Source organism: Medicago sativa, chromosome 4 (assembly GCF_051527215.1).
Source record: "Medicago sativa cultivar Bolivia chromosome 4, Bolivia_mono, whole genome shotgun sequence".
NCBI classification, from domain to species: Eukaryota; Viridiplantae; Streptophyta; class Magnoliopsida; order Fabales; family Fabaceae; genus Medicago; species Medicago sativa.
Window position 1 is genome coordinate 24,851,895 of NC_140752.1, and position 72,089 is coordinate 24,923,983.

Consider the following 72,089-nt stretch of genomic DNA (forward strand, 5'->3'; position numbering starts at 1 on the left):
AGCAAAGGAAGTCTCTTGCTATGTGCTTGAGCATTTGTAATCAGATATTACATTTTAGTGAACTCTCCTTGGAAGTGCAAGGGGGACATGGCTACTTCCGGTTTGTGGAAGGAACCTGTATACTTGCTTTGTGTCTTTCTTCTTCTTCTTCTTCTCTCTCTCTCTCTCTCTCTCTCTCTCTCTCTCTCTCTCTGTTTTTATCCATTGCGTTTACATTCTGTCTATCACTTCAGAAGCTGTCTCACTTAGCTTCTGACCAGTGTGTTCAGTTTTTAAGAGAAACGAAGAATTTTCCAAAACACAATTCAACCCCCCCCCCCTTCTTGTGTTTTTCTCACCTTCAATTGGTATCTAGAGCCTTGGTCTGTTGTCTCAACACTTAACAGTGTAACAGAAAAAGATCTGAGAAAAACCTGTCTAGTGGACCATCTGGATCTGGGACTGACCATACTACTGTTGCACATGATTATGACAACAACAAGAAATCCAGCGTTGGAAAGAGTCCTAAGTTCAATGGAGACCCTGAAGAATTTTCTTGGTGGAAAACCAACTTCTACAGTTTTGTCATGAGTTTAGATGAAGAACTATGGGACATACTTGAATAAGGTGTTGGTGACTTGGTTCTTGATGAAGAAGGAGCTGCTGTTGATAGAAAGAAACATACTCCTGCTCAGAAGAAACTCTACAAGAAGCATCATATTATCAGAGGAGCACGTGTCACTGCTATTCCTAAAGCAGAGTACATGAAGATGAGTGACAAGTCCACTGCTAAAGCTATGTTTGCTTCTCTCTATTCAAACTATGAAGGTAGCAAGAAGGTCAAAGAAGCAAAATCTCTTAGGCTTGTACATCAGTATGAGTTATTCAAGATGAAGGACGATGAAACTATTGAGGAGATGTACTCAAGGTTTCAAACCTTAGTCGCTGGGCTACAAATCCTGAAGAAGAGTTATGTTGCTTCTGACCATGTGAGCAAGATACTCAGAAGCTTACCTGCTAGATGGAGACCAAAGGTGACTGCCATTGAGGAAGCTAAAGATTTAAACAATTTAAGTCTCGAAGATCTTGTTAGTTCTCTCAAAGTTCATGAGTTAAGTCTTAATGAACATGAGTCCACCAAGAGGAGTAAATCAATAGCTCTTCCATCCAAAGGCAAGTGATCAAAAGCTCTCAAAGTAGTTGAATCTGAAAAAGAAGAACCATCTGGTTCAGACTCTGAAGAAGATGTTGCTGAGATGACTATGCTCTCCAACAGACTTCAGTATCTGGCCAAGAAGAACAGAAAGTTTCTGACCAGAAGAAGTAACTCCAGAAGCTCAAAGAGAGAAGATCAGAAGGGATGTTTTAACTGGAAGAAGCCTGGACATTTCATTGCTGATTGCCATGATCTTCAGAAGGAAAAGTCAAAGGACAAGTCAAAGAAGTCAACATTCAAACCAAGTAAATTCAAGAAGCAGATTAAGCAGAGTTTAATGGCCACATGGGATGATTTGGGAAGTGAATCTGGATCTGACAAAGAGGAAGCTGATGAAGATGCAAAGGTAGCTGTTGGGTTGGTAGCAACAGCAACTTCAGAAGCTGGATCAGATTCAGACTAAGAAGAAGAAAATGAGGTATATTCTAAAATTCCCAAAGAAAAATTAATTGAGTCTCTTAAAGAACTCCTTATACATTTTGAAGTAAGAACCAATGAGTTGAAGGATTTAAAAGAAAAATATGTTGATTTAATGAAACAACAAGAATCAACTCTATTGGATCTGAAGGCTACTGAAGAAGGACTTAGAGGCTTTGACTTCATTTGTAAAACTTATGAAGATAAGCTCATGCTCTTGTGTCAGAAGCTACAAGAAAAGTGTAATGGAAAACCTTTAAGCAACCATGAAATTGCTCTTGAAGATTTTATCATGTCTGGCATTGACAAAAGCAGAGTTGCTTCTATGATTTATAGCATTTACAAGAACAATGGCAGAGGAATTGGTTTTCCAGAAGTTAAACTTGAGAAAACCAGTATAAAATCCTGTTATGAATGCATCAAGGAAGGTCTGAAAACAGTTTTTGTACCTGAAGGTGCTAAGTTCGAAACTGTTGTTCAATCAGAACCTGAAGTTTTCAGCTCTAAGGCTAAGATTACTTCAAAGCCAAAGAACTCTAAGCCAAAGGCTATGATCAACTCTGATTCCAAGACTTCAAAGATCAAGATTCTAAAGAGATCAGAACCTGTTCCTCAAAGTCTGGTGAAACCAAAATCTGAGGTTTTGAAGTCTAAGTTTCAAAAGAAAACAGTTACTGCTTCTGAAGTATCAAAACCAAAGGTTGTTAAACCTAATGTGATGGTTAATCAGAAGCAACCCAACTTACAGCACAAGGTACAGGAAGTGAAGAGCAGAGCCTCAAGTACTAACCTTCCAGGACCCATAAGACAATGGGTACCTAAATCTAAAATTGTGAAAAATGCAGATATGTCTAAGAGCAGTGCCAAAACAAAAATCATGGTACCTAGACAGCGGTTGCTCAAGACACATGACAGGAGAGAAGTCCATGTTCCTCAGCCTAACAATGAAAGAGGGAGGAAATGTGAAGTTTGGAGGCAACCAGTCTGGCAAGATCATAGGTACATGAACTATTGGTAATTCCTCTACCTCAATAAATAATGTATGGTTGGTAGATGGTCTTGAACATAACCTTTTGAGCATTAGTCAATTTTGTGACAATGGATATGATGTGTTATTTGAGAAAGCCAACTGTACTGTAATCAACAAGGAAAACAAATCCATTGTGTTCAAGGGAAAGAGGGTAGAAAATGTCTACATAATCAATTTTTCTGAACTGGCTGACCAGAAGGTGATTTGCCTTCTGTCAGTGAATGATAAGAAATGGATGTGGTATGGAAGGTTGGGACATGCTAACTGGAGATTAATCTCTAAGCTTAGTAAGTTACAACTTGTCAAAGGCCTACCAGACATTGACTATCATTCAGATGCACTCTGTGGTGCATGTCAGAGAGGGAAAATTTTGAAATCATCTTTTAAAACCAAAGACATTGTTTCAACCTCCAGACCCTTAGAACTACTCCATATTGATTTATTTGGACCAGTCAGTACTGCATCCTTATATGGAAATAAATATGGATTAGTTATTGTTGATGATTACAACATATGGACTTGGGTGAAATTCCTGAAGAGTAAAGATGTTGCTTGTGATGTATTCAGTAGTTTCTGCACTCAAATACAATCTGAAAAAAGAATCAAAGATTTTGAAAGTCAGAAGTGATCATGGTGGACAGTTTGAAAACGAGCCATTTGAAGCTTTTTGTGAAAAACATGGAATTGTCCATGAATTCTCTTTTCCTAGAACTCCACAACAAAATGAGGTTGTAGAGAGAAAGAATAGAACTTTATAGGAAATGGACAGAACCATGATCCATGAAAACAATTTACCAAAACATTTTTGGGCAGAAGCAGTGAATACAACATGTTATGTCCAGAACAGGATCTATATCAGACCTATTTTGGAGAAAACAGCATATCAACTCTTTAAAGGAAGAAAACCCAATATCTATTACTTTCGTCAATTTGGATGTACATGTTGCATTCTGAATAACAAGCTCTACCTAAAGAAATTTGATGCCAAGGCCCAAAGAGGAATCTTCTTAGGTTACTCTGAAAGGTCAAAGGCATACATAGTGTATAATTCAGAAACACTTTGTGTTGAAGTATCTATGCACGTTAAATTTGATGACAAAGAGCTTGAAGATAAAACTTCAAAGCAAGGTGAAAGTTTTGCAAAGATACAGGTTCCTGAAAGTACTCCAGAACCTGATCAGATAGCTGAATCTGAAGACAGTCCAGAAGCTGAACCCACATCAGAAGCGCAAGATGAAGTTGCTTCTGATGAAGCACAAGATGGCTCACATCAAGCAGATCCTCCCAGAAACACATTTAAGCATAAGTCTTCACATCCTGAGGAGCTAATCATTGGAAACAAAGATAGTCCAAGAAGAACAAGATCATACTTCAGACAAGAAGGTTCAATGATTGAACTGATCTCAATGATTGAACCTACAACAGTTGATGAAGCACTTTCAGATGATGGATGGATCTTAGCTATGCAAGAAGAGTTGAATCAATTTCAAAGAAATGATGTGTGGGATCTGGTACCCAAACCTCAGCACAAGAACATTATTGGAACAAAATGGGTATTCAGAAACAAGTTGAATGAGCAAGGAGAAGTAACAAGAAACAAAGCAAGACTTGTTGCATAAGGTTATAGTCAACAAGAAGGCATTGATTATACTGAAACATTTGCTCCAGGTGCAAGATTGGAAGCAATCAGGTTACTTCTTTCCTAAGCAGTAAATCATGGCATAATATTATATCAAATGGATGTCAAGAGTGCATTTCTTAATGGTGTCATAGAAGAAGAAGTGTATGTCAAGCAACCTCCTAGTTTTGAGGATATTAAATATCCTGACCATGTTTTTAAACTGAAGAAATCACTATATGGCTTGAAACAAGCTCCTAGAGCTTGGTATGATAGACTAAGTAATTTCTTAATCAGAAATGATTTCAAAAGAGGTCAGGTTGACACAACACTTTTTAGAAGGACCCTTGGGAAAGATATTATTGTTGTGCAAATATATGTTGATGATATAATATTTGGTTCTTCTAATGCATCTCTTTGCAAGGAATTCTCTAAGTTAATGCAGGATGAATTTGAAATGAGCATGATGGGAGAGCTGAAGTTCTTCCTTGGTATTCAAATCAATCAATGCAAAGATGGGGTTTATGTTCATTAATCAAAGTATACAAAGGAGCTTCTGAAGAAGTTCAAGCTTGAAGATTGTAAGGTGATGAACACTCCAATGCATCCAACGTGCACCTTAAGCAAAGAAGATGAAGGAGCTAAAATAGATCAGAAGCTGTATAGAGGTATGATTGGTTCTTTGTTATACCTCAATGCATCTAGGCCAGATATTTTATTCAGTGTATGTGATAGGGCCAAACCGCAAGTGCACGGCCTATCGAAGTAATAGTAGTAAGTAGAGTTATCGTTCCGCTTGGGAGTTGGTCAATCTAATTAACTTTTAGAAAATGATTAGAGGAGAAAGAAATAAGAAGTTGGAGAGTGCAGTTTTTGAAAGTAAATAACAATAATATTAAAAAGCCTCGGGATCATTGGTTCATCATAATAACGAATCTTTTCACAAGCAAGCCTTAAACTTATAATTATATGTTAATCTTAATTACAAAGGACAAGTTTCTCTTTAGCATATCACAGCTCCTCTCGAAGTCAGTGAGTGTATCCCTCCAACAACCACACCTATTCTCATGGGTGATTGCCTTTGGGACCCTTGAAGATCGAAACTTTATGTGTCCCAAGGTTTGCTAGACTATTCTCATGTTTCGCAAACCTTGTCTAAATTCACTTGTTCGGATATCAAAGCTCCGCGTTCGCTTTATGAATTGATATCTGTGATGATGAATTAACCATTATCAAACCCTCCGCGTTCGTTTCCACAGTTTGATAATAATTAATTCATATTAAAACGGTGAATTTAGATTAGGAATTAAGGTAACAAATAATTAGGGTTTAAGGCTTGGCTTGATCCGGATTACGTCATTAGACTTATCCAACGATCCCAAGACAAAGAAGTCTACTCACTCATGTTCATCGTAGACATGGGGGAAGAAGAGAGAATGCGATAAAAGTAAATTGCAAAGGAAGTAAAAGGAAATAAAGACTTTTCATTGAAATAATGCTTGAAATAAACAAAGTAAAAGGTGAATGTTTATGGTGGAGAGCTACTCTATTTATAGCTTTACAATCGACTTAGAAACCAAGCAACTAAAAGGGTAAAACAGTAAAGCTGCAACAGGGTAACTTGGGCCCGAAGAAAAACCAGCAAAAGGGGCTTCTGGAGGTGGCACGGTCGTGCCACATGTTGGCACTGGCCGTGCCAAGCTTCTGACTTGGTGGGAACATATTTTTGTTCCGTATCTTCGTATTTTCGCACTGTATTTGCTCCAGTCCTCTTTCTTTTGCTCCAAGACACCTTCCACCATATATTCGTTCCTAAAATAAAATAAAAGACAATTTAAAGTAAAATATTCTAAAAGGAAATAAAATGCAATATAATTAAATCAAATCTTATTTAAAACTAAACTAAATAAAGCATTAAAATATACTAATCTATGACTCATCAGTATGCTTGTGTGCAAGATTCCAATCAGATCCTAGAGAATCTCATATGACTGTTGTTAAGAGAATCTTCAGGTATTTGAAAGGAACAACTAATCTTGGACTCCTTTATAGGAAATCCATGGATTATAAGCTAATTGGATTCTGTGATGCTGATTATGCTGGTGATAAGATTGAAAGAAAGTCAACCAGTGGCAACTGTCAATTTCTAGGTGATAATATTATATCCTGGGCTAGCAAAAGACAAACAACTATTGCTATGTCTACAGCAGAAGCATAATACATTTCAGCTACAAGTTGTTGTACACAACTACTTTGGATGAAACATCAGTTGGAAGACTATCAGATAATTGCCAACAGTATTCCCATCTATTATGATAATACTGCTGCTATTTGTTTGTCTAAAAATCCAATTTTGCATTCAAGAGCTAAGCATATTGAAATCAAACACCATTTTATCAGAGACTATGTTCAAAAAGGAGTTTTAGATATACAATTCATTGATACTTAGAATCAATGGGCTGATATATTTACTAAGCCTTTAACTGTTGAAAGATTTGATTTTATAAAAAAAAATTTGAACATGCACTTCGTGTCTGATTAAAGCTTGCTTGCTCCTGAATAAGATTTTAGGTTCTGAAGTCAGTTCAGAAGATATGGTCCATCAGAAGCTCTTTATTGAGGTTCTGAGGAAAATACGCTTCTGATGATGACGTCAGCATCTGAAGTTCAGAAGCTGGATTTTATGCTCCTGAATAGTTGAGTTAGTGGAAACGCTGGAAGTTACTTTTTGTAGTAACACTGGCCCACTAACTTGGCAGTTACTCTGAGAACTTCTGACGTGGCTTATCTGTATTGGTGTATAACATAAAAGGGCAATGATGATTTAATAGCTTTGAAAAGTACTTTCACGCGTCCCCAATGTCATTAATGTTATGTTTGTTTGTCTCTTTTGAATTGCAATCGTTTTACTTTTAACACTTTGCCAATTCACACACTACTCACTCACAACAAACACTCTACTTTCAAACCTCTTGCTAAGTAAGCGCAATTCCAAAAACCCTAGAACCCTAAAAGTATCTTCTTCAATCATCATCAATGGCAACTTCAACTAGTGGCTCCAGCATGCAACAACAAGGCACATCAAGATCTGGGTCCGTTTGCAAGCAAAGAACAATGTCTATTCCACTAAAATCCTTAATCGTTCAGATAGAATCGCCAGTGGATTTTGCTTCGCTCAAGAAATACGAGATGGATATGGAAGTGTTGGTAGAAGCTCAGAAGCTATCTGAGTACTTCAATATGCTAAATGGGCCAACGTATGAGAACTTAGTCAAAGACTTCTGGGTAAGGGCTGAAGTTCACACGATGAAAGATGCGAAGGCAGAAGTGACTAAGAAACCCAGTTTAAAAGGAAAGATGGGTAAGGATAAGAATCCTAAACCGGTCAGTGGTTTAGAGATCAGGTCAGCTGTGAAGGGTATTCCAGTAACCATCACAGAAGAGGTCATCGCTAAAGATTGCAGAAAGGTTTCTGAAGGCAGGTTTCAGAACAATGTAAAAAGGGATGATATTCTGCTGAAGAGCTACTACAACTTGCTGCTGGATGGAAACTCTGAAGCTAAGACTTCAGAAATGGAAATTCATCACAGGATGCGGGTGAAATTCTGTACAGACTGCTTCCTTCAGAGAGGAGGAGGGTCTGATCAACCAAACCATGAACAGAAGCTGGCGATCTACTTCATGGCTACCTATGAGAAAATCAACCTTCCAAAGTACATTTTGCATCATTTATGCTGGGCAATAGATGCAGGCATCAACAAAGGGAGAAAACAAGTACCTTGTGGGAGACTGTTGTCTGAGATCTTCCACCAAGGCAGAGTGCTGGAGTTTCTGAGGAGAACAAAAGATGCTTCTGACAAATGCTTCAAGGTTTCTACTGCTGAGAAGACTATCAGTAGCAGGTCCTTATATTTCATGCATTTTATCAAGCAAGTCCCCCAAGATGAAAAGTTTATGGAGATGACCACAACAGAATCTGAGATTATCAGAGATTTTCCTTCCATCATTAAGGAAAATAATCCTAAAGTTCTAGCTGGGCTTGTAGCCGCTTATGACAGAGAGTCAGGTGCAAACTCTCAGGAGGAAGTTGCTACTGCCAAGGTCAGAGGGAAGAAGGCCAACGCCACTTCTGAATTAGAAGCTGCTGCTGGGAAGGCCAAGCAACAGAAGGTTGCTAAAAGAAAAAGAGGAAAAGCTGAAACAGTAATCACTCAGGAGCAAGTGGATAAAGTTCCTGACAAGAAAGAAGAAGAGCAAGAGCCTAAGAAGAAGAAGAAGAAGAAGAAGAAGGCTGCTACACCTATTTTCACCCCTATGGTTGTAGTGACTCCTGATATGGAGAAAATGGCTTCTGAAGAAGCTAACAAGATGTTAGCAGAACAGAAAGAAAAGCAAGCCAAAATCAGTCAGGACAGAGATGCAAAGCTCAAGGAAGCTGGTTTAGATAAAGATGAAGACTTTCTTGTGGAGAAATTGGCAGAAGTAAGGGAGATTGCTAATGAGATTGCACATTTTGTCAAGAAGAAAGCTGATGCTTCTGAATCTGAAATTCCAAAGTCTACTCCAGAAGCTGATGACAATTCAGCAAAAATAACTCAGGTATCTCAAGACTTCCACGCACCTTGTACTTCATCTATCCCCCTTGAAGACACCTCTCTTCTAGATCACTTAGAAAGCCACTACTTAGGTGAGCTACCAGCATCCAGCCTTAACCCAAATTCAGGAACAACCTCTGAATTGGCTTCTGAAGCATCTGCTTCTAAAAAAGTCATTTCAGAAAGCCCCCAACAACAACAACCTGAACCTCAAACTACCTCTCCACAGCAAACACCTCTTGTTCCTGAACCAACCGTTCCTGAACCTTCTGTTCTTGAACAAACTGTTCCTAGCCAACATGTTCCCGAACCTGAACCTGTTCCTGAACCTGTTCCTGAAACTGTTCTTGAACATAACTCACCTGAACCTGAACCTGTTGCTCCTGAACAACATGTTCCTGAGCCAACCCAATCATCCACCATTCCTTTACCTGTACAAATAGTCAAGGTAACCCACTACAATGGTGTTTCTATAACCAGTGATATGGATACGGATTCTGAGGATGACCAAGATGATCATGCCTCTGACATGGTTATAGACCCTATCTCTGACCAACCCTCAACCAGCCAACCTTTAACCACAAATGGCCAATCAACAACTAACCTAGCCATTGTACCAATAGCCTCACCTAAACCTTCTAAACAACCTTCACCACCCACCATTTTTCTGGATTCTCAGATATTACAAGGTGTGTGGGAAGACATCACTTCTGAGGTACTTAAGCTAATAGAAGAAATGAGTGACTTGGGTCACAAGATCAGCTATCAGAAGCAATGGAGAAGGATAAAGGAAAGAGTAGTCAATCTCATTTCAGCTCTGCATGATTCATGTCTAGAAGCTCAAGAGCAAGCCAAGCAGGAGTTGGAAAACTGGCTGAATGGAATTGATGAAAATCCTGAAGACATAGAGGTCCTTGGAACCTGGGTGAAGAATCCATTGAGCATAAGAGGAAGAGCACCAGAGGATTTCCTACCTAAATATATTCATCCCAAGGATCTAGACTTATCATTCCTTTCCAAGATCAACCTGAGCAATGCTGCACCTGATCTGGCTCTAGTTCAGAAGAATAAGGTGTTAGAGGAAAGGAATAGAGAACTGGAAAGAGAGCTACAAGAGCAGAAACTGAAGCTGATGAAGTTTGAAGCTGAGATGGAACAAGCAAGAATCAGGGAAGAGAACTACAAGTCAGAAATGGACCGAAAATATGCAGAAACACAAGAGATGTTGAAGAAGATCTTAGAGAATCAAAATAAGCCAAACCCTTAGTTGCACACTTGTTTTTGTTTCTTTATGCTTCTGATTTATATTATTTCTGCTTCTGACTTAGTTTTTCGCTTCTGACTATCTTTTTATGCTTCTGAACTCTGTGTACCTGTTTTCGCTTCTGAGTAATACTGATTGTCATATATTGTTCATATTACTTAGTTTTAGCTCTGATAATCTTGATTGATGTTTATGCTCTGATTATTGCTTTTAGGATGGTTTACATGCTTATATATTGCTCTGAACCTTATTCTATGTTTTTCTCATCTCTTCTTTTTGTTTATTTCTTTTTGATTAATGACAAAAGGGGGAGTATATGTGATATTATTTAAAGGCTCTAAGCCCCATTAATAATATTTGAAATTTTTTGAAAAACTTCTTTTCTTTTACCAAAAAGGGGGAGTATCAAATTTCAAATAAAATTAATTGAATCATTCTTCTTATCTATAACCTAATTCTTTCCATTTTATTTAAGCTCTGATATTATTATTGTGCGTTCAATAATTTAATTAACCTGGATAGAACTTAGGGGGAGCTTACAAACCTCACCTTAAAGACTATCAGACTCAGGGGGAGTTAGAGCTTACAAACCTCAGACTCTGAGCTTACAAACCTCAGAACCCCAAAGTCAACTCGTTAATTAGATTAACAACAATTGATCAATTTTAAATACTATTGTTTGTCATCATCAAAAAGGGGGAGATTGTTGGAACAAAATGTGTTTAACAATGAACCTTAAAGAGTTTTGATGATAACAAGGTATTAAAAATTGTAAATTGGACTAGCTAATATTTGTTCAAGTGTACAGGACCATAGTTAAATTTTTACATCATTAATTGGTACTGAAGAACAAATAAAGAGCAAAAGAAATCAACAAAATTGAAGCTTAGACGCTCCTGAAGGCAATATGCTCCTGAAGACAAAAAGCGCTCCTGAAGTCTAGTTGCTCCTGAAGAGAGAAAAGCGCTCCTGAAGTCAAGTGCTCCTGAAGACTACAAGTCTTGAAGTGCCACGTCATCATCAGAAGCTACATTATCAGAAGCTGCCATATCAGAAGCCATTTCACCAGAAGCTGAAGATCAACTGAATTTGCAAAATTCAAGGATTCAAGAGTTGTTTCATGGATCAAAATTCATCTAAGGACAACAGAAGGCTAGTGGAACTTTGTAACGGTCATTTCAAAGGTGTTTGAAGGCATATGGGCTTGCAAAATGAACGAAAGCGTTGACATTGTACTGTGTACGAACTGTACAACCACATTCTCCACTACTCTGCAGTTGTTCGCGCTACAAGACAAGAAAACAGATCCAGAATACGGCTACGCCTGCAAAGATGTTCCTTCGCAATGGGAATGGATTTCAAATTGGTTCTTCATAGGACAACAACCAAATCAGGCAAAAGATCATTGGTGAAAGATCAAGCTTCAACAACGACTCTTTGATGTGCTGGCAATTTCACAACGTGTCTTTCACACCTCTATATAAAGGAGTGAAAACTTAGAGTTTTGGTAATGCTGAACGAAAGACTCTCAATATTTTTACAAGTGCCAAACCTCTGCTGAAATTGTTCTGCATTCAGTTAGAATTTCTGTTTCTCAAAGTTCTTATCTTAGAAATTCTTAAGTCTTAGAGTCTGTATCTGATTGTTTTGTGAGCACCTCTGATTGTATATCAAGTGTTCAATCTCAAACATTATTCTTTGTAATCTTGTTTGTCTAGAAGTCTCTTGCAGTTGTGCTTGAGCATAGAAGTCTCTTGCAGTTGTGCTTGAGCATAGAAGTCTCTTGCAGTTGTGCTTGAGCATAGAAGTCTCTTGATAGTGTTCTTGAGCATAGGAAGACTCTTGCGAAGTGTGCTTGAGCAAAGGAAGTCTCTTGCTGTGTGCTTGAGCATTTGTAATCAGATATTACATTTTAGTGAACTCTCCTTGGAAGTGCAAGGGGGACAGGACTACTTCCGGTTTGTGGAAGGAACCTGTATAATTGCTTTGTGTCTTTCTTCTTCTCTCTCTCTGTTTTTATCCGCGGCGTTTACATTTTGTCTATCACTTCAGAAGCTGTCTCACTTAGCTTCTGACCAGTGTGTTCAGTTTTTAAGAGAAATGAAGAATTTTCCAAAACACAATTCAACCCCCCCCCCCCCCCCTTCTTGTGTTTTTCTCACTTTCATCATCAACATCGCTATATCATCATTATATCAACATCTCATCATTTAGTTTTGTTTCCTCAATACATGATCTCGGTATATGAATGTATTTTCTCAAATAAATCTCCAGATGGACTTAGCGCTATATAGAGAAAATAATGTTTAGGTCTTCGAAGTGGTTCCTCATTAGGAATAAGGTTCGTTGCCTTTTTATCAATAATTTTCGTCATTAATTTTAAATTTTTGAGTATCGTTATGGAAGAAATATAGAAGCTTGGGTAAACTAAAAGTATTAATGCTTCAACTTTTATATATTATAATGGAAGATATAATAGATGCATCATAATAGATTATTTAAAGTGTATCACAAGTGGAAAGGCATATAAAAATGAAAATATATGAGACCCCAAGAAAGAATTTCAATAAATAGCAGCTACATAGGAATCTTCGCTGCAAGGCAAAGCTCATTCTTCTTATGTGCAGTGAGTCCTGGCCACCTTTCAGTATCAATATCTTCTTTTACCAGACCTTGTGGTAATTCCCAATCAAAGGAATATAGAAGATTTGCAAGGATAAGTTCGAGGGATGCAACTGCCATAGACATACCGGGGCAAATTCTACGACCAGCTCCAAAGGGAATTAGTTCAAAATCTTGTCCATGGAAATTTATAGAACTTTCTAAAAATCTCTCAGGATAAAATTCTTCTGGGTTTTTCCAAACATTTGGGTCTGTATGAATAGCCCAAGCATTTACAAACACTATCGCCTTTGCGGGAATTTGGAAGCCATTTATAGTGCATTTTTCCGTTGTTTCTCTTGGCGCAAGCAATGGGGCTGGCAGGTACAATCTCAGTGTCTCTTTTATCACTGCCTTTAAGTAGGAGAAATTTTGTATATCATCTTCATCTAGAAATTCTTTTTTAACTTTTGAATTCCTAATCTCTTGTTGTACTTTCTTCATTACTCTTGGGTTTTTTATTAAGGCAGTCATAGCCCAAACTGTTGTGGCTGACGTGGTATCAGTTGCAGCTACAAGCATGTTCTGCATATAAAGAATATATATTAACTATATCTATATACTTAATAAAATAATATACAACCTAAATTATCAACGAACACAATTATTTAATTAAAAAAGTACTTAAACGAAATTAGGGATAGTTTTTCAAAAATAATTAAATCATTGCTAAGGTTCACATTTTTATTTCACAAACTCTTATTATTATTCGAATTCTCGCAACTTTTTGCAACAAACATTTCTTATCTTTCTTCTCGCAACTTTTTGCAACAAACATTTCTTATCTTTCTTTTATCTTCTCCATACTCTCTCTCTCTCTCTCTCTCTCTCTCTCTCTCTCTCTCTCTCTCTCTCAATATCTTACCTCTCTCTTCCCCCACATTTATCTTTCTCTCTCATCTTTTATCTATCACTTTCACATTTTTTTATTACTATTTATAGTTTTCTTTATTTTAAAAACTATTTTTCCTTTTTTTTTATATTTCTCCCATGTTCTCTTTTTCTCTAATTTCATTTTTAATCTTTTGTTCATTTATTGTTCACTAACTTTTAATCTATTTTCTTTGACTCTTATATGAAAAATACAGGAACAATGTTTATCACTGATGCATAAAATTATAAGTCATCAATTACGGGATAATTATAATTTGTTATAAAAATCATACACGAAATAAAAAATATCAATATTGTCATTGGTAATTATAATCATTTATCAACTATATATTTAAGAAAATAACAGACATCATGAATGATCAAACTTACTCAAATTAATTAACTAAGACATAAGAAAAATTGGGAATAATTGTGTTGAATTAATAACTAAAATATAGTTAAACTCTCTATTTTTTATTCCACAAAATCATATTCTTATTTGAATTCTTTTAACTTCTTTGCTATCTTTTAAATAAAATGAGAATAATAGTAATTTATTATAAAAACATGCACGAGACAATATGTTTAACAAAAACATTTATTGATTTAGTAAGTTTTATATGAAAGTAAAAAATAGCTTCATTTATTTCTGAATATTACAAGTTTCTAATACTTTATTATATATTTTCTATTTTAATATAATATCAATCTTAATCATAAAATAAAATTCAGTCGTGTGAATGCACGAGTATTTTGCTAGTTTGTACTGAAGTGTACTATTCAAAAATATATTGTTTCTGTAAAATTCTTACATTAAACATCATCAATTTTGACAAATTATTATAAAATTTATTCTATATTTGAATCTTCAACATATCGTATTCTAAATGGAGGTTTGGTTGCACCCATAATATATTTGTTTTTGGATGCAGCAACAACGACTCGCTGCTACCACAAGAGATACATTTATTTGTATTTTATCGCAAATATATAAAAGTTCACAACGCAAACAATACTATAATTTTACACTAGAACATTCTTGCATGAAGTTGATGTAATGGATTCAAACCAAAACTAAAATAAAACCAAATTGGAAACATACCATGAGGACTCCTTTAATGTGATCAAAAGTAAGATCAATTGGAAACAAACGTTCTTTCTTCAATTGTAGCAAGACATCAACAATGACCTCTTCATCATCTCCATGTGTTCTACTTGGATCCAAATGTTCATCAATAACCTCCTGGTAAAACTCATCCATCTCCTTAAAATTTCGTTCGAGACGTGCACGAAGGCCAGATAGTTTATCAATCCAACCCGTGAATGGAATATAATCAGAAACAAAGAAAGCTATCAACAAGGCCTGAAACTCATGCAACATTCCTTGGAATTTACTCCTCTTGGTTCCTTCATCCTCATACCTCCTACCGAAAGCAATCCTACAAATTATTGTGCTGGAGAGAGAAGTCAATATCTCACTCAAGTTTGTAACAATTGAAGAAGCAGCATGATTAGAAATATTTTTTATCATTTGCTTCACCTCAAACTTTCTTATGGAGGAATAATATGACACACGCTTGGCGCTAAATATATGAATAACACAAAGTTTTCTTATATCTCTCCAAAAATCACCATATTGAGAAAATATAATTTCTGACCCATTATAAGATAATCTTTGCTGGCCATATAACATAGGTCTATTAGAAAACACATGATCATTATTTTTAAATATCTCTTTGGCAATTTTATATGAAGAAACAACAATTGCTGGCCTTAAACCAAGTTTCAAGGAAAATATTGGTCCATAAATTTTTGAAAGTTTTGAAAATTGAAGATAAAGAATAGAATTGTCAAGCTGATGAAGATTCCCAATTATGGGTAGGCCTCTAGGCCCAGGTGGATGACGTGCATTAATGTTTCTACTACGTTTCAGGAAGAAGAGAAGTAATGGAAAAATTAGGCACAAAGCAAGGAGGAATGACACCATTGTAAAAAACAACGAAGAGGGAAAAAAAACTTTTTTTCTTTTTTTGAGTAAAGTAAAAAAAATGCTTTAGTTGTTAACTTGCAACTTGGATTCAACTTTGAATAATATAATATACGTACTCGTATATATAACTTGATTTTGTAGACCTCCATATAGGTTAGCATTTTAGAGAGCCACACAATTTGTTTAACCCTGCGGATAAGATAATGTGGACGCTTTTCTACCCTAGAAAATATAATAATATAGTATAATTATATCATTTGTACTCACGTAAAAGTGTGTACACATAGAGCATAAACTAAATTTTTTTTTTTTTTTTAGTAAAAAGGGTGGTAGTAAAGCACTAACCAACCCCAAAATATATTAAATAGAAAAGTAACAGTACAAAAAGGAGGGGATAAAACCAAACTCCAAAGCTAGCAAAACCTAAAATTAGGCCAACCTAATTTGTTTTTGACAAATTGTTCACTAATAAATAAAGGAACTTCCTGCCAAACAGTGTAAGAGTTTAGAGATAAAGCTTGATTAGCAAGAATGTCAGCCACTTGATTTCCTTCCCTGAAAATATGAGTAACAATGTAGTGCCTGGATCTGAGCATTGCCATAGTGTTGTTCGATCTGTTTCTTACTTCCCACGGCACCTTATCTGGTTTTTTTGTAGCAAGAATTAATAAGGCTAAATCAGTCTCAAACCAAATATTGCTCCAATTCATATGGTTAGCTATCTCCACTGCCTTCATAAAGCGACAAAGTTCTGCTTGATAAGATGTTTTGATACCTAGAGGCTCAGCAAAACATAAAATAGCCTCAGCCTCCTCATTCCTGAATATGCCTCCACAACCAGAAGCACCTGAATTTCCTTTTGAAGCTCCATCAGTGTTGCATTTCAACCAATGCTGAGGAGCTTTTGGATGATGAATAGTGACCTTAAACTTCTTTAGAATGATAAAATCCCTGATAGAGTTTTTTGAGGCCTTAGCAGTTAAATTGCCAGATAAAGATGTGCTAGAAATAATCATACTAAATGCAGTTTTCCAGGTGATGCATTTGTTCATGAATCTGGCTTGATTTCTAGCATACCAGATTGTGTTAAGAAGGTTGATTAAGGCTGCTTTGACTACTATCTTGCATTGAGGTGACCAAGATAATTCACATAACTTCCAGATGTCCTCTAAAGATTGAAAATGAAGAGTTCTATCCAAAGAAGAGGCTAACCAAGACCAAATTTTGACAGCAAAAGGGCATTGAAAAAACAAATGAAAGGAAGTTTCAAAATTGTTAAGACAGAGAGAGCACATAGAAGGAATACAACAACCTCTTTGCATTAAATTTTCATCAGTTGGGACCTTGTTATGCATCAGTCTCCACACAAACATAGATTTTGATGGGGGAATGTCAGAACTCCATATTAATTGAGCCCACTGCAGGTCTTGAAATTGCTGCAATTTGAAGGTGTAAGCTGTCATGAGCTGCAAATCACCATCAGGAGAGTGTTTCCAAAGCAATTGGTCTTGTTTCTCCTCAATTCGAATAGAAATTGAATTAACAATATAATCAATGTTTGGAAACATGTTAAGGAACTGAGTTGGAATCTACCACTGATTAAAGATATAATCATTAACTGTTGAGGAAAGTAAGCTGCTGATGTGAAGAGGAATGTTGTAGATGTCAGCAAGTGGAGGACCAAACCAAGAATCATTCCAGAATTTAATATTTTAACCATCACCAAGAAGCCAAAAGGAGTTTTCTAGAATAGTATTAAACTCATCTTTAACACTACTCCAAATTGAGGAAAAAATATGATGCCTTATTGTTGATCTGCCTCTGATACTCTATCTTTTAAGATGATTGCCCAAGGTTGCTGAGAGTGTAACATAGTCCAACAAAGCTTCAAGTTGCTAGCATTATTGAGGCTACTCAAAGATCTAATATTTAATCAACCTTGATCATAAGACCTGTAAAGCTTTTTCCAAGAAACAGTAACTAGCTTTCTTTTGTCACTATCTCCACTCCAAATGAAATTTCTAATACATTTCTCAAGATCTTTCAATAGAGATGATGGCCAAGAATATAAAGAAATGCTATATGACATCATACTTTGAATTACTGACTTAACTAACTGGACTCTCCCAGCCATTGAGAGGAGACTGGCTTTCCAATTAGAGAGTTTCAATTTTATCTTATCTGCAATTGGCTGCAAGTGAAAGCCTTTAGGCTTACCTTTAAAAATTGGAACTTCTAAGTAATTAAAAGGAAGACTTCCAATTTTAAAATGAAGAATGTCAACTATTTGAGCAAGTCTTTGTTGAGAAATCGAATTGGAGATGATAGACGATTTATTGGTGTTGATAATTTGTCCAGAATTCAGTGCATATCTTTGAAACAGTTCATTTAAAGCAATCAAACCTGAACTCTTTCCTTTGCAAAATATCATGAGATCATCAGCAGAAAAGGTATGAGAAGGAAGTTGAGTATGTCTTGAGCCTTTGACTCTCTAATTTGCCTTCCTCAACAAGCTTGGTGATACTTCTGCTAAGGACATGCTCAGCAAGACAAAAAAGAAGAAGGGATAAAGGATCCCCCTGCCTAACCCCCCTTGTGCAATTGAAATATCCATGTGATTTGCCATTGATGGAGAATAATAGTAATTTATTATAAAAACATGCACGAGACAATATGTTTAACAAAAACATTTATTGATTTAGTAAGTTTTATATGAAAGTAAAAAATAGCTTCATTTATTTCTTAATATTACAAGTTTCTAATACTTTATTATATATTTTCTATTTTAATATAATATCAATCTTAATCATAAAATAAAATTCAGTCGTGTGAATGCACGAGTATTTTGCTAGTTTGTACTGAAGTGTACTATTCAAAAATATATTGTTTCTGTAAAATTCTTACATTAAACATCATCAATTTTGACAAATTATTATAAAATTTATTCTATATTTGAATCTTCAACATATCGTATTCTAAATGGAGGTTTGGTTGCACCCATAATATATTTGTTTTTGGATGCAGCAACAACGACTCGCTGCTACCACAAGAGATACATTTATTTGTATTTTATCGCAAATATATAAAAGTTCACAACGCAAACAATACTATAATTTTACACTAGAACATTCTTGCATGAAGTTGATGTAATGGATTCAAACCAAAACTAAAATAAAACCAAATTGGAAACATACCATGAGGACTCCTTTAATGTGATCAAAAGTAAGATCAATTGGAAACAAACGTTCTTTCTTCAATTGTAGCAAGACATCAACAATGACCTCTTCATCATCTCCATGTGTTCTACTTGGATCCAAATGTTCATCAATAACCTCCTGGTAAAACTCATCCATCTCCTTAAAATTTCGTTCGAGACGTGCACGAAGGCCAGATAGTTTATCAATCCAACCCGTGAATGGAATATAATCAGAAACAAAGAAAGCTATCAACAAGGCCTGAAACTCATGCAACATTCCTTGGAATTTACTCCTCTTGGTTCCTTCATCCTCATACCTCCTACCGAAAGCAATCCTACAAATTATTGTGCTGGAGAGAGAAGTCAATATCTCACTCAAGTTTGTAACAATTGAAGAAGCAGCATGATTAGAAATATTTTTTATCATTTGCTTCACCTCAAACTTTCTTATGGAGGAATAATATGACACACGCTTGGCGCTAAATATATGAATAACACAAAGTTTTCTTATATCTCTCCAAAAATCACCATATTGAGAAAATATAATTTCTGACCCATTATAAGATAATCTTTGCTGGCCATATAACATAGGTCTATTAGAAAACACATGATCATTATTTTTAAATATCTCTTTGGCAATTTTATATGAAGAAACAACAATTGCTGGCCTTAAACCAAGTTTCAAGGAAAATATTGGTCCATAAATTTTTGAAAGTTTTGAAAATTGAAGATAAAGAATAGAATTGTCAAGCTGATGAAGATTCCCAATTATGGGTAGGCCTCTAGGCCCAGGTGGATGACGTGCATTAATGTTTCTACTACGTTTCAGGAAGAAGAGAAGTAATGGAAAAATTAGGCACAAAGCAAGGAGGAATGACACCATTGTAAAAAACAACGAAGAGGGAAAAAAAACTTTTTTTCTTTTTTTGAGTAAAGTAAAAAAAATGCTTTAGTTGTTAACTTGCAACTTGGATTCAACTTTGAATAATATAATATACGTACTCGTATATATAACTTGATTTTGTAGACCTCCATATAGGTTAGCATTTTAGAGAGCCACACAATTTGTTTAACCCTGCGGATAAGATAATGTGGACGCTTTTCTACCCTAGAAAATATAATAATATAGTATAATTATATCATTTGTACTCACGTAAAAGTGTGTACACATAGAGCATAAACTAAATTTTTTTTTTTTTTTTAGTAAAAAGGGTGGTAGTAAAGCACTAACCAACCCCAAAATATATTAAATAGAAAAGTAACAGTACAAAAAGGAGGGGATAAAACCAAACTCCAAAGCTAGCAAAACCTAAAATTAGGCCAACCTAATTTGTTTTTGACAAATTGTTCACTAATAAATAAAGGAACTTCCTGCCAAACAGTGTAAGAGTTTAGAGATAAAGCTTGATTAGCAAGAATGTCAGCCACTTGATTTCCTTCCCTGAAAATATGAGTAACAATGTAGTGCCTGGATCTGAGCATTGCCATAGTGTTGTTCGATCTGTTTCTTACTTCCCACGGCACCTTATCTGGTTTTTTTGTAGCAAGAATTAATAAGGCTAAATCAGTCTCAAACCAAATATTGCTCCAATTCATATGGTTAGCTATCTCCACTGCCTTCATAAAGCGACAAAGTTCTGCTTGATAAGATGTTTTGATACCTAGAGGCTCAGCAAAACATAAAATAGCCTCAGCCTCCTCATTCCTGAATATGCCTCCACAACCAGAAGCACCTGAATTTCCTTTTGAAGCTCCATCAGTGTTGCATTTCAACCAATGCTGAGGAGCTTTTGGATGATGAATAGTGACCTTAAACTTCTTTAGAATGATAAAATCCCTGATAGAGTTTTTTGAGGCCTTAGCAGTTAAATTGCCAGATAAAGATGTGCTAGAAATAATCATACTAAATGCAGTTTTCCAGGTGATGCATTTGTTCATGAATCTGGCTTGATTTCTAGCATACCAGATTGTGTTAAGAAGGTTGATTAAGGCTGCTTTGACTACTATCTTGCATTGAGGTGACCAAGATAATTCACATAACTTCCAGATGTCCTCTAAAGATTGAAAATGAAGAGTTCTATCCAAAGAAGAGGCTAACCAAGACCAAATTTTGACAGCAAAAGGGCATTGAAAAAACAAATGAAAGGAAGTTTCAAAATTGTTAAGACAGAGAGAGCACATAGAAGGAATACAACAACCTCTTTGCATTAAATTTTCATCAGTTGGGACCTTGTTATGCATCAGTCTCCACACAAACATAGATTTTGATGGGGGAATGTCAGAACTCCATATTAATTGAGCCCACTGCAGGTCTTGAAATTGCTGCAATTTGAAGGTGTAAGCTGTCATGAGCTGCAAATCACCATCAGGAGAGTGTTTCCAAAGCAATTGGTCTTGTTTCTCCTCAATTCGAATAGAAATTGAATTAACAATATAATCAATGTTTGGAAACATGTTAAGGAACTGAGTTGGAATCTACCACTGATTAAAGATATAATCATTAACTGTTGAGGAAAGTAAGCTGCTGATGTGAAGAGGAATGTTGTAGATGTCAGCAAGTGGAGGACCAAACCAAGAATCATTCCAGAATTTAATATTTTAACCATCACCAAGAAGCCAAAAGGAGTTTTCTAGAATAGTATTAAACTCATCTTTAACACTACTCCAAATTGAGGAAAAAATATGATGCCTTATTGTTGATCTGCCTCTGATACTCTATCTTTTAAGATGATTGCCCAAGGTTGCTGAGAGTGTAACATAGTCCAACAAAGCTTCAAGTTGCTAGCATTATTGAGGCTACTCAAAGATCTAATATTTAATCAACCTTGATCATAAGACCTGTAAAGCTTTTTCCAAGAAACAGTAACTAGCTTTCTTTTGTCACTATCTCCACTCCAAATGAAATTTCTAATACATTTCTCAAGATCTTTCAATAGAGATGATGGCCAAGAATATAAAGAAATGCTATATGACATCATACTTTGAATTACTGACTTAACTAACTGGACTCTCCCAGCCATTGAGAGGAGACTGGCTTTCCAATTAGAGAGTTTCAATTTTATCTTATCTGCAATTGGCTGCAAGTGAAAGCCTTTAGGCTTACCTTTAAAAATTGGAACTTCTAAGTAATTAAAAGGAAGACTTCCAATTTTAAAATGAAGAATGTCAACTATTTGAGCAAGTCTTTGTTGAGAAATCGAATTGGAGATGATAGACGATTTATTGGTGTTGATAATTTGTCCAGAATTCAGTGCATATCTTTGAAACAGTTCATTTAAAGCAATCAAACCTGAACTCTTTCCTTTGCAAAATATCATGAGATCATCAGCAGAAAAGGTATGAGAAGGAAGTTGAGTATGTCTTGAGCCTTTGACTCTCTAATTTGCCTTCCTCAACAAGCTTGGTGATACTTCTGCTAAGGACATGCTCAGCAAGACAAAAAAGAAGAAGGGATAAAGGATCCCCCTGCCTAACCCCCCTTGTGCAATTGAAATATCCATGTGATTTGCCATTGATGGAGAATAATAGTAATTTATTATAAAAACATGCACGAGACAATATGTTTAACAAAAACATTTATTGATTTAGTAAGTTTTATATGAAAGTAAAAAATAGCTTCATTTATTTCTTAATATTACAAGTTTCTAATACTTTATTATATATTTTCTATTTTAATATAATATCAATCTTAATCATAAAATAAAATTCAGTCGTGTGAATGCACGAGTATTTTGCTAGTTTGTACTGAAGTGTACTATTCAAAAATATATTGTTTCTATAAAATTCTTACATTAAACATCATCAATTTTGACAAATTATTATAAAATTTATTCTATATTTGAATCTTCAACATATCGTATTCTAAATGGAGGTTTGGTTGCACCCATAATATATTTGTTTTTGGATGCAGCAACAACGACTCGCTGCTACCACAAGAGATACATTTATTTGTATTTTATCGCAAATATATAAAAGTTCACAACGCAAACAATACTATAATTTTACACTAGAACATTCTTGCATGAAGTTGATGTAATGGATTCAAACCAAAACTAAAATAAAACCAAATTGGAAACATACCATGAGGACTCCTTTAATGTGATCAAAAGTAAGATCAATTGGAAACAAACGTTCTTTCTTCAATTGTAGCAAGACATCAACAATGACCTCTTCATCATCTCCATGTGTTCTACTTGGATCCAAATGTTCATCAATAACCTCCTGGTAAAACTCATCCATCTCCTTAAAATTTCGTTCGAGACGTGCACGAAGGCCAGATAGTTTATCAATCCAACCCGTGAATGGAATATAATCAGAAACAAAGAAAGCTATCAACAAGGCCTGAAACTCATGCAACATTCCTTGGAATTTACTCCTCTTGGTTCCTTCATCCTCATACCTCCTACCGAAAGCAATCCTACAAATTATTGTGCTGGAGAGAGAAGTCAATATCTCACTCAAGTTTGTAACAATTGAAGAAGCAGCATGATTAGAAATATTTTTTATCATTTGCTTCACCTCAAACTTTCTTATGGAGGAATAATATGACACACGCTTGGCGCTAAATATATGAATAACACAAAGTTTTCTTATATCTCTCCAAAAATCACCATATTGAGAAAATATAATTTCTGACCCATTATAAGATAATCTTTGCTGGCCATATAACATAGGTCTATTAGAAAACACATGATCATTATTTTTAAATATCTCTTTGGCAATTTTATATGAAGAAACAACAATTGCTGGCCTTAAACCAAGTTTCAAGGAAAATATTGGTCCATAAATTTTTGAAAGTTTTGAAAATTGAAGATAAAGAATAGAATTGTCAAGCTGATGAAGATTCCCAATTATGGGTAGGCCTCTAGGCCCAGGTGGATGACGTGCATTAATGTTTCTACTACGTTTCAGGAAGAAGAGAAGTAATGGAAAAATTAGGCACAAAGCAAGGAGGAATGACACCATTGTAAAAAACAACGAAGAGGGAAAAAAAAACTTTTTTTCTTTTTTTGAGTAAAGTAAAAAAAATGCTTTAGTTGTTAACTTGCAACTTGGATTCAACTTTGAATAATATAATATACGTACTCGTATATATAACTTGATTTTGTAGACCTCCATATAGGTTAGCATTTTAGAGAGCCACACAATTTGTTTAACCCTGCGGATAAGATAATGTGGACGCTTTTCTACCCTAGAAAATATAATAATATAGTATAATTATATCATTTGTACTCACGTAAAAGTGTGTACACATAGAGCATAAACTAAATTTTTTTTTTTTTTTTAGTAAAAAGGGTGGTAGTAAAGCACTAACCAACCCCAAAATATATTAAATAGAAAAGTAACAGTACAAAAAGGAGGGGATAAAACCAAACTCCAAAGCTAGCAAAACCTAAAATTAGGCCAACCTAATTTGTTTTTGACAAATTGTTCACTAATAAATAAAGGAACTTCCTGCCAAACAGTGTAAGAGTTTAGAGATAAAGCTTGATTAGCAAGAATGTCAGCCACTTGATTTCCTTCCCTGAAAATATGAGTAACAATGTAGTGCCTGGATCTGAGCATTGCCATAGTGTTGTTCGATCTGTTTCTTACTTCCCACGGCACCTTATCTGGTTTTTTTGTAGCAAGAATTAATAAGGCTAAATCAGTCTCAAACCAAATATTGCTCCAATTCATATGGTTAGCTATCTCCACTGCCTTCATAAAGCGACAAAGTTCTGCTTGATAAGATGTTTTGATACCTAGAGGCTCAGCAAAACATAAAATAGCCTCAGCCTCCTCATTCCTGAATATGCCTCCACAACCAGAAGCACCTGAATTTCCTTTTGAAGCTCCATCAGTGTTGCATTTCAACCAATGCTGAGGAGCTTTTGGATGATGAATAGTGACCTTAAACTTCTTTAGAATGATAAAATCCCTGATAGAGTTTTTTGAGGCCTTAGCAGTTAAATTGCCAGATAAAGATGTGCTAGAAATAATCATACTAAATGCAGTTTTCCAGGTGATGCATTTGTTCATGAATCTGGCTTGATTTCTAGCATACCAGATTGTGTTAAGAAGGTTGATTAAGGCTGCTTTGACTACTATCTTGCATTGAGGTGACCAAGATAATTCACATAACTTCCAGATGTCCTCTAAAGATTGAAAATGAAGAGTTCTATCCAAAGAAGAGGCTAACCAAGACCAAATTTTGACAGCAAAAGGGCATTGAAAAAACAAATGAAAGGAAGTTTCAAAATTGTTAAGACAGAGAGAGCACATAGAAGGAATACAACAACCTCTTTGCATTAAATTTTCATCAGTTGGGACCTTGTTATGCATCAGTCTCCACACAAACATAGATTTTGATGGGGGAATGTCAGAACTCCATATTAATTGAGCCCACTGCAGGTCTTGAAATTGCTGCAATTTGAAGGTGTAAGCTGTCATGAGCTGCAAATCACCATCAGGAGAGTGTTTCCAAAGCAATTGGTCTTGTTTCTCCTCAATTCGAATAGAAATTGAATTAACAATATAATCAATGTTTGGAAACATGTTAAGGAACTGAGTTGGAATCTACCACTGATTAAAGATATAATCATTAACTGTTGAGGAAAGTAAGCTGCTGATGTGAAGAGGAATGTTGTAGATGTCAGCAAGTGGAGGACCAAACCAAGAATCATTCCAGAATTTAATATTTTAACCATCACCAAGAAGCCAAAAGGAGTTTTCTAGAATAGTATTAAACTCATCTTTAACACTACTCCAAATTGAGGAAAAAATATGATGCCTTATTGTTGATCTGCCTCTGATACTCTATCTTTTAAGATGATTGCCCAAGGTTGCTGAGAGTGTAACATAGTCCAACAAAGCTTCAAGTTGCTAGCATTATTGAGGCTACTCAAAGATCTAATATTTAATCAACCTTGATCATAAGACCTGTAAAGCTTTTTCCAAGAAACAGTAACTAGCTTTCTTTTGTCACTATCTCCACTCCAAATGAAATTTCTAATACATTTCTCAAGATCTTTCAATAGAGATGATGGCCAAGAATATAAAGAAATGCTATATGACATCATACTTTGAATTACTGACTTAACTAACTGGACTCTCCCAGCCATTGAGAGGAGACTGGCTTTCCAATTAGAGAGTTTCAATTTTATCTTATCTGCAATTGGCTGCAAGTGAAAGCCTTTAGGCTTACCTTTAAAAATTGGAACTTCTAAGTAATTAAAAGGAAGACTTCCAATTTTAAAATGAAGAATGTCAACTATTTGAGCAAGTCTTTGTTGAGAAATCGAATTGGAGATGATAGACGATTTATTGGTGTTGATAATTTGTCCAGAATTCAGTGCATATCTTTGAAACAGTTCATTTAAAGCAATCAAACCTGAACTCTTTCCTTTGCAAAATATCATGAGATCATCAGCAGAAAAGGTATGAGAAGGAAGTTGAGTATGTCTTGAGCCTTTGACTCTCTAATTTGCCTTCCTCAACAAGCTTGGTGATACTTCTGCTAAGGACATGCTCAGCAAGACAAAAAAGAAGAAGGGATAAAGGATCCCCCTGCCTAACCCCCCTTGTGCAATTGAAATATCCATGTGATTTGCCATTGATGGAGATTGAAAGGAAAGCTGACTGCAGAATCACATGAATCCAATGACAGAAAACATCATTAAAACCAAAGCATCTCAAAACTTGCAATAAAAAAGACCATTCTAAAGAATCAAATGCTTTAGTGATGTCTATCTTAAGAGCCAAGTTTCCCCCAAATGTTTTGTTGTGAAGGATATTTGCAGCTTCTGAAGCAGTGCATAGGCAATCTTTGATATTTCTATCATGAACAAAGCCCATATGTTCCTGTGAAACAATTGAAGGTAAAATTGAAGCAAGTCTGTCTGCTAGAATTTTTGAGATGATTTTAAACTTAAAGTTAGCCATTGCAATAGGTCTATATTGATCTATAGAGATAGCATCAGGTGTTTTGGGAAGCAAGGCAATTATGTTTGAGTTGTATCCAGGAAGAATCCAACCAGAAGTAAAAAAACTCCAGCACAGCTTTGACAACATCTTCTTTAACAACCTCCCAAAAATGTTGAAAGAATCCAAAGCCATCAGGCCCTGGTGCACTGTCCTTGTTCAAGTTGAAAACTGCAACCTTAATTTTTTGAGGTGTCGGCATCATTGTAAGCATTATGTTGGTTTCAGTTGATAACAAATTTGGGATGACCTCCTCTGCAAGCAACTGTTCCTGCAAAACAAAGTTAGAACAAAACAAATTTTTATAGTAATTAACTATATGCTCAGCAATTTGGGATTGTTCTGTTAGGATCTGTTTACCATCTTGAAGTGTGGAAATCATTTTGGTAGTGGATTTGATTTTGGCTATTCTATGAAAGTACTTAGTATTTCTGTCACCCTCTAAGTGCCAATTGACTTTTGCTTTTTCTTGCCAAAAGTACTCTTGTCTGTTCAATGCATCATGTTATACCCTAATTTTGGACCTAAAAATACTTGCTCAAAATATTTTTTTTCCATCTTTGATATGTGTCTATTACTCTTGAGAGATTGCCAATTTGATATTGTTTACCCTGATATTTTACTATGTTTTAGCTGCATGTTTTACTGTCTTTGTTTTGAAAAAATTTCAATTATGACTTTGTTCATGTTTTCTTGCATTTTAAACCATCCAAAGGGTCTTTCTTGCATTCCAGGTTATTTGAAGATTGTTTCTAATCAATTGCATATTTCTCTGCATGCTATTTCAATGTTATTTGCCAAATTCATGAAAAAGGGTATTTAGTCATTTCCTGCATTCAGACTCATTCTAGTCCTTGAAAATTGTTTTTGAGTTTTTTCAATTTGTTTGTATAAATCCTTGTTTCAATTCCATGTTAAAGCCCATTTCAAAGATTGCATCTGAGCCATTTTGGGCCAATTTAGTCCCTAAGGGCATTTTAGTCATTTCCTGTGTTAAAACTCTTTTTAATCCCTAAATATTGTCTCTGAGTCTTTTCAAATTGCTTGTATAAACTCTTGCTTTAATTCCCTGTTAAAAACCATTTTAAAGTTGCATTTGAGTCATTTTAGTCCCTAGGGGTATTTTGGTCATTTCACACAAAAAAATTTGACAGAGAGAGGTTACTTTGAAGTACCTCATTTATGTAGTTGGTTCATTTTAGTCCATTTTGTGTTTTTTATTGGTTTCACATTACGTTATTTTCAAAATTACATTTTTAACCAATTTTATTAATTTTTCATTTTTTTAGTCCTTTTTGATTAATTGCACTTTTGTCCTTTTTCCATTTTGTTTTCCTTTCAAGTCTTTTTCAATTTAGTCCCCTGACTGTTTAAAATTGTTTCTTTAGTCCTTTCTTAAAATTGCAGATTGGTCCTTTTAGTTTTTAAATTTGCAGAAAGGTCCCTATGACCAAAACAATCCAAGGCCGAGCCATTTTCAATCCAGTCCAGGTGTCAAGTTGTTATTGGTCCAGTGGTACACATGGCAGCCTATATAAAGGCCACCTAATCAATGCAACAGGGAATCACCATTCATTCAGTGCCAACTCAACAAACACCAATCCCATTTTCTCTCTCTTCTCCACAGAATCAAACCCTAACCATTTTCCAGAAATCACCAAGAACACGATGAAGTTCATGAAGAACTTCATCCCCAAATCATAAACCCTAACTGTCCAGAATCAAAATCCACACCAATTCATCACAAATTCGTATCAATTTCATCATAAACAAACTCAATTCAACAATTAATGCACCAAACTAGTTCGAATTTACAAAAATTCTCAGAGATTCTCTGAAGAATCTTCATCATCTAATTTTTACCTCCGCAATTCTAGCGTAAATCCATCACCAACGGTGACGAATCCAACGCGATCACGAAGGATTTGGTAAGAAAAGAAGAAGAAGGATTGAATTCGAATTGAACCAGAGAAGAAGAGGAACGTGTTCACCTATTCTTTTTCAGTTCGAAACAACAACGAAGCATTCACCAGAAGACCAGGGAAAAGATTCAAAAAGCTTCTTTCATCTTCTCCTTCGAATCTCCAAATTAAATCACAGGTAAACACGTAAAACTTCTCAGTTTTTCTTTAAACACATCAACGAAGTTAGATCAAAGTAGATCGGTGTCTTCTGGAAAACATATGTGAAAAAAGATTCAAAATCGAAAAGTTCTTGAAGAAGCCGTAAGTTTAAACCCCGATCTACTCCGTTTTAGTCACAGTTTCACAAAACTAATTCCAGAATCATAAAGAGGAGTCAAAGACGAACACAACGATGTAAAAAATTTTCAGAAAACGTTCAGGTGCGGTGGCGCCGCCGGCGAACCACCGCACCTCCGCCGTTGTGTTCGTCGGAGAAGATGAACGGAGAAGAAGAGAGAAGTTGCAGAGCTTCTCTCTCTAAAAACACTTAGAGAGAGAAAGGAGAAGAGGAAATGAAACCAGACCGGTTTCAAACCCTTATATAACCAGTGAACCGGTTTGGTTCACTCCTGGTTCACTCTTCTCTCAATCTTCATCGTCAGATCTAGGTCTGATCCATCTGGATCGATCTGACGGCTCCTGTAGTTCCCTGGTGATTTGGATCCGTTCTCCCTTGGGCTTGGGCCTGTTTGTTGCAGATCTTGTGGTTTGTTTGTTTTTTTTTTTTGCTATTTTCATACTGCTTGTTTGATATTTACACCACTGTTTACCAAAAAACTTTGATAAAAAGTTCCTAAAAAATTTCCTAATGTTTTTCTTGATATTTTTGTTGATTCTTGGTGATTTTTATCTGTTAATATTGGCTAGAAAAATATAGGTGAAAATGTTGATTTCTTGATTAGTTTAGTACTTTTAATTTTGTTGAAATCTTGTTAAAACTTCCAAAAATTGTGTGAAAGTTCTTGTGATTGTTATTGATACTTGAAACTTGTTTCTTGTGATATTTTGTCATGGTGGAAGCTATAAAAAAATATATGTGATGTTTCTCATTAGTATTTTCACTTGTTTTGTTAAATTTTGGGGACTTTTGCTATGTTCTTAATTCTAATACTTTGATATATGATGGTGCAACTTGGTGTGTGATTCTATGATATATATGCCTCTGAATTTGTGGTTATTTTACTGATTGGTGTTCTGATTTGTGACTTACTTGTGTTACAAGTTATGTAAATAGTTCTATGTGGAATTAAAGTGTAAAATAGGTCTAAAAATGTATCATAATTGCTTAGTTTGATACTTTTCTCTAATCCTCATTGTTAAAACTGAAATGAAATCTTTGAAAATTAATTGAGATATGAGGATTATGAGTCATGTATTGGCTTTGCTTTTGTGGTCAAATTTTAGGTATATTTTACCTTTGTTTTGGTGTATTTTGAAGTTTTTTGTGATGTTTACTTGCTTACATTTTTCACCATATTACATATTATGCTACTAACCCTCTCATTCAAGGTTCATTCATAGCATTCTCATCTCTTTCCTCTAGATTTAATTTTCTTGCAATTTATATTTCTTACAAAGAATTAGCACGTGAAAACTTAGGGTTTTTGTACTTTTCTTTATGCTTTTAATTTCTTGCAAGACCATAGAATGTAAATTAGGGCATATGTAAAGGACAATGGACTCTAATGATGTACACCGACACAAGCACCGACACATGCACACACATCACATGGATACTTTAGATGTATGTTTAGGAAAGGTATGCTTTAGATGTATGCTTAGGAATCACGATACTTAGAAAAATTCTCTTTTCCAAAAAACATGAACAACTTCATTCAAATAATTTTCCAAAGAAACCTTGGGATCAAAATCCCATTGAATTTTCCCTTTATTTTCTTAAACAAAAACCTTAATAAATTCTTAATCATACTTAGACTTCATTTTGCAAAATAACTAATTCCACCTCACGTTTTCCAAATCTTATGCCCTTGAGGCCTCTCTCTCTTATTCTTCAAAATTCCATTTTCAAAATTAAAATCAACCAACAAAAACAAAAACATTTTTTGGAAGAGAACTACATGGAGTTTGATCCCTTAAAAGGGTATGTAGGCAAGAAGTCAAAAAACTTCTCCAAGTCCAATAAAATAAAAATCCAAACACATTCTTCTCCCTCCAATTCTTGACTTAGCAAACCCTTAGGTGTAAATAACATTTTCAAATAGCATTTAAAAATAAAGCACGTACGTAGAAAGTAAAGACGGTTCCTATAGGATACTATAGTTGCTATAGGTGCCTAACACCTTCCTATAGCAAAACCAACTCCCGAACCTCGATTCTCAAGGGTTTTCCTTATTTTTCCCTTCCCAAGAAAAAATGAGATATCAAAGGTTCAAAAGGTTCAAACTTAATCAATGTTTGACACCCGAAAAACCAAGATAAAACACATCATCATAGGTTTTATGAGCTTGGCTTTCTTCTTCTATCAATCTCTCTGATTGGCCATTCACTTGAATTTGTTCTTGTATTTGTTGTAACTTCTGTTCAGCATCTTTCACATATTCATGCACATTGCCAAAACATTCTTTGTTCCAGATTTTGAGCCTCTCTTTAAGATTTTTCAGTTTTTTGTCAAGATATACATAAGGCAACCAATAACAGTTTTGTTCCAAACCTCTTGAACAATGTTTTTGCAATCAGGGTGAAGGGTCCACATTTTAAAAAATTTGAATTGGGAAGCAAAAGTGTTGGTGTTGGTATGAAGTTCAAGGAAAATGGGGAAATGGTCAGAGTGGTGTTTGGTTAGGGTTGAGGCAGATAAAGTACTGCATGAATCAATCATAGCTTGATTACAAACTACTCTATCAAGTCTTCTTTCTATGAATCTATGCCCTTCTCTACAATTGGCTCAAGTATATTCAGCACCTCGAGTTTGTAAGTGAATGAGGTTGTTTGTGTTGGTACAAATTTGGAATTCCTCCATAGGTAATCTAGCTGGGTTGACTCTACCTCTATGCTCATGAGCACCTAGAATTGAGTTGAAATCACCAATATAACACCAAGGCAAATCATATTGGTTATGCAGTGAAGATAGGGTAGCCCAAAGATGTCTTCTGGTCAAGTAACTAGTGGAAGCATAAATGGCAGAAATAGCAATGTAGGTATCACTAACTTTAATAGAAAAAGAAACATGTTGTGCATCTGAAGAGATGATGACAGGGTCAAGATCAGATCTATAAACACACAAAAGGTTGGGTAGTTGATTAACTCTATTATTGACAGCAAAGAGCTTAAGGTTCAAATTAGCTAACCATCTTCTAGGCATATCATCAATATTCATTCATGGTTCAGAACTGAAGATAAAATCAGGCTTATGTTGTAGGATAAGCCTCTTAAGAGCTAATTTAGATGGGGTATTAGCCAAACCCCTTATATTCCAATAAAGACACTTCATAAGGAAGGTTTAGAAGAAACCTTTGACCTGGTTGCATAAGTATCTCTGCTTAGATTCTTTAACTTTTGTTGAGCTTTTTTCTTATTTTTTGAAACTTTCATTTGAAAACCATCTGCAGTCATTGCTTGTTCATCTGGTTCTTTCTCTAGATCTTTAAGAAAACTAGCCTCAGCCTCATCTTTGTCAATTATGTTGGCCCAAAACTGCTTCAGAAACTCCATGTCCTTAGCCACTCTTACAGGAGTTGTTTCAAGGGATTTATCTTTGCTATTCACCTCATCAATGGATAAATTGTCAGAGCTGTCCATAGTTGCATCAACAAAAGATCCTTGTGTGCTATCTGATACACTTTCTTGGTGTTACTTTTCTGTGCTTTACCTTCAATGTCAGCAATTAACTCTGCCTCTAATTGTTGATCTTGTTCTTTGAAAATTTCTGCAGGTTCAAGTTCATTTTCTTTGTTTGGTCAAACTGTTGTCTGCAAATTCTCTGTATTACCATCATGTTACAAACGCTCAATATAATTACAAAAGCTCATCATAAACTAAATTACCCCGATTTAATATTAGATTAATATTACAACGCTCAATATAATTTTACTCGACATATATTTTTTCAATTTTTACCGTTGAATTGTAATTTTATGTCATATAGATCATCCATGAAAAATTATACACAAGTATAAAATAATTTGATATGTTTTCGCTACATGTCATGATGAACAATGTTCAATAAAAACGTATAAACCATTAATCTTGTTGTTCTTGGTGACATATCAAATGTTTTTTGATTTATATAAAATGTTGGATCATCTATATGATATAAACTTATAATCCAACGGTCAAATGATATTAAGCAATGTAACATTGATGTAATATTATATCGGTGTAATTTGATCCCTCGTATATTAACTTTTTTTTTTTTTAGAGAGAATTAGTTATAGTTAACTAACCCACAAGTTTTCAATGGAAACTTAAGCTAGTCATTATAAGAGTGATATTGGTACGATCATTTTATGACAACTTTTCGATAACGAAACAATATTTAAACATTTGTTTTCATATAAAAATCAATATTAATCAAATGACCTTATTGCTAACTTTAAAAATTAAACCAAACAAATTGTAGTCATAAATAAATATCATTTGCTCATAATAGAATGTAAACATAGATTGACTACCTGAAGCCTCAAAATAAATGGATAAATGCTAAATTATACCAAATGTCATTTAAGTTTGAGATTTGTAACACATATGTCTTTAATTTATTTTTATTTCACATCAATCCATCAAATATATAAATATTTACATTGCTACCCTTCCGTTAACTTGATGCACTCTAACTTCTTAATTTACTTTAAAAAATAAAATAAAAAGAAACAGACAACACCTAATTAATTAGACTGCATGTTAGTCTCTGTGAGCTTAGCTCAGTTGATAAGGACAATGCATAATATATGTAATGTCTGGTTCGAATCCCGGACACCACTAAAAAAAACTGCATGTTAACTTCAAAGATTTGGTCCAGTGATAAAACCACATATCTTGAACTTGAAAGTTATCGGTTCAAACGATGTTAGTGTCTTCAAAAAAATGTAAATGAAAATATCTTTGCAAACAATTTTTAAGCCTAAATGCACTCCATACTTTAAACTAGATCACCACCCCTATAACCTAAATTTTTATTAAAAAATATTCATATAATTAATCAGCAACATAAAACTACCATCACTCAAAGTGTCCAAGATTAGACGTAGGAAAATGAAAATATCAATACAAAATGACAAATATGTATTCATCGATTGATACCAGTAAAAGAGTCACATACGACATTTCTACCCAAAAAAAAAAAAAAAACAAAGTGTCCCATACCTGATTTCTTAAATAATAATAATAATAAATAAAAAATAAAAAAATGTAGTCACATACGATACGGAGCCAAACATTTGTTTTGTTTTTTTATTTTATTTTATGCAACATTTGTTTTTATTTAAGGATGCAAAAAGCATTCCATTTCTTTTTGTTTTTTTTTTTTAAGAAATCAAAATGGTATATATTAACACCGGAACTGCATCCTCTTTAGTACAAGATGTACCAAAAGGCCACCCCAAAAGAGTAACAGTCAAACAATAATTACAAATTTACAATCAGTCGATACCCAAACATAACAAGGGATTCGACCACCACATATGCGTTCCATGCGCAAAATTGGCTTTATTAGCCTTAAGCCACCACAACGAATGAAATTTAACCTTTTCTAATATTTGATCTATAGTGGTATGGATGTTATTAAATATTCTATTATTACGTGCATTCCACACCATCCGGACACAGAGTAACCAAACTAGCTGAAGGAAAGAACTTCGCTTCCTAGAATGGCTTGTAGAATAAATGAACTGCACAACATGCTCACTTATATCATAAGGTTCGACACCTGAAACACCAATCCAAGACTTAATATGCCGCCATATAGCCCCATAGATGTCGCAATGCAGAAACAAATGAGACTCTGATTCGTCATGACCACATCCGGCAACGCACCCAGCCTCCTCGGCAGTGAGCAAGCCTCTTCTGACAAGATTAGTCTTGGTTGGTAACCTGTCCTGCAATAATCTCCAAGCAAAAATGGACACCTTCAGAGGTACCTGCGTATGCCAGACAAGATCAAGAATGCCAGCTTCTGTCGGTTCGGTTGGAGTCGTCAAGATGTTATAGGCACCGCTAACAGTGTAACCCCCTTGGATGTCTGGGTTCCACTGCCACCTGTCAGAAACATTAGCCTGCAAAACAATATCATTAAGAAGACTCCTACACTCCTCCACCAACTCCTCCTCCCACGCCCACAATCTCCTCCTCCAACTCCACGCCTCACCCCCGTCCTCCCAACCAAGATGAAACATATCAGCCACCGTACATAATTTATTATTCGATAAATCAAATAGACAGCTAAACCGCGTACGGAGTGGAACATCTCCTAACCACCTATCATACCAAAAGAACGTACTAGTTCCATCACCCACCCTTTTCGACACCCTCTCAGCAAACCAACCCTCCTCTGAATCACCTAACCGATCCCTAATCTTCGCTATCTCCCGCCACCAATAAGAACCACTCCTGGCCCCTTCCACCAACCTCCCTGCCTCCTCGCCATACCGTGCCGCCAACACCCTACACCATAACCCATCTCTATCCCAACCCTCCATACTCCTTACGTACACAAACAGAGCTCCAAGCAATCCAGGAAATTTTCCTGTTATCCTCACTCCCTCCCCAGAAAAATTTATTGAAAATAGATTCAATGATAAAGATGATACCTGACGGAGCTTTGAAGAAGGAAAGAGCATAGACAGGTAGCGAGGTCAGGACAGACTTGAGAAGAACCAACCGGCCCCCAAAAGATAGAAAGCGACTTTGCCACCCCGACAATCTAGACTTAATAGTATTCACCACAGGATCCCACAATGCTAACCGACTCGGATTACCACCAATAGAGAGACCCAGATACAAAAAAGGCATCTGACCCACTTTACAGTTTAAAATTGACGCCGCCTCATTCAACCACGACTTCGCTATATTAATTCCAACCAACATACTTTTATTAAAATTCACCTTCAAACCAGACATTGCCGCAAACAAAGTCAACACCGCTCGCAATGCACGCTCATTGGCCCAGCTCTTAGAGCCCAACAACAATGTATCATCCGCAAATTGCAAATGAGATACATCGGTCGGATTAGAGGTACCGACCGTATATCCTGAAAACAAGTTATTATCTACCACCGAAGCCATCATGACATTAAGACCTTTGGCTGCTAATAAAAAGAGAAACGGGGAAAGAGGGTCCCCTTGACGCAGCCCGCATTGCATACGAAACTCATCTGTGGGCTGCCATTAACTAGAATAGAAGCAGTCGCTGTTGTCACACACTCCTTTATCCATTTTCTCTAGAGCACCGAAAACGCAATTTTATGCATAACCGCATCCAAGTATCCCCAATCAACAGAGTCGTAAGCCTTTTCAAAATCAACTTTAAAAAGCATCCATTCCTTTTTGGCCTTTCGTGCCTCATCGACCACCTCATTAGCGATCAAGATACCGTCCAGAATCTGCCTATTGTTTACAAACGCTGTCTGAGTATCCGATACAACCGTCCCAATAACCATCTTCAACCTATTTGCCAACACCTTTACCAATATTTTGTAAAGCGAACCAACCAACGAAATAGGCCGAAAATCATTAAGGCGCTGAGGACTATCAATTTTCAGAATAAGAGCGATAAAAGTATTATTAATACCTCTAGATAGCTTCCCATTCCGGTGAAACTCTGATATGAATCGCATAACATCATCCTTCAACACATTCCAAAACTCCTTTATGAAACCAAAATTAACCCCATCGGGTCCGGGACTTTTAAAGCTATCACACCCCCACACCGCTTCTTTGACTTCACTTTCAGAGAAAGGTTTTATGAGACCACTACCTTCCGCATAAGATAAATTTTTGAAAGGCAAATTCTCAATCCCCGGACGAGTAATGACAGGAGCCGTAAAATGATCCTTGAAATGGGAGAACACCACACTTCGAATAGGTTGCACCCCCTCCACCAGAACGCCATTCACCATAAGAGCCACAATGGAGTTTCGACGCCGCCGACTCGATAGTACCGAATGAAAATATCTAGAATTGGCATCGCCGTCCTTCAGCCAATGCAAATTATGAGTAACCTCCCACAACTCATGAATCTCTTCAGAAGACAACCCATCAAATTCCCCTTTGTCATCAAGCTCCAACTGACGATTTTTCAAAGAATCTATTTTACCAGGAATATTTTTTGTATCCTGTAAATGCCACTCCTTCAACGCCCCTTTGATCAATTTCAACTTCTCACGGAGCACAAAGCCGCCCCACCCCTCTATATTAATGGAGCTCCATTTGTCTTTCACAAACTGCTGATACCCCGGCATATCTTGCCAACATTTTAACATTTTTGAAGGCCGAGGTCCCCAATTTTCCTCATCAACAAATAGCTGAAGCGGACAATGATCAGATAAACCCCAGAGAAGGGCTACCTGTATGCAATTACGCCACTGCATACACCATTCTTCAAAAAGCAAAAAACGGTCAATCCTACTCATCGACGAACCATCACCCTTAAACCAAGTATAGCGTCGACCACATAACGGTAAGTCACAAAGTCCATTATCATCAATAAACTAACTAAACTGGTGAAAGTTATGCACAATTCCGCCCCCCACCGCCTTAGGGACCTACGCTCCTCCGGACTCCGCACCGCATTAAAGTCGCCGCAGACACACACCTTCTCATCCCTAAGTAAGTAGAGTCTCACTGACAAAGATGCCCACAACTCTTGTTTAGCTCTCCCCTCGCAAGGAGCAGAAATGTTAAATAAATAGAACTCATCATTTGTCTTGGTAAATCTGCCATGAACTTGAAGCATATGATCCCTACTAACCGTCGACCACACTTCCACTTCCACTGAATCCCAGATAATTAACATCCCTCCGAAGCCCCTACAGACAGTCGATAAGAATAGGCAAAACTCGAGTCACCCCATAAAGAATTACATAGAGATACATCGCACACCGCAAGTTTAGTTTCTTTAAACACAAAATAAATGGAATTTTCTCCCCCACCAACTTCCACACTTCCCTTCTCTTCTCCGACCCCCCTAAGCCCCGCACATTCCAAGACACCAACTTCATTGTTCACACCCATCCCGCCCAACACCACCTCCATACCGACACTCCTACACAGCCCCATCTACCTCTCCCTCTTCAAACCCCACTGGTGTCAACACCGGCCACATAACCACCTTCTTTGGACGAGATAACACATCAAACCTGTTATTACATGGCGGTTCAAAAGAAACACCTATTGTCTTCCCAAAATCCTGAATATCTGTCACTGTTGCCTCCTCAATACCTTTTAAAGTAACCCAGTTCAGCCAATCATTATTCACTGACACCACATCAGAAGAGCCATTGGAATAGTGACAGGGAACCTCCTCCAACGACCTAGTAACTCGCACCCTTTGCCGTTGTCGATCTCGTATTTTTTGCTTCAGAACCTTCAACACCTTTGTATCTTTCAGTGCTTTCATAACCTCTTTTCTATCTTTACTGGGTAGCCTTGCAACCTTCTTCAAAGTGAGCACCGAATGTCGAAGCACATCCCCAACTTTCTTTTTGCTTGCTGATTTGTTATTTTCGTTTGCTTTACCATCAACTCCCTTAACAACGTTCTTAAGACGTTTCTTGTTAGAATAAATAATACGGACATCGCCCCGCTTAACAATTTTCAACCAATCAACACTCTATGGACCTGATCGTAAATAATGAGCATCTTCCGAGGAGCAAGAAATTGTTCGGACACTTCTCTTTCTAGGCACCCCCAAACCGGCACCAAAACTAGCTGCATGCCTTTCATTATTAAACCCTCCCTCCGTAGCCTTAACACCTTCATTAGTGGTTTTTGGCATCTCATTATTAAAATCAAAGACATGCCCATTATTTGCGTCACTCACACTATGGGAATTAGAGGAGGTACATGTTTGATCAACCTTGTTATTGCTAGTCGTGTTGCCATCTACCTTCAAATTAACATCAGTTGTCTTCAAAGTCTCCAAATCTACCTTATCAACATTAATGTCGACACTCTAAAAAAAATCATCAGCATCTTCGACATCTTTAGCCATATTGTTCGCCAAAATATCAGCATTAAAACAACTATCAACATTAATATCTGCAGCCTTCGAATTATCTGACTGACACTTATCCTCTTCGTCATACAAACACGCATCATCACCCAAACAAAAACCCCACTTTTCAACAATTTTAATATCAACCATCTCACAATTAACAAGAATTTTTTCAGATACATTTACCACTTCTAAAGATGACGTAGATATCAAAACATGTGCATAGCCGAATCTTTCTCTATTTAAAGAGCACATATCCGCTCGTAAATATCTTCCACATTCAAAAACACAAAGTTTAAAGAAATTTTCATTCCATGCTTGTAATGGAATCCCATACAAACGAATCCAAGCTCCCCTTTGAAATGGCAACTCCACTTGATTCCAAACCACCAAACTAGAAAAAATTAGATCAAAACATTGTTTCGCTGTCCCCACAACTTCAGAAACGTGCACATCAGATAAAGAATGGATAAACACTTTGTCAGCACCAAGCGGGATGATGTCAAGATCATTGAACCCCGCATCCTCCACTCGACTCTGAATAAGCGGAATTGATTCACCACCAATCACTGTACCAATCAATCCATTAGATACCCATTTCCAATCTTCCTCAACGAAGCTATACTTGCGCACCAACTTTGATTTTGTTTCCAAATTGACTGTGCCTGCACTCCTTCTCACTAGCCTGTCCTCCTTGCCACCCTCTGCTCTACCTCCCTCGCCCTTCTTCCCCGCCTTCTCCTCACCCCTCACCCTCACCTGAACCGTCCCCACCTTCACAATACCACCCTCTCCCTCCTCCGGCTCCCTCATCTTTTTTTCTCCCTCAACTACCTTCTTCCCCACCTTAACACCCTCGACTCCACCCCTCCCCTTCACCTTCTTTCCCTCCTCACCACCTACCCCCTCACCCATCCTCACCTCCACTCCCCTCTTCAACCCCTTCCTATCAAACCTAGCAAGCACGGCACGTACACAATATTGACCGAAACACACATTGTTTAAAGTCTTAAGCAATTTATCAACATAACGTACTTTTACAAAACGGAAAAAAACCAAAAACTTCTCCATTCCTATTTCTATTATTGGCCACAAAAACATCTTCAAGAATACCGCATACTTCAAACCCCTTTCTCAGGAAAAAATTTGATGCTTGTGGTGGAAAGTTTGTAATATAGAAAGTAACAAACCTTTTCAATGATGATTCAGGTGCTGCACCACTATTGACATCATCCTGACCTTGCTGTGGCTGCTGCTGAACGGAAATAGTCTGTTGTTTCTTCACAACTCGTGACTCTATATGCCTTTGCGGTTCAGAATAGTCTGAAGCATAAAAACGGTCAATCACGAACTGGGCAGACTTGCGTGTTTTGGGTTTGAAGCGTGCCATGGCCTTCACTCCTGTGCGTTCAGAATCATAGACATTATCCTCATCTGTCTCACAATCCCCCCATTGCACCATCTGCCTATCAGAGAAAACCGAGCCAGTGTCGCAATCCCGATAATAGTAGTCATCCCATGAAGCATACCTAACCCTAGATTGATGTTGCTTGAAGTCGTCCCTGTCCCTGAGCCTGTCGCCTCCATGAAGCCTGTCCTGACCGATAACCTCTTGTCGTCTTGGTCTCACGTCGATCCACTCTCCATCATCCCCACCCCTTTGTGGCATCCTGCCTGGAAACCTTACCCCCCCCCCCCAAAGTTCCTCAATTCCGACGAAGCAAACCGGCGCGATTGCCCATGGCGGTGCCATTTTCTCTCTCACAACCCCTCTCCATCGCTCAGAGCCCATTTTTTCTTAGCATTCCATTTCATTGTTTTTTTAATGACAAACTTTTTATTGAAAAATGATAATGGAAAAGAGTATTAGTACTACATGGCTCAGGGACAAAAGGAAAAGGTAGAGAATATTATTTTCTCTACCTTTTCCTTTTGTCCCTGAGCCACTACATCCACGAGATGGGTCTCAGTTCAAGTAGTATTATACCTATCATAAAAAATAAGCTAAACAAACCTGAGAAATGATAACAAGTGCAAAATATTTGTTAATAAGTTTAAAAGAGAGAGTTTATTTTAGAAATGATGTATTCAACACTAGGGTCGTTCCTTGGCAAGCGTAAAGAGCACTACGGAGTTGGACCTCCAATTTATTGGGGCCTCAATTATATGTAGGAGTCCACTAAACAGACGATACCATATATTGGACAAGCACTAAAATATATCCACCAGATTACGGTGCAGGCCGAGGATTACACACGAGGCCTGGGGTTGATCAGCAGAACCAGGCAGACGACTGACAGATCGACAGATCAACCTCAACAGACGACATATCTAAGCACCTCAATCATCCTATTAGGTCCAACCGAATCAATTATAATGGCATATACATCATAATAGATTATTCAAAGTGTATCACAAGTGGAAAGGCATATAGAAATGAAAATATATATGAGACCCCAAGAAAGAATTTTAATAAAGAACATCTACATAGGAATTTTGGCTACAAGGCAAAGCTCATTCTTCTTGTGTTGAGTGAGTCCTGGCCACCTTTCAGTATCAATATCTTCCTTTACCAGACCATGTGGTAATTCCCAATCAAAGGAATATAGAAGATTTGCAAGGATAACTTCCAATGATGCAACTGCCATAGACATTCTTGGGCAAATTCTACGACCGGCTCCAAAGGGAATTAGTTCAAAATCTTGTCCAGTAATATTTATAGAACTTTCTAAAAATCTTTCAGGATAAAACTCTTCTGGAGTTTTCCAAACATTTGGGTTTGTATGAATGGCCCAAGCATTCACAAACATTATTGCCTTTGCGGGAATTAGGTAGCCACTTATAATGCACTTTTCCCTTGTTTCTCTTGGCACAAGCAATGGGCCTGGTAGGTACAATCTCAGGGTCTCTTTTATCACTGCCTTCAAGTAGGAGAAATTTTGTATATCATCTTCATCTACAAATTCTTTTTTAACTCTTGAATTCCTAATCTCTTGTTGTACTTTCTTCATTACTCTAGGATTTTTTATTAAGGCAGTCATAGCCCAAACTGATGTGGCTGATGTGGTGTCCGTTGCAGCTACAAGCATGTTCTGCATCTACTTCTACTTACAATATATAAAACCAAGACACTACCAAAATTACTTAACTACCCATACCTAATTTTCTTTCAAACTTTTTCCTTTACAACTTTAGGGTTATTTTTGTCAAATCCACTATCAAAATCCACTTTACTGAAACCCACTTTCTCACATTTATTTATTTAATAATAAACTTTTCTCTCTCATCCCACTTTCTCACATTTCTTTATTTAATAATAAACTTTTCTCTCTCATCTTTCTTTATTTATAATAATAATCTTTTCTCTCTCATCTTTATTTATTTAATTACAAACTTTTCTCTCACTTTTATTTTTTAATAATAAACTTTTCTCTCTCACTCTCACTCTCCTCTCTTATCTTTTTCTTACCAACTTTCTTCATTTTTTCATTTTCTCTCTTTATTTACAACTCCATTTTCTCTACTAATTTTCAATTAGGTTTTACTAACAAGTTTTTTTTTAGAGGAAACTAACAAGTGTTGTTGTTATAGCAGAATATGATTTTGTATTTTATGATAACACTATTATTTAATGCGTTAATTATGTTTTTTCACAGGACGCATATTAATATTTTTCACACTCAAACATATTAGTAAATAAAATCTATGATTATTTTTATTTATTAGCTTTTTTCATATCATCAATACTAAAACAAGAAAAATATTATAATATACTATGATTAATTATACTTCAATTTTTTCTGTTTTTTTTTTAAATTTATCACTAAAAAATCAGTTAGAGTGTACCATTGTAACACGAGACCCATTTTAGTAACACAACGAGTGATCAGTTTTAATTAGTATTTTTTAATATCTCTAATTAAACACCGCGATTGTCTAAGTGCCTGTTTGGTATAGAGTTTTTCTACCCACGTTTTGTGTAAAAGCACGGCAGAACCCACTTTAACCCAAAAGCTCCAATTGCTGGCTTTTAAAAATCACGGTAAATTTGCTTTGGAAATCCCCCAAACTTGCTTTTTTGCTTGCAAACTCCATCCCAAACAAGCACTAAGTTTTATTAATATATTAATAAAATATATGTGGGTGTATGAACCCTATATTAATAAAAATATATATGAGTATATGTTTGTTTTATGGAAATATATAAATATATTCTTATTTCTGAAATTTAATGGGAACTATACATTGATGAAATACAAATGAGTATATATTAACAGAAATATATCTCACTATATGTTTTTTTTACGGGAATATGTTAGTATATATTTATTTAATACAAATGAGTATATAGTAACAAAAATATATCTCACTATATGTTTTTTACGGGAATATGTTAGTATATATTTATTTATGAAATGTATTTTCATTTATTAGTTTTTTTAATATCGTCAATACTAAAACAAGTACAATATTATAATATACTATGATTAATCATACTTCAATTTTTTCCGTTGTTTTTTTTTTTTGAAAATGTATCACTAAAAAAGTCATCGGAGTGTACAATTGTAACACGGGACCAATTTTAGTAACTACAACGAGTGATCAGTTTTAATTAGTATTTTTTTTAATATCTCTATTTAAACACCGCGACTGCCTAAGTTTTATTAATATATTCAAAAAATATATGTGGGTGTATGAACTACATATTAATAAAAATATATATGTGCGTATATGTTTGTTTTACGGGAATATATTAGTATATTCTTATTTCTGAAATCTAATGGGAACTATATATTGATAAATATATATATATATATATATATATATATATATATATATATATGTGAGCGTATGGACTATATATTAATTAAAACATATCTCACTATATGTTTTTATACGGGAATATGTTAGTATATGTTTATTTGTGAAACGTATTTTCATTTTTTTTAATATCGTCAATACTAAAAACAAACAAAAAAATTATAATATACTATGATTACTCATACTTCAATTTTTTCCGTTGTTTTTTAAATGTATCAATAAAAAACCCGTTGGAGTGTACAATTGTAACACGGGACCCATTTTAGTAACTATAACGAGTGATCAGTTTTAATTAGTATTTTTAATCTTTCAAAAAATAATAATATTTTTTTAATATCTTTGTTTAAACACCGCGACTGCCTAAGTTTTATTAATATATTAATAAAGTATATGTGGGTGTAAGGACTATAAATTAATAAAAATATATATGAGTATATGTTTGTTTTACGGGAATATATTAGTATATTCTTATTTATGAAATCTAATGAGAACTATATATATTGATAAAATATATATGAGTGTATGGACTATGTACGCTTAAATTTGAAAGTGTCTATTCAAATAAGCGTTAAACTGATACCGGATACATTAATTATACAAATACATGAAACGACATCCAGTCGGAAGTTTGGTTACAACATCATTCCACAACTGCTATGTTATATTATTACACCAAAAAGTTGCCAAACATAAGGTAATTACAAAACCCATAATTATACATCTTATAATATAACATATGCGTCTTTAATTCGCAACAAAGCGATTCCATGACGTCACGATCAATCCAAGACTTTTTCTTTACCTTTTCCTTGCGAAACCTGTGAACCTGAACAAAATAAGGAGTTGGGTGAGACATAATGTCTCAGTGAGTTCTTTCTAGCCCTAGGCTAGTGATAACCTTGGGAAAAACCTATGGTTATCACGTGTCTATTTTACAACCTAGCGGTTGATTATACGTGTGTGGACTTGCACCCTTGACGGTCGTGCATGCTAAAAACCTGTCTTAGGTCTTTCCTATTTGTTATAGGCTTGCTATCAACATACGTGCCATGACGGTTAAGGGTTCCTAGAACCGCTTTCCTAAGATACACTAAATGTATTGAAGCCTAACATGAATCAAATCATGGCACAACCTATACCGGACGAGTAGGGTAATCTAGGATCGTCCTTGGAAATCTTTATAACTTGCTCATCTCTATCATCATATCATAATCATGCATGAATACATTCATTATATCATTATGTTAGGGTTGAACAATCAAACATAATCTTGGTTCGTTTTACGGAGAGTCCCGGGTGGAGTAACCCCGAGTACACTCCCATACATGACCGATGTATGTACATCGGACTCCCTCGGTGTCGTGCGGGTCCCTTGCGGCTTGAACCGTTAACTTTAGGTCGAGAACCTCCCGTATCCCCCTGACGTGGATAACGAGAGACACGAGCACCTACATATTGTATTATTCTTGTTCATATGCATACATGAAAAGTTACATACACGAGTTAAATACTTATAACTCGGATCCTTGATCGATCCCCTGGGGTAATAACATACAAGTTCATGAGCGTAAGAAAATATTGTTCGCACCTTAACATACATATGAAATCATGTTCAACACCCTAGTTCTCAACAACTATGTTGAGGCTCTAGTTCCATTTCCCCCATTATTTATTGCTTGCTACCCGTTAAACTCATGTCATAACTCTTTTACACCATGCTTAATTTACACACTACAAATACTTGTTGAATGATCAAGAGAACATTTTAAAGACCATGCCTTGGAATCATGTATTGAGGGGTTTATTACTGTAAAAGAATGCTCGAAGAAGACTGGACTGAACGGAGGTGAAAGGGCCTGAAGCGGGCAAACAGGGTGCTGCCACCCATGTTACTCGCCACTGCGAGTTCACCTACTCGCCACTGCGAGTTACTTACTCGCCACTGCGAGTTCATGGCGAGTAAACACCTCTTTCGGTGGTGTTTGCTTGCCATGGCGAGTAATTGCTCGCCGTTGCGAGTTATGACAGTCCAGACCTGCAAAAATGGTGTTTTTAACCCAAAAACCTCAATACAAAACATCCCAAGACATATTGTGGTGCTAGAAGTCATATGGAACTTGTAAAACAACCATTAAACAAGTATTCACAAGTATAAAGATGCATGGCATGAAAAGAGTTAACTTTCCACACATAAACCCTAGAAAAATTATATTGTTTCTTGTAAGCTTTACCCACATCCCATGGATAAGAACTACCTAAGAACTCACCTTGATTAAACCTGAGAATATGCACACCACATCAAATCCTTGATGACAAACCCTAGAATCAAAACCCTGGTTGAAAGATGAATGTTTGGTGAAGCTTGTGTCCAACTTGTCACCAACAACTAACCAACCCTAATCTTGCTTGGATTCTAATTCTTTGAAGGATAAGGAGAAGATTGAGCAAAGATCATGAGTAGAGAAGAAAAGAGAAGATTGTTTTAACACTTCACCAACCAAAACCATATACCCTAACCATCTTATAATTGATTCCAAAGAGAAGAAAAAGGAAGCAAGATTTGTGGGTGAAGGATGATGATGATGACCGATTTCTAGAGAGAAGGGAGAGCAAAATTTCTATTAAACCCTAGTGAGAGAAAGTGAAGAAGATTGTGTGAAAAATTTGGACTAAAGTTCTTATATAGTCCCTTCGTGCGCATTTACCATAATACCCCTAGTCTTAAACGTGCTTAATCTATCGTTAACAGGTAATTCTTCGTATCATAAAAGTGGGATATTACATCCTACCCCCCTTAAAAAAAATTTCGTCCTCGAAATTTGAAATTTACCTGAAAACAAATGCGGATACTGACTCAACATCTCTGATTCGAGTTCCCATGTTGCTTCACCATCTGACGATCCTTTCCATACAACCTTCACTATGGGTATCTCTTTGTTTCTGAGAGACTTGACATCACGGTTTACTATACTCTCTGGTTCTGGCTGATACGTCAAATCTGATCTTAACTCTATAGAGTCTAATTCAACCGGCTGAAAAGGATCTGGAACATACTTCTTCAGCTGCGACACATGGAATACATCATGCAATCCCGACATAGCTGGAGGTAAAGCCAACTGATAAGCTACTGGTCCGACACGCTGGAGTATCAAAAACGGTCCCACATACCTAGGAATACATGATCACCTTCATTAAACTCCAAAGGTTTTCGTCTTTGATCCGCGTAGCTTTTCTGACGACTTTGAGCTATCTTCATCTTCTCTTGAATTGACTTAATCTTCAAAGTCGTTTCTTGAATGATCTCTGGTCCAAGGATACTCTTATCTCCAACCTCAGCCCAACATAACGGGGTCCTACACTTCCTACCATACAAAGCTTCATATGGTGTCATTCCGATACTTGCGTGGTAGCTATTGTTGTAGGAAAATTCTATCAAAGGTAGATGATGGCTCCAACTTCCTCCATCTTCCAAAACACAAGCACGTAACATATCTTCTAAGGTTTGGATAGTCCTTTCTGATTGACCATTGCGGATGATGTGACGTGCTCAATTTCAATCTAGTCCCCAAAACCCTATTAAAAGCTCTCTAAAAATGCGAAGTGAAGATTGGATCTCTATCTGATACAATACTCGCAGGAACACCGTGTAGCTTGACAATCTCGGAGATAAACAAATCCGCATATTGTGATGTCTTGTAGGTAGACCTTACCGGTAAGAAATGAGCCGACTTGGTTAGCCTATCCACAATTACCTAAATCGAATCATGACCTCTTTGAGTACGGGGTAAACCTCCTACAAAATCCATGGTAATGTGCTCCCATTTCCACTGAGGAATCTCTAGTGATTGTAACATACCAGCCGGTCTTTAATGTTCTATCTTAACTATTTGACATACAATACACCGAGCTACAAATTCAGCAATATCCTTTTTCATGCCGGGCCACCAATACTCCTTCTTTAAATCTTGATACATCTTAGTTGTACCAGGGTGAATTGAAAAACTGCTTTTATGAGCTTCTTCCAAAATCAATCTTCTAAGCTCTTGATCATTTGGAACACATAATCTTCCTTCAAACAAAATTGCTCCATCCGCAGCCATAGAGAATTTTGGATAACCACTTCGTCTCTGAAGTTCCAAATCTTCACCTTGTGCTTGTACGATTCTTGATCGCAAGTCACACGAGACTTCCAAATTATACAAACAAATACCACCACCAACATCCGTAACTCCAAGATTAAGATCACGAACCTTTTCATACATCTTACAAGTGTGCATCATAACCTCGGCTTGAACTAAGGCCTTACGACTCAAAGCATCCGCCACAACATTGGCCTTTCCTGGATGATATTTCAAATCAAAGTCGAAGTCTTTAAGGTATTCCATCCAACGCCTCTGCCTCATATTCAAATCCCTCTGATCAAATAAATATTTCAGACTCTTGTGATCACTAAACAATTCAAAATGCGTTCCATAAAGGTGATGCCTCCATATCTTCAAAACGAAGATTATAGCAGCTAACTCTAAATCATGGGCGGGATAATTTGCTTTATGCGTCTTAAGTTGTCTAGATGCATAAGCTACTACATTGTTTTCTTGCATAAGTACTCCTTCGAGTCCCTTAGATGATGCATCACAAAATACCACATATTTCTTTTCTGGGCCTGGAATTGTCAAAACAGGAGCTTGAGTCAACTTCTTCTTCAGGGTCCTAAAACTCTTTTAACACCCCTCATCCCATACAAAAGGTACTTCTTTCCTCATGAGACGAGTTAAAGGCAAAGCGATTTGAGAAAACTTCATGATGAAACGTCGATAATAACCAGCTAGTCCCAAAAAGCTTCTAACTTCTGAAACATTCTTCGGCCTTGCCCAATTTTGAACATCCTCAACCTTTGATTGATCAACGGCTACACCACCCCGAGAAATAACGTGACCCAGAAATTTGACTTCTGATAACCAAAACTCGCATTTACTGAACTTTGCAAACAATTGCTTCTCCCGAAGGATATCCAATACTATCCTTAGATGCTAAGCGTGCTCTTGTGGATTCTTAGAATAAATCAGAATATCATCAATAAAAATAATAACAAACTGATCTAGATAAGGTTGGAAAATCCGGTTCATATAGTCCATGAAGACTGCTGGTGCGTTGGATACTCCAAAAGGCATAACCAGGAATTCATAGTGTCCGTAACGAGTTCTGAAAGCCGTCTTGGACACGTCAGAGGATTTGATGCGTATCTGATGATAACCCGACCTAAGATCAATTTTCGAGAACACACACGCTCCCTTAAGTTGATCAAGGAGATCATCAATCCTTGGCAAAGGATACTTGTTCTTGATAGTTACCTTATTAAGCCGACGGTAATCAATACACAGCCTCATGCTGCCATCTTTCTTCTTGACCAGCAATACCGGTGCACCCCATGGAGACACAATGGGTCTAATGAAATGCTTCTGAATAAGATCTTCTAATTGCGATTTCAGTTCCTTAAGTTCCAAAGGAGACATTCTATAAGGTGCTACCGACACAAGTTCGGCTCCCGGAATCAAATCAATTGAAAACTCAATCTCCCTTTCCGGTGGCAAGCTAGTAATATCGGGTGGAAAAACATCCATATACTCACTAACTATTGGAATATCACTGGGGCTTAAGTCTGATTCTGGAGTCACCGTGAGCATTACATAAAAACCTTTATCTTGTGTGCAAATAAACTGAGCCATCTGATACGTGTGTTTAATCAGTTCTGACAACGCTACACCTTCCACCGTATTACTAGTTGGCATGTAAATAGTCTTTTCTGCACACCCAATATACACATGATTGGTTGACAACCAATCCATACCCAAAATAACATCAAGTTGCTTCATCAGAAGACATACTAAATCTATATAGTACGTCTTACTAGACACAGTGATGGGACAATTTTCACAAACATAATTCGCTACAATACTTCCGTCAGTGGCCGTGGTTACTTTCATAGTGGGATTTAATAATGAAACAGACAACTGAAGAGCTTCAACACATTGAAATGAAATGAAAGAACATGATACACCACAATCAAATAAAACATTAACAGGATTCTGACCAAGGAAACACGTACCACCAATCAAGTCTTCATTTGCCTGCGCCTTCTTGCCATCAAGAGAATACACTCTACCCTTACTCATAGTAGTACTCACACCTTTGCCCTTATTTCCTCTGGTTGGACAATCAACCACATAGTGTCCCGGCTGACCACATGCAAAACAATTATCAGAACCTACCCTGCATTCTCCTTGATGAGCCTTACCACACTTCCTGCAAGTTGGATAAGTTCTAGGTGGACCTGTGTACTTTCCTCTGGTTGGAGAACCCTTGGGCTTCAGCTTCTCATGATACTTGTCAACAAAGTTACCTCTGTTTCTTCCTCTTGCCCCAGAACCTTCTCTAGCCGCCTTATCAAAGCCTCTTTCGGCCTCCATGCTGTTATGCACCAACTCATCATAATCTGTTACCCTTTGCTGACTCACTACAGCATAGAGTTCTCCCCTCAAAGCATGCTTGTATTGATTAACTTTCCACATCTCATTACCCACATACTCATTATGAGTAGAGTAATAAGATAATTCCTCGAACTTCTTCGTAAAATCTGCCACAGACATATGACCTTGCCTCAGGTGGAGAAATTCCTGTTCCTTTCTGACCTTGTATGACAGAGGAAGATACTTCTCTTTCATCACTTGCTTGAAATTCTCCCAGTTCAGCTCTAACCCATTATTCTCCATTCTACGCCGAGCAATTTCCCACCAATCCAGCGCTGCACCACGGAATTGATTCGTTGCAAAAACCACCTTTTCTTCTTCGGTACAGTGAACCATCAGAAAGATCTTTTCCATCTGCTTGATCCACCTCTTAGCTTCAGGTGGCTCGCCACTACCATCAAACTTCGGGGGATGGTTCAGGTTAAATTCTCGAAAGGTCGGATTCCCCACAACTGGAGGTGGTGGAGGAGTCTGATGACAAACACCTGGACCGTGCTGCATATTTGCAGCCCACTGCTGCTGAGTCTGAGCATTCTGCTGCATCTGCTGCTGCATCATATGCATCATCTGTTGGTTTTGTTGCATCAGCTGTGCCCACATCTGAGCATCAGGATTAACATTCTCCTCCACATACGGATTACCTCTTGGCAGGCCTCGTCCCCTTCGGGCTCCAGACATTTTCACTCTAACTGTCATATTTAAGTCAAAGTGATCAATTTTAACCAATACAACAATGAGGACAAATATCTTAAACACCAAAAAGAACGACTACTTGAATTGTATTATTAATGACCCAAGGCACGGTCTGGAAAGACCTGCTCTGATACCAAATTGTAACACTTAAATTTGAAAGTGTCTAGAATATTCAAATAATCGTTAAACTGATACCGGATACATTAATTATACAAATACATGAAACGACATCCAGTCGGAAGTTTGGTTACAACATCATTCCACGACTGCTATGTTATATTATTACACCAAAAAGTTGTCAAACATAAGGTAATTACAAAACCCATAATTATACATCTTATAATATAACATATGCGTCTTTAATTCACAACAAAGCGATTCCATGACGTCACGATCAATCCAAGACTTTTTCTTTACCTTTTCCTTGCGAAACCTGTGAACCTGAACAAAATAAGGAGTTGGGTGAGACATAATGTCTCAGTGAGTTCTTCCTAGCCCTAGGCTAGTGATAACCTTGGGGAAAACCTATGGTTATCACGTGTCTATTTTACAACCTAGCGGTTGATTATACGTGTGTGGACTTGTACCCTTGACGGTCGTGAATGCTAAAAACCCGTCTTAGGTCTTTCCTATTTGTTATAGGCTTGCTATCAACATACGTACCATGGTAGTTAAGGGTTCCTAGAACCGCTTTGCTAAGATACACTAAATGTATCGAAGCCTAACATGAATCAAATCATGGCACAACCTATACCGGACGAGTAGGGTAATCTAGGATCGTCCTTGGCAATCTTTATAACTTGCTCATCTCTATCATCATATCATAATCATGCATGAATACATTCATTATATCATTATGTTAGGGTTGAACAATCAAACATAATCTTGGTTCGTTTTACGGAGAGTCCCGGGTGGAGTAACCCCGAGTACACTCCCATACATGACCGATGTACATACATCAGACTCCCTCGGTGTCGTGCGGGTCCCTTGCGGCTTGAACCGTTCCCCTTAGGTCGAGAACCTTCCGTATCCCCCTGACGTGGATAACGAGAGACACGAGCACCTACATCTTGTATTAGTCTTGTTCATATGCATACATGAAAAGTTACATACATGAGTTAAATACTTATAACTCGGATCCTTGATCGATCCCTTTGGGTAATAACATACAAGTTCATGAGCGTAAGAAAATATTCTTCGCACCTTAACATACGTATGAAATCATGTTCAACACCCTAGTTCTCAACAACTACGTTGAGGCTCTAGTTCCATTTCCCCCATTATTTATTGCTTGCTACCCGTTAAACTCATGTCATAACTCTTTTACACCATGCTTAATTTACACACTACAAATACTTGTTGAATGATCAAGAGAACATTTTAAATACCATGCCTTGGAATCATGTATTGAGGGGTTTATTACTGTAAAAGAATGCTCGAAGAAGACTGGACCGAACGGAGCTGAAAGGGCCCGAAGCGGGCAAACAGGGTGCTGCCACCGATGTTACTCGCCACTGCGAGTTCACCTACTCGCCACTGCGAGTTACTTACTCGCCACTGCGAGTTCATGGCGAGTAAACACCTCTTTCGGTGGTGTTTGCTTGCCATGGCGAGTAATTGCTCGCCGTTGCGAGTTATGACAGTCCAGACCTGCAAAAATGGTGTTTTTAACCCAAAAACCTCAATACAAAACATCCCAAGACATATTGTGGTGCTAGAAGTCATATGGAACTTGTAAAACAACCATTAAACAAGTATTCACAAGTATAAAGATGCATGGCATGAAAAGAGTTAACTTTCCACACATAAACCCTAGAAAAATTATATTGTTTCTTGTAAGCTTTACCCACATCCCATGGATAAGAACTACCTAAGAACTCACCTCGATTAAACCTGAGAATATGCACACCACATCAAATCCTTGATGACAAACCCTAGAATCAAAACCCTAGTTGAAAGATGAATGTTTGGTGAAGCTTGTGTCCAACTTGTCACCAACAACTAACCAACCCTAATCTTGCTTGGATTCTAATTCTTTGAAGGATAAGGAGAAGATTGAGCAAAGATCATGAGTAGAGAAGAAAAGAGAAGATCGCTTCAACACTTCACCAACCAAAACCATATACCCTAACCATCTTATAATTGATTCTAAAGAGAAGAAAAAGGAAGCAAGATTTGTGGGTGAAGGATGATGATGATGACCGATTTCTAGAGAGAAGGGAGAGCAAAATTTCTATTAAACCCTAGTGAGAGAAAGTGAAGAAGATTGTGTGAAAAATTTGGACTAAAGTCCTTATATAGTCCCTTCGTGCGCATTTACCATAATACCCCTAGTCTTAAACGCGCTTAATCTATCGTTAACAGGTAATTCTTCATATCATAAAAGTGGGATATTACAGACTATATATTAACAAAAATATATCTCACTATATTCTTTTTACGGGAATATGTTAGCATATGCTTATTTATGAAATATATTTTACGATAACAATATTATATAATACATTAATTATGATTTTTCACGGGATGCTTATTAGTATTTTTCACACTAAAACATATTAGTAAATAAAAACTATGATTATTTTTATTTATTAGCTTTTTTAATATCATCAATACTAAAATTTAATATATATTTGTTCATATTAAAATTTAATTATTTTACAATTTTTCATTACTACCGATCAATATAAACATTATTATGCTTTAAATACTTTACATATTTTCACCATGGACCAAAAAAAATCACTATGCCAATCGCAGCCGAGACGCAACACGCGCTACCCGTGCTGTAGCACGGGTATCTCGACTAGTATGAAGAATATCACTTAACTATAAACATATATTTTTAAAAATAACATACAACATAAATTATCAAACTAAATCAATTTAATTAACTGGCACATCAACAAAATTTGAAATAATTTTACAAAAATAAATAAATTATTGCTAAACTATTTTTATTTCACAAAATCTTATCATTGCTAGCGTCATGTCCGTCTTTCAAATGGTAAAATATAATTAAAGAAATCATAAAATTGGAAAGAAAAAAATAATACAACAAAACAATATTTTTTTATATAAGGTCAAAATAAGATTTCTTTATAATATCAAATATCGTTCATATTGTTGTGAATTGTTCTTTTTTTTTTTTTTGAAGGAATTGATTTTTCTTCTTATCGTATTTTAAAAAAATTTAACTAATTTTTTCATTGGATAATTTAAGAAATATAATAAAATAGTTTAAATAAAGGGTAAAGTTGGAAAAAAATATGGCACAAATGGGTGTATCCATTTATATATTTTTTTAGAAGAATAAACATATTGGTAGATGATATCCAGTCATTATTTTTTTGTACTATGTTTCTTTTTTTTGAATGTTTTTTTTAAGGAATCGGCTACATGTTTTCTAAGATAAACTTTTATTTTTGACAGGTTATGAGATCTACTTGTTATTTTAATTGTAAATGGAGGGTAAAATTGACCACTAAAAGTCCATCCTAAAAAAAAGATGAAATCTCTGTGTATTGGTATACATTTGACTCTCATACCTTAAATATACTTTTGGTCTCTGCAAATATTCCTCGTTTTGGTTTTAGTCTCTATAATTTTTTTTTTTGTAGTTTTTGCAAGGACCTTTTTAAAAATCAAAATATTTTACAGGAACTATTTTTCTACAAATTGGGTTCAGTCATCATGTGACACGTGTGCAAATCATCATAAAAGTGGGGTCAGGGACCAAAACGAGACATATTTGCATGGACTAAAAACTACAAAAAAAAATTACAAGGACCAAAATCAAAACGAGACATATTTGCAGGACCAAAACTATATTTTATCCTAACTTTATAGTGCATTGTCATTAACAGATGAGTTATGAGTTATGCTTACGAATACAAATTTTCATAGCTTTTTGCAACACATGTCTCTTATCTTTCTTTTTCTTCTCCATATTCTCTCTCAAACACACAAACACACAATGTATTCTCTCTCCCCCCACCTTTACTCTCTCTCTCTCTCTCTCTCTCTCTCTCTCTCATCTTCTATATCTCATTTTCACATTATTTTACTATTTATATTTGCAGTATTTAAAAAAAAACTATTTTTTTCTCTCTCTATCTGATTTTCTCTAACTTATTTTTTACTCTTTTCTTTATTTATTTTTCACTATCTTTTATTGTATTTCCTTTTACTCTAATATGAAAAATACCGGATCAATGTTTATCATTGATGCATGAAAAATTACGACATCAATCATGAGATTATTATAATTTATAATAAAAATTATACACTGAATAAAAAATACCAATGTTTATCACTGATAATTATAATCTTTTTTTGGTGGTGGTCGGGGTTCGAACTTCAGACCTTGCATATTTTATGCACATATTTTATGCATTGTCCCTATCAACTGAGCTAAACTCACGAGAACGACTGATAATTATAATCTAATATCAACTATATATTTCAGAAAATAATATTCAATATAAATGATGAAACTAACTCAATTTAATTAACTGACACATAAGCAAAATTAGGGATAGTTCTGGTAAAATAACTAAACTATACCTAAACTCTATATTTATTGCACAAAATTCTATTCTTATTTTAATTCTCCTAATTTTTTTTTGCTGTCTTTTTTTTGGTGGTGTCCGAGGTTCGAACATTAGACCTTGCATATATTATGCATTGTTCTTACCAATTGAGCTAAGCTCACGGGGACAATAATATTAATTTATTATAAAAACATACACGAAACAATATATTTAATAAAAAATGTTTATTGATTTAGTAAGTTTTATACGAAAGTGCAAAATAACTTCATTTATTTCTTAATAATTATTTATAACAAGTTTCAAAAACTTTATAATATATTTTCTAACAATTCGAATGGACGCGTATTTTGCTAGTTAGTATCTAAGTACTATTTGAAAATAGTTTGTGTTAAGTGTTGGAAATTTACATAGTCGTTTAATTGCAACATTTGAGTTGTCTCGTGTTGGCTTGCCTTGTGTTGATTTTGAGGGGGTCAATTTAGTTTCATATCAGTTAGATATGACTCTTGATGAGAGTTTATAAAGAAGAGACATTCATCATTTTATAAATCGGTTTTGTGATGTTGTGTTAGGTCTAACCACGATATCTAAGATATGAGAGTCTTTGTTAAGATTCATTGAGTTACCTGCTATCAGGTTTTCGCTATCGAGTCACTCACCATTTATGTCCATGAATCAAGCCCAATTGTGATGGTCGTGAGGGGGTGTGTTAAAGAGTTCTACATCGGACAAATGATGACCTAAACATGTGTTTATAAATGGGGGCAATTTTCACCTCACAAGCCGGTTTTGTGGGGTTGTGTTAGGTCCAACCACGATTTCTAGGATCGTATCATAGCCTTCTCTAAGATCCATTGAACCACCTGCTATCAGGTTTCCTATCGGGTCAACCACCATTTATCTCCATGCACCAAGCCAATAGTGTTGAGCGTGAGGGGGTGTGTTAAAGAGGCTCATATCAGACAATACATGGTATGGGTTATTTAAAATTCATGCTTAAGTCTATGAAATTCTTGATCATATCATCCCTGCACCCACCGCCAACCCTAACACAGCTAATAAACAACCAATGTGTGAGGTGAAGATCGCCTCCATTTAACCACTTATAGACACATGTTCATGTCATTTTTTATCTCATATGAGACTCTTTAACATTAAGTTATTACATTAAACATCATTATCTTTAATTTGGTAAATTATAAATATGATTATGCGGATTTGAATGTTCAACCTATCGTATTCAAAATGTTTGCAACCACAATTGCAGCCAAAATCTAACAATTTAGAGGATTCTACAACGATATCGACGTTGCTGCCACAAGAAATGCATTTATTTGTATTTTATCGCAATATAAAAGTTCACAACGCAATCGATACCACAATTTGAGTAAAGTGGATTTAAACTTATTTAACCAAAACTAAAACAAAAACCAAATTGAAAAAATGAATCAAGCAACATACCATGAGGACTCCTTTAATATGATCAAAAGTAAGATCAATTGAAAACAAACGTTCTTTCTTCAATTGCAGTAATACATCAACAATGACCTCTTCATCATCTGCATGTTGTCTATTTGGATCCAAATGTTCATCAATAACCTCCTGGTAAAACTCATCCATCTCCATAAAATTTCGTTCGAGACGCGCACGAAGGCCAGATAGTTTATCAATCCAACCCGTGAATGGAATATAATCAGAAATAAAGAGAGCTGTCAGCATGGCCTCAAACTCATGCAACATTCCCTGGAATTTACTCCTCTTAGTTCCTTCATCCTCGTAACTCCTACCGAAAGCAATCCGACAAATTATTGTACTCGAGAGAGAAGTTAAAATCTCACTCAAATTTGTAACATTTGAAGAAGCAGCATGATTAGAAATATTTTTTATCATTTGCTTCACCTCAAACTTTCTTATAGTGGAATAATATGACACACGCTTAGCGCTAAATATATGCATACAATGCCATTATAAGATAATCTTGTTGGATTAATTATTTAATTAATCAATTATGGATTGACAATAATCAATTATTATAAGTTGATGTCATAATATAAATTATGGTCTATTGTGATAAGCACTAATTATATGATGAATTTGAGTGATTGGGCTTTTGTTACTAAATGGACCGTGATGGGTTGGACCATTTAGATAAGCCCAATGAGAGGTCCCTGCCCTCAGCCGTTTAGCTATTTAAACGTCATCCCATTAGACGGTTAATTATTCTGAAGATTGGTGAGAAAACCTAGAGCTAGACGGAATGAGGGTAGTTACCCCTCTCATAGTTGTCGGCGTTGTCTACGGTTATCTTTCATCAACCTAATTCAAAGGTACACAATCTCTTGTTCTTTCTTTGTTATTGATGATATGCTATAATTTGTATCTAGTGATCTATGGCTAAAAATTAAAACTTTCATCAATTGGTATCAGAGCCAAATAGATACAGTTATGGCTAGTGTGTATAAACCCTAATTATTTTACAATCGACTACCCTATTATTAAGTCGATATATATTCACTTAATCAATTTGGTTTATTGCGAAGAAAGCTTCAACGTAAATTGTATGGACAATCAATGTTTTTGGGAGATTCATGTGTGTGTTGCCGCAACATTATTATATCTTAAAATTTCTTATCTTTTCCATTGAAATTCCTTGTTTTTTTTGAAAATTGTTTACGATGAAATTTAACCATGAATCAATAATTGTGAAATCCTGATCTTTATTTGGTAATCAAGACCCACATATTACCCCAATTTTTTGTAAGTGTGTTGACTGATAATTCAAACCGAAAGTTATATTTTTTATCAAACAAATATTGGTTTAAATTGTTTTGGGTTTCATGTGAATCTTTCCGTGATGAACTCTCTTGAAAATCGCTGCATTGTGTCAACTTGCGGGTTATTTTGACCCGAATTTAACCCAGATGGTGAAGAAAATAATGGGCACATATCAAGTCCAGATATTCCAAAATTTATTATTTTTTTATGTCAATTAAATATTAATTATTATTCTGATCAATTTGGCATAAATTTTGGAACTATATTGACAATTATAAATATTTTATATATTATTAGTTGGGGAATAAATTGTTTCCTAAAATATCATATTCTCTTATGGCAAGATTCCTTAGTCGTATTTGACACTTATGAAAAATCTCACTCTCTCAAACTTGAGATTGATGTGTTAATGTGGAATTTTACATCTCTAATTAATTAGTAAATATTATATTATTTTGGGATAAAAACATAATTTTTTTTTCTTCCACCCAAAATATTCGTAAGAAGATTTGATTTATTTTGTACTCATAAAAATTGGGATTTAAATTAGTTTATGAGATCTCTAAATATTTGATGTATACTAATATGAGAATCATATGTTCTTTTAAATCATGCATTCTTTAGATTTGAGTCTAAAATATAACACTTATGTAAATTATTCTTTTAAAGTGTTAGTATTGTGAAGAATCTTTAGACTCAGTCTTACATTCTTGTCTCAAATATCTTGTATAAACTAATATATTTTGAGAATTGTTGATATTGTATTTTTGATGCATGAATTTCAAAATTTTGTCAAATCTTGTAAGGATCAGATATCAATTAAATTGAGAATAATTTATTTCAAATCATGTATTCTCAATATTTGAGCTTAAACTATTGTGAATTTTTTAGAAGGTTCAATTTTATTAATTCTAATGCCAAATATATTGAATTTAATATATTCTTTAATTCATATTGTCTTAGCATAAAAATCCAAAGTCCAGTAATTGATCATTCTTTTGGCGACATATTTGAACTTAGACACTTGTGCCTGATTCTTGTCACAAATTGATTTTAAGGGTCTTAATAATATTTTGTTTTCAAAAGGAGTATAGTAAGTTGTATATTATATATGTCATTTATATTAATTAAATCTAAAATTGGCATATTTCTCTTTAATATACATTATGTTTTCTGCTATACTCTCTAATCTAGACCCTTAATTTATTACTCTAAATTTTGTGACAAACACCATTAACTATCTAATTATGTGTCTTGTCGCAATTAAATATTTGGATCACAATTATGTTGAACTATGAATGAGGCGTGGTTGCATTTTTTTTTATGCTAAAATTCTAATTATGAATTAAAGTTTGTACGCCTCTTGGTTGTTTATCTGTTAACTATTATCAAAATAACTTATTGAGAATTGAGGCAATTTTTAAAATATGTATCATCCTTATATCAGAATTCTTATATAAATCATATTGATTTATAATTAGAGTCTTATATTTGTTTAGTTATAATGACTTATTCTCTATTCATGAATATTTTGAGATGACTATATTATAAGATATTCTCGTTAAGTCATCAAAATTCAGTGGCTCTAAGTATAAGGATGAATGTCACACTCTCCGAGGTAAGTTGTTATTTAATTATTTTATCCTCTTGTGACTTATTGCTTATTATTATTGCACTTATGAAAAAATTTAGTTCTTCTTCTCTTTTGTTGTGCAATTATGATATCCTATATAGAAGTGAAATCCTTTTCAGAATATTGTAAACAGAACTCTGTTGTTATATACTATTTTCTTACTATAATGCTCCATTTTGTATTTGTGTTTTTTTTCTAATTTATAGTGGGAGCATTGAAAATTTTTATTCTAAGAGTTCTTTTCTGGATAAATTAGAAAACTATTTGACACACTTCTATTCCAAATAACAATTTTTGTTATTATACTACTTCATATAAAAGAAATTCTAAAGTCATATTTATGATGTGCTAATTTAAAATTTTGTTAAGCACATTTTTCTATCGTTTGAATATGACCGAAGTTGAGTAAATTAAGTACAATTGTTTATGCATGATATTATTATATCATATTCTCTTAAGCATAAAAATTATTTATTTGTATAATTGTAATCTCACCCATCGTGGGTACAATTATGCGAATTTTGTTAAATAGATTAGCATTATATTGGTAACAATCATACCCTATCGGTGTGTTGTTATTAATATAATTGTTATTATTCAATGTACCTAAAATGTTTATACTTATGTCAATTATAATACTCTATCAATGTTTAAATTTTGAGACATAAGAATTGTACATCGTGATGATATAGTTCTTATTTATTATTATCCTTAAGGTTCTTGAATGAGATTACAATAAGTAAGTTACCCTATTAAAGACATGTAGAAAATTGTATAAATTTTTGCAATCCAATATTATTACATTTTGAATTAAATTTCTACCTAAATGTGATTTTTTATATATATAAATATTTTGGATTGCTACTATCCCTTTGTTATGTGAGTGACGGACATACCCTATCGGTGTGACGTTACTTAACATATCATTTTGTGATAGAGAAATAGTTGAATATTTTATTTAAAATATCTTTCAGACTTTTTAATTCAACTATCATTGTCTATTCTCTATCAAGTGGGAGAATCATTGCTATGTATTGTGTAACGTGATGGACATACCCTATCGGTATGACATTACTTAACATAATCATCCTTTTGTGGGTAAGATAGTTTAACTATCATTCTCCACCAAATGGAGAAAATATCATTCTTCAACAAGTGAGAAAAATTCTACATGTCAACTAACTATATCTCATAAACAAATATATTTATTTGTTTTCATATTTTAGATATGAAATTTTTGTAGAGACTTATATTGAGGATATTAGTTATGCTATTGCTATTCTTTAATACTTATGGAAGCTTATGACTATTTTCTCTTATATCCTCAATAATAATAAAATATAAGTCTTGTGTATTTCCGCTGCTTGTAACCTAATTGTTTCTCAAATTTGTGTAAGTATAATTGTAGCATTTGAGTTTTGAGTGAGTTATTAAAATTGTGAACAGAGTCTTATATCCTATTTTTAAAGACTCATCTCACTCATATGATGATAAATTTTTATATAATCATCATACTCTGTCATATAACGGTTACTATGTTTATAAAATTCTGTGGAATTTTAATTGTGAAAAGGAGATCTTGTGTTATGAAATTCTTAAATGAAAATTTACGTTCTCCTTAATTCTAAATGCAGAATATGTGGTTAACTACGAAACCCAATTCTTGATAATATCTGCCATTGATAAAATATGTATTTATGGGGGTTTCGTATTATTCTTGAGTTACCACTTGTGTTAATAATTCTGCTATGCTCATGTGCAAAATATGTGGTTGAGTTCATGAAACTCTATTGGCTAAAATTATATAACCACTTATGTTGATAATCTTGCACTAGTAATTGAGTATCCCACTGTTGAATATTACATTATTATAATATTTTGTATCAGTGATCACTAATGAGAATCCCACTTACTCTTGTTTATATATATGTGGGATCAGTGGGAGTGTGTACACAATATTATATATTATGAGCTCAAATGAGAAATCTCACTCTTGTTTATATATATGTGTGAGATCAAGAGAAATGTGTACACAATATTATTGTCGTTATCGCCATATACTCTTGTGCACACTATAAAATATGGCATAGCTTAAGAGACTTTAAACTTTAGTCTCATTCTATTATATTGAGATATATGTTAAAATTCTATCGATCTCAATGAGCATCATAATTGGATGCTTAAGTCAATTTTGTTGGAATATGCACAATAATTTCTTGGCATGCAAATATACATTGTGCTTCTGTTTTACCAACATTCCACATTTTTGAGGTCATAAATAGTAAGTACAATGTATAATATCAATACTCCTATCGAGTATGATATTGTGTTCTTGTGGTACTTATAATTTGAGATAATCATACATGTTCTTTTGTTATTGACATTCTAGTGGCCACATTAATCCACATTTTTTTTTTCTTTAAACTAAGTGTCTATGTTAATCCAATTTGGGGATTATTGAATTTCCTATTTTGCTTTTATGGATTTTCATAGTCACGTTTTTTTATAAAACTTGGATTAATTGAATGTCATAGAACATTTATTGTTTTTGACTATATGTAATTACACTCTCTTAATAAGCTATCCCTATAAGTAATTACTATTCGTGTACCTATGTGGATATATGACTTCTGTAATATTGAAAACTCATTGGCAGAACCACTAACCACAGACTTATATATATATGAGTATTGTAACTCATGATGATTTGATTAAGTCTATGTTATTTTGGGTTAGTGGGAGTTTTGTTATCGCATTTTTTTTTAAAATGCTTGGGCTATTCTTTAGTGACATATTCTTTTTAATTCAAACGTGTCACTATAGATTCATCATTTGTTAGAAAAGTGAGTCTTTGATCTGTATGATTTGTTTTCCCTATCGGATTCAATTTCTGCAGCATTAAAGCTTACTTCTCTTTTGAATGATTAGTGCTTTGACCATACATGTAATTTTAAATTTTTAAATTCTTTATGACAAGTGAATTTTTTTATTTTTTTTCAGTAATTGAGTATTGTCATCCAAGTGGGAGATTGTTGGATTAATTATTTAATTAATCAATTATGGATTGACAATAATCAATTATTATAAGTTGATGTCATAATATAAATTATGGTCTATTGTGATAAGCACTAATTATATGATGAATTTGAGTGATTGGGCTTTTGTTACTAAATGGATCGTGATGGGTTGGACCATTTAGATAAGCCCAATGAGAGGTCCCTGCCCTCAGCCGTTTAGCTATTTAAACGTCATCCCATTAGACGGTTAATTATTCTGAAGATTGGTGAGAAAACCTAGAGCTAGACGGAATGAGGGTAGTTACCCCTCTCATAGTTGTCGGCGTTGTCTACGGTTATCTTTCATCAACCTAATTCAAAGGTACACAATCTCTTGTTCTTTCTTTGTTATTGATGATATGCTATAATTTGTATCTAGTGATCTATGGCTAAAAATTAAAACTTTCATCAAATCTTTGCTGGCTATATAACATAGGTCTATTAGAAAACACTTGATCATTATTTTTAAATATCTCTTTGGCAATTTTATCTGAAGAAACAACAATTGTTGGCCTTAAACCAAGTTTCAGGGAAAATATTGGTCCATAAATTTTTGAAAGTTTTGATAATTGAAGATAAAGAATAGAATTGTCAAGCTGATGAAGATTCCCAATTATGGGTAGGCCTCTAGGCCCAGGTGGATGACGTGCATTAATGTTTCTACTACGTTTCAGGAAGAAGAGAAGTAATGGAAAAATTAGACACAAAACAAGGAGGAATGACACCATTGTCAAAAACAACGAAGAGGGAAAAAAAAACTTTTTTTTGTTTTTTTGGATTCAACTTTGAATAATATAATATACGTACTCGTATATGTATATAACTTGATTTTGTAGACCTCCATATAGGTTAGCATTTTAGAGAGCCACACAATTTTTTCAACCCTGCGGATAAGATAATGTAGACAGACGGTTTTCTACACCTGAAAATATAGCATAATTATATTTTTTTTTGTCAAGTAATATAGTGGCTAGAGCTTATACATTTTTAACATGGAAAAGTGAAATGTATGGGGTTCGAACCCAGACTTTGTATAATTATATCATTTGTACTCACGTAAAAGTGTATTAAAAGTGAATGTACACACGTATAGAGTATTGATGTTACACAACTCAATATAATTTTACTCGACACATATTTTTCATTTTTTATCTTTGAATTGTAAGTTTATATGATATAGATCATTCATGAAAAATTATACACAAATATAAAATAATTTGATATGATTTTGCAACACGTCGTAAGTTTATATGATATTTATATGATATAGATCATTCATGAAAAATCGTAAGTTTATATGATATAGATCATTCATGAAAAATTATGCACAAATATAAAATAATTTGATATGTTTTTGCAACACGTCATGATGAACAATATTCAATAAAGCATATAAACCATTAATATTGTTGTTCTTTTTTTTGAAGAAGCTAAACTAACCCCCTCGAATTGGCACCAGAGTTTATATGATATAGATCGTTCATGAAAAATCGTAAGTTTATATGATATAGATCATTCATGAAAAATTATGCACAAATATAAAATAATTTGATATGTTTTTGCAACACGTCATGATGAACAATATTCAATAAAGCATATAAACCATTAATATTGTTGTTCTTTTTTTTGAAGAAGCTAAACTAACCCCCTCGAATTGGCACCAGAGTGTTCTTTTTTTAACCCCCTCGAATTGGCACCAGAGAGAATCGACCTGAGACCTTGAGGAGGAGCACACTCCCTGGTCCAAAGTCAATACCACTAAGCCAACCCAAGTGGGTTTAATATTGTTGTTCTTGATAACATATCAAATGATTTTTGATTTATAGAATTTTTTTGATGATCTGTATGATATAAACTTATAATTCAACGGTCAAATTCAAAAAATATTTATCGAATAAAATGATATTGAGCAGTGTAACATTGACATAATATTATATCGGTGTAATTTGATCCCTCATATATTAAATTTTAGAGAGAATTAGTTATAGTTAACTTATCCACAAATTTTTAAGGGAAACTTGAGCTAATCATTTAGAGAGAGGTATTTCTACGACCATTTTATGATAACTTTCAGACAACGAAACATTATTTTAATTTTTTTGTTTTTATAAAGAAAATCAATAAAAATCAAATGACTTTATTGATAACTTTAAAAATTAAACCAAACAAATTGTAGTCATAAATAAATACCATTTGCTCATAATAGAAAATGTAAATAGAGATTGACTACCTGAAGCCTCAAAATAAATAGATAAATGCTAAATTACATCAAAGGTCCTTTAAATTTGAGGTTTATAATATATAGGTCATTTAAGTTATTTTTGTTTCACATAAATCCTTGAAGTATAAAAATATTTGCATTGTTACCCTTCCGTTAACTTGATCTGCTCTAACAAGGGGTGAGAATATGCCATACCAGGTCAGACTTTGAAAGGTCTGAATCTGGTCTACGAAACTTTTTGCAAGTGTGAGCCTAACCTATGACTTTTCGTATGTCTGTTTTTTTGGCCTGACTTGACCTATTTAAAAGCATGGTCTGACTTGGCCTAAAAACCTATTTACAAGCCTACTTAAAATTAAAGTCATTAAATAGTTTATTTTATCTAATTCTAAATAAGCCAAATTAACCTTAAAACATATTTTACTGTAAAACTTATCTACACCATAAGGCTTGAAAAGCTTATTTCAGTGCAAGACCTTAGTTGAGATCATCCTGAGCCAATGGATTAAGTGAAGCTGGGTGGATCATTGCATTTTGATTTAAGTGAAGGAAAGGCTTTGTTAGGTTTGTCATCATCATCCTCACCCAAGTCGGATGAGAAATCCAATAGGTTATCCACAAATATAGATATAAACAAATTAACAATATAGGTAAAGCAATGCAAACAAATATAACACAATTTTTCACTCTCTAAGATACAAATTTAAAGACGCAACGTAATATCAAATTGAAGAAAGGTGAGGTATCTGAGTCCATTCAAATCTACGTAATCCATCATTATGATGACTATTGTAGTCTATTCAAATCCTTAAAGTTTAATAGGTCATTTGATCCCTAATTAATTTGAAGTTTTCATTTTGGTTCAATAATTAATAAAATTGATGTTTGGGTTCTTCAATTTAACCTACAAAATCTCAAGCCGTTAATTTTAACCTTAAATTTCTATGGTGGATCAACTTTAAGAGTGATCCACCGTAGATACTATTAATATTTTTAATTTAAACCGTATTTTATTAAAAGAGGATCGTTATATCATGCATGTCTATTGTATCTTCCGGTGAATCAACAACACTTAATTTTTTTCTTCCCATTTCTTCATTTTCTTACCTCTCATCTTCATCATCTTCTTCATACAACCTCTTCATCTTCATCAATCTTCAAACTCAACCCAAAAATCAGAAATTAATAACAATTTCATTTTTTTTAAAACTTAATCTTAAACTCTTCTTCTCTCAAAAACTCATAAATCCCAAACTTAATCTAACAATGATCCTGATTTAGATAAATATAATCTACCCGTCTTTTCACATATTTGAGGACCATTACTTATAGTCTATGCTGATTATCTAAAATGTTTAAAGTCTCTTCACAGTCCATACTTTTGACATTAATGTGCCACTATTGGGAAGGTACAAGGAGGTATTTGAGTTTGTATCTGAATGGCACAAAATAACTCTATTTTAGAGGATAATATGATGAAATTCTATATCAGTTCAAGAGTAATTCTGACTTCTAGATTAATTTACAAATGATCTAGATAACTCTTACATGAGTGGATGTTTCTATAAACTCCTAAATCATGTTCTTGACTTTTACATGATTTATATTTAAATAAGAACATTTCATTTTTTTTTGTATTGAACACCTACGCTAGTTGTTGGTCTTCACATGGAAAAATTTGGTGGATGAAGCACCAAAAGTGATAGCAGCAACAACAACAACATCTACCAACATGAGTTACTTCGCTTCGTATAAGAGCGAGAATACTATTGTTCGAGGGTACTACAAGAGCTATAGTCATTAAAACGATACGCACGATAAATTACAAGTATCCATTGTATCTTTGTCTTTAAAGTGACTTATTTGAGAAAGAGCTTTGAGAGAATCGCTCGTTTTTACTTGAAGATCTGATGGCTACTGAACAAAGTCATAGCTAGAATTGTTGTCTTCAATACTAAATCTATACGATTGTTTTGATATTTTAATATATCAATCATCGAGACGATGGCTTGGTCAGATATTTGAACTTGACACGAATGCAGTTGATCATCATGTCCAGACGATGACTTGAACTTCTTGGCATAGAGGATGCATTTGTTAACAATGTATTGAGTGAATGATATGCTTACTTGCTTTAAGCTTGATCAACTTGTCTTATCCTTGACGACCATCAATCATTTTCTTTAAAGATGGTTGTATGTCTTCTTAATTTGGATGACAAACCTTTGCCTTAAGATCATAGGAATAACTTCATTCTTTTATTTGACTTATACTAACCGACATGTTTGAAGACAATTAGTAGATAAATTGTTCATTCATTAGTAGTCTTGTTATCATCAAAATATAATACAGAGATATTGTTCTTTGAATCTACTTGGTTCTAATAATCTACCTCTTTTTGATGATGACAAATACTAGTAGTTTAAGACAATTTAAAGACAAACAAAAATAAATCCAAAAAATAAAAAATAAGAATCTATATACTCCCCCTGAACACAATACTCTATATGCAGATGCAATGCATGCATGAATAAATGAATATTATTGATAAATCACAACTCCATTGGATATTAAGCCTTTGAATTGATGTTCTTCTTAGGATGTTAAATTGCAGATGCAATGCATGCATGAATAAATGAATATTATTGATAAATCACAACTTGGATATTAAGCCTTTGAATTGATGTTCTTCTTAGGATGTTAAATCTAAGTAGATATTTTTATTTTTATTTTTATTTTTTTAGGATATTAAGCCTCTCTAAACAAAGGTGAATGTCAAAGAATACTAATGAATACAAAAGCTAAAATGGAGAAGAAATAGAAAGTTATCAACTAAGTTTATCCTAAAGACTAAAGATACAAAATAAATAACCTTGTCAATTACTTTGATACTCCTATACATATATGACCCTCTCAATCTCAAAATATTAATCTTTAAAAAAGTCAGTGTCTTTATTTCAAAAAATTAGTTTCCCATTTGAACAATTAAACGATAAATTATAAGTGGTTACTTTTTTTTATTACTACTTTCGAATGATTAGCTTTAAGTGACAAAAGTTAGTCGTCGATTTATGAATCAAAGTTTGGGTTAGTACTCATTGATTGCATAAAAACCAATAAAAACGGAATAACCAAATAAAACACAATGTAATTGACTGATATTCCAAAAATTATTTATAGTTACGTGAACAATTAATTAAAAGGAAATTCCGCTTTCATAACCTAATCTAAAAAGAAATTAGCTGCTTATGATTTCCAAACACATATAATTATATATGAATAAAATAACATGAGAAAATTATCACGGTTTGATGATTCCTTGGCCCTGAATGGCTCCGGACGCTTTCTTCCTTAAAAAATTTGCGTTTCGGCCTTCTTGTGCTCGTGAAAAGGTGTCCATTTCCCTAAATTTTTAGGGAATTGGTTAGTGATGTGGATGATATCTTGTGATGCGAGATAGGCATTGATCTCATTTTCCTTTGGCCTAATCGTTGTATCTCAGGATGCGGGGCTCATAGCCCACGATGCGAGATAGACAACAGCGACCAAAATGAATTTCCTTTAATTCTCGCGATGCAGGGTTCATAGCCCGCGACACGAGTTATGCAATAGCTAAATCCTTGGTTTCTTTGCTCCTTGTTCCATTTCTTTTCACTGGAATATCCATAATGACTATGCCCGAAGTTTATTCAATGTTGATAAACTTGTAAATAGCATAGCACAGTTATATAGTTGTGTGGTTTGAGTGGATTTCAATTGAAACTTAGCAGTGAAGATAAATATAGTGTATAAAACTTAAAGATTGGAGTAAATTTGTTATAAAAAATTACATAAAAAAGAAGAAGAAGAAGATAAGCGTGTTAAAAAAGGGAGTAAAATTGTATCGAATTCGTAATGTAACACCCAGCAGGAATCGAATAGATTACTTTTGCAAAAGCCCCGCGTTAAGCCAATTGATAAGCTTGTAATTTGAGCTTATTAAAATATTACTTAAGCAGCTTATGAAATTAGGATAAGCTCTTTTAATTAATGTACCCTAACACTTTTAGGAAAGCTTATGTTAGTAGATAAGCTCACATAACCTTAAATAAGCCAATCCAAACAGGCCCTAAATCGAGCTATAACTAATGAACACAAGGTATATGAATTTGATGAATTGAAACTTGATTGAATTCAAATGTGATCAATATTTGAGTTAAAGAGAAAATTTAATTCAATGAATGAAAACCAAGTTAAAACAATTATCAAACATTCAAATCAATGAACTACAATTATCAAACATTCATATACTCAAATTAACACAAAGTAAAAGAGGAAAATGAAGAGAAAAGACACCGTGATTTATAGTGGTTTTCCCTTTCGTCCTCTCTTTAGGATACCTCTACTCTTCTTGATAGAGAACGTCTCTATCAAGGACTTTTACTAAAATATAAATTTGATTACAATGTTGTGATTACAAGAACTCCTTCAGTTACCCTAAATTTTCAATTCATATGCAACCACAACCCTCAATCTTCAAGTACCCCTTGAAATTGGTGTTTCTTCAAGCCTTCGAATCCTCAATCACCCATTCAACCCTTGAAGCTCTTCCCTCAAACTCTTCTTTGCTATGTTCGGTGGTTGCATCCCTTTGAACTTGATAAGATTAGAAAGAACCCCCAATACCCTTGGTGGTAGAATGAAATTACTCAATTCATTTTAGATCATTGATTCCCAATCAATATCCTTGAAAACAATCAACTTACAATCATTATAGCCCTCTAGAAATCTATGACTCAAAGACCACAATGATTCTTAGAAAAAGTGTTCAATCTAAAAAACAAATGGAAAATGAGGTTTAAATACTCTAGAGAGAATAGATGCAAATAATTCAGTTCTTTGGGTGCTATGAGGATATGAGTATACATATAAAATAGTGGCAAATGCAAAAATTTGGCCAAAAACAACACAATGATTCGAATTAATAAATGTGTGAATCGATTCAGACAGCTAAAAACAAACAAATTGATCTACAAAGATTGATATGATTCAAACAATAATTGAATCGAATCTGAGTGTCTCAGATGAAGGTTGATGCCATTTAAAGAACTATGAATCGAATCAACATGGCAAAAAATAAGACCAGAGGAAACCAGTGATACAAATCAAAACTAATCTTATTCGATTCATGAATGATATGATTCATCAATTCAAAATGAACAAGACGGGAGGAAAAATGGCAGAAAAATTTCATGATACGATTCAAAACATTTTGAATCAAATCAAACAACTTGAAAAATTGTTTGACCACACAAAATGAAGATTTCTTTATATAAACAACACTATAGACAACAAGGGACCATAAGACACAATGATGCAAGAATTGCTAGGTGATTTAACATGATTTTAGGCTATACATACCAATATATAAACATCATCAAATAAAAATATCTAATGAACATCATCAAAACACAAACTTATAACTACACATAACTTCATTCTTTCCCTTTTTGATGATGTCAAATGATGGTGATTGTTATACCCTAATTTTGGACCTAAAAATACTTGTTCAAAATTTTCTTTCATCTTTGATATATGCCTATTATTCTTGAAGAATTGCCAATTTGCTATTGTTTACACTGACATTTTACTCTCCTTTATCTCTCAACTTAGCTTTACAAATCTTTTCAACTGTGTATTTATCCATTTTTTCTTGCATTTCAAGTCATTTGAATTGGTCTCTGATCAATTGCATATTTCTCTGCATTTTATTTCAATATTATTTGCAAAATTCATGACGAAGGGCATTTTAGTCATTTCCTGCATTCAAACTCATTTTAGTCCTTGAAATTGTGTGAGTCTTTTCAATTGGTTTGAATAAGTCCTTGTTTCAATCCCATGCTAAAATCCATTTCTGAAATCACAGTTGAAGTCATTTTGAGTCAGTTTAGCCCCTAGGGGCATTTCAGTCATTTCCTGTGTTAAAACCCTGTTTAATCTCTAAAACTTGTCTCTGAGTCTTTTCATTTAGTTTGTATAAACTCTTGCTTTAATTCCCTGTTAAAAGCCACTTTAAAATTGCATCAGAGTCATTTTGAGTCGTTTTAGTCCCTAGGGGCATTTTGGTCTTTTCACACGAAATTTTGGCAGAGAGAGGTTACTTTGAAGTACCTCATTTAAGTAATTGGTTCATTTTAGTCCTTTTGGTGTTTTTTATTTCATTTCACTCTAAGTTTTTTCCATTTTATTCATTTTTAATTCAATTTTAGTTATTTCCATTTTGGTCCTTTTTAATAATTCTGTTTTTTGCTTTTTACTCCCTTTTATCTTTCGCATTTTGGTCTTTTGTTTCTAAATAATTGCAGATTAGTCCCAAGTTCTTAAAAATTGCAGAGAGGTCCTCAAAGTCCTTTTGTCCAAGTCATCAGTCCAAGATTACGTGTCCAGTTTCAATTGGCCAGCAAGTCCACATGTCAGCCTATATAAGGCTGTGTCATCAATGCAACAGTACCAATGCCATTCATTCTCTGCCAACTCACACAAACACATCACAATTTTCTCTCTCTTGACGGTTAGATCAAGGTTCAAGAATCTGAAGAATTTCTTTGAAGTTCATCAAGAACTTCGCAGAACTTCATCTTCTCCGAACCCTAATCCTTTCAATCCTCCATCAGATACTTCAATTCGCACAAAATTCAACATCACAGAATCATCACAATCATCAAAATCGTTTCAATTTCACAGAAAACACAAGAAATTCGCAAAATCACATATAAACCCTAATTTTCCAGGATCAACAATTCAAGACAAATTCATGAAATTCGTCACGGTTCTCAGCGATCCATTGCTGGATTCTCATCACTGAACCGTCGCTTCGCAATTCCAGTGCGAATTCATC

The 72,089-nt window shown here is 34.7% G+C and overlaps 3 protein-coding genes and 2 pseudogenes across 4 annotated transcripts; all 5 read right to left on the reverse strand.

The window, feature by feature from the left end:
• Positions 1-12,547: 12,547 nt before the first annotated feature.
• LOC146927206 (cytochrome P450 71A9-like) lies at positions 12,548-15,739 on the reverse strand. Its single transcript, XM_085700550.1, has 2 exons — positions 14,756-15,739; positions 12,548-13,305 (listed from the first exon to the last, which is right to left on the reverse strand). Exons 1-2 carry the CDS (start codon positions 15,638-15,640, stop codon positions 12,697-12,699), a joined length of 1,494 nt encoding a protein of 497 aa, XP_085556676.1. The 5' UTR covers positions 15,641-15,739; the 3' UTR covers positions 12,548-12,696.
• A 2,875-nt stretch (positions 15,740-18,614) lies between these two features.
• LOC146927207 (6,7,8-trihydroxycoumarin synthase pseudogene) lies at positions 18,615-19,800 on the reverse strand (annotated as a pseudogene). Its single transcript, XR_015005608.1, has one exon. The product of XR_015005608.1 is annotated as a 6,7,8-trihydroxycoumarin synthase pseudogene (transcript).
• A 2,896-nt stretch (positions 19,801-22,696) lies between these two features.
• LOC146927208 (6,7,8-trihydroxycoumarin synthase pseudogene) lies at positions 22,697-23,882 on the reverse strand (annotated as a pseudogene).
• A 10,480-nt stretch (positions 23,883-34,362) lies between these two features.
• Positions 34,363-38,714, reverse strand: LOC146927209 (uncharacterized). The gene is made up of 6 exons (XM_085707036.1): positions 38,625-38,714; positions 37,987-38,522; positions 37,533-37,746; positions 36,193-37,302; positions 35,825-36,100; positions 34,363-35,481 (listed from the first exon to the last, which is right to left on the reverse strand). Exons 1-6 carry the CDS (start codon positions 38,712-38,714, stop codon positions 34,363-34,365), a joined length of 3,345 nt encoding a protein of 1,114 aa, XP_085563162.1.
• A 2,702-nt stretch (positions 38,715-41,416) lies between these two features.
• On the reverse strand, positions 41,417-57,501 carry LOC146927210 (5-OH-xanthotoxin synthase-like). The gene is made up of 2 exons (XM_085700557.1): positions 56,989-57,501; positions 41,417-42,025 (listed from the first exon to the last, which is right to left on the reverse strand). Exons 1-2 carry the CDS (start codon positions 57,481-57,483, stop codon positions 41,417-41,419), a joined length of 1,104 nt encoding a protein of 367 aa, XP_085556683.1. The 5' UTR covers positions 57,484-57,501.
• Positions 57,502-72,089: the final 14,588 nt, after the last annotated feature.

Coding starts and splice junctions, on each gene's coding strand:
- LOC146927206 (XM_085700550.1), bottom strand. CDS start 15,640: ATGGTGTCATTCCTCCTTGCTTTGTGCCTAATTTTTCCATTACTTCTC. Junction 13,306..14,755: donor ACATTAAAGGAGTCCTCATG/GTATGTTTCCAA, acceptor CTTTATATGCAG/AACATGCTTGTAGCTGCAAC.
- LOC146927209 (XM_085707036.1), bottom strand. CDS start 38,714: ATGCCAAAAACCACTAATGAAGGTGTTAAGGCTACGGAGGGAGGGTTT. Junction 36,101..36,192: donor ATTGGGGATACTTGGATGCG/GTTATGCATAAA, acceptor AGTTAATGGCAG/CCCACAGATGAGTTTCGTAT. Junction 35,482..35,824: donor CGGCAATGTCTGGTTTGAAG/GTGAATTTTAAT, acceptor TTTTCTGGGGAG/GGAGTGAGGATAACAGGAAA.
- LOC146927210 (XM_085700557.1), bottom strand. CDS start 57,483: ATGCATATATTTAGCGCTAAGCGTGTGTCATATTATTCCACTATAAGA. Junction 42,026..56,988: donor ATATTAAAGGAGTCCTCATG/GTATGTTGCTTG, acceptor AAGTAGATGCAG/AACATGCTTGTAGCTGCAAC.